The sequence below is a fragment of the Bufo gargarizans genome, chromosome 1, assembly GCF_014858855.1.
Source record: "Bufo gargarizans isolate SCDJY-AF-19 chromosome 1, ASM1485885v1, whole genome shotgun sequence".
NCBI classification, from domain to species: Eukaryota; Metazoa; Chordata; class Amphibia; order Anura; family Bufonidae; genus Bufo; species Bufo gargarizans.
Genome location: NC_058080.1, coordinates 279,006,846 through 279,072,266, shown reverse-complemented (window position 1 = coordinate 279,072,266; position 65,421 = coordinate 279,006,846). Strand labels below are relative to the sequence as shown.

The following is a 65,421-nucleotide window of genomic DNA, read 5'->3' as shown; positions in this document are numbered from 1 at the left end:
CCTACATCTCCTCCTCATCTCTGTCTACCATCCTACCTGTACTCTCCACAGTGCTGCACCTCCTACATCTCCTCCTCATCTCTGTCTACCATCCTACCTGTACTCTCCACAGTGCTGCACCCCCTACATCTCCTCCTCATCTCTGTCTACCATCCTACCTGTGCTCTCCACAGTGCTGCACCCCCTACATCTCCTCCTCATCTCTGTCTACCATCCTACCTGTGCTCTCCACAGTGCTGCACCCCCTACATCTCCTCCTCATCTCTGTCTACCATCCTACCTGTACTCTCCACAGTGCTGCACCCCCTACATCTCCTCCTCATCTCTGTCTACCATCCTACCTGTGCTCTCCACAGTGCTGCACCCCTACATCTCCTCCTCATCTCTGTCTACCATCCTACCTGTGCTCTCCACAGTGCTGCACCCCTACATCTCCTCCTCATCTCTGTCTACCATCCTACCTGTGCTCTCCACAGTGCTGCACCCCCTACATCTCCTCCTCATCTCTGTCTACCATCCTACCTGTGCTCTCCACAGTGCTGCACCCCTACATCTCCTCCTCATCTCTGTCTACCATCCTACCTGTGCTCTCCACAGTGCTGCACCCCTACATCTCCTCCTCATCTCTGTCTACCATCCTACCTGTGCTCTCCACAGTGCTGCACCTCCTACATCTCCTCCTCATCTCTGTCTACCATCCTACCTGTGCTCTCCACAGTGCTGCACCCCTACATCTCCTCCTCATCTCTGTCTACCATCCTACCTGTACTCTCCACAGTGCTGCACCTCCTACATCTCCTCCTCATCTCTGTCTACCATCCTACCTGTACTCTCCACAGTGCTGCACCCCTACATCTCCTCCTCATCTCTGTCTACCATCCTACCTGTACTCTCCACAGTGCTGCACCTCCTACATCTCCTCCTCATCTCTGTCTACCATCCTACCTGTGCTCTCCACAGTGCTGCACCCCCTACATCTCCTCCTCATCTCTGTCTACCATCCTACCTGTGCTCTCCACAGTGCTGCACCCCTACATCTCCTCCTCATCTCTGTCTACCATCCTACCTGTGCTCTCCACAGTGCTGCACCTCCTACATCTCCTCCTCATCTCTGTCTACCATCCTACCTGTGCTCTCCACAGTGCTGCACCTCCTACATCTCCTCCTCATCTCTGTCTACCATCCTACCTGTGCTCTCCACAGTGCTGCACCCCCTACATCTCCTCCTCATCTCTGTCTACCATCCTACCTGTACTCTCCACAGTGCTGCACCCCCTACATCTCCTCCTCATCTCTGTCTACCATCCTACCTGTGCTCTCCACAGTGCTGCACCCCCTACATCTCCTCTCATCTCTGTCTACCATCCTACCTGTGCTCTCCACAGTGCTGCACCCCTACATCTCCTCCTCATCTCTGTCTACCATCCTACCTGTGCTCTCCACAGTGCTGCACCTCCTACATCTCCTCCTCATCTCTGTCTACCATCCTACCTGTGCTCTCCACAGTGCTGCACCTCCTACATCTCCTCCTCATCTCTGTCTACCATCCTACCTGTACTCTCCACAGTGCTGCACCCCCTACATCTCCTCCTCATCTCTGTCTACCATCCTACCTGTACTCTCCACAGTGCTGCACCCCCTACATCTCCTCCTCATCTCTGTCTACCATCCTACCTGTGCTCTCCACAGTGCTGCACCCCTACATCTCCTCCTCATCTCTGTCTACCATCCTACCTGTGCTCTCCACAGTGCTGCACCCCCTACATCTCCTCCTCATCTCTGTCTACCATCCTACCTGTGCTCTCCACAGTGCTGCACCCCCTACATCTCCTCCTCATCTCTGTCTACCATCCTACCTGTACTCTCCACAGTGCTGCACCCCCTACATCTCCTCCTCATCTCTGTCTACCATCCTAACCTGTACTCTCCACAGTGCTGCACCCCTACATCTCCTCCTCATCTCTGTCTACCATCCTACCCGTGCTCTCCACAGTGCTGCACCTCCTACATCTCCTCCTCATCTCTGTCTACAATCCTAACCCTGCTATCCACTGTGCTGCACCCCCTACATCTCCTCCTCATCTCTGTCTACCATCCTACCTGTGCTCTCCACAGTGCTGCACCCCTACATCTCCTCCTTATCTCTGTCTACCATCCTACCTGTGTTCTCCATAGTGCTGCACCCCTACATATCCTCCTCTTCTCTGTCTACCATCCTACCTTTACTCTCCACAGTGCTGCACCCCCTACATCTCCTCCTCATCTCTGTCTACCATCCTACCCGTGCTCTCCACAGTGCTGCACCCCCTACATCTCCTCCTCATCCTTTTCTACCCTCCTACCTGTGCTCTCCACAGTGCTGCACCCCTCTACATCTCCTACTCATCTCTGTCTACCCTCCTACCTGTGGTCTCCATAGTGCTGCATCCCCTACATCTCCTCCTCATCTCTGTCTACCCTCCTACCTGTACTCTCCACAGTGCTGCATCCCCTACATCTCCTCCTCATCTCTGTCTACCATCCTACCCATGCTCTCCACTGTGCTGCACCCCCTACATCTCCTCCTCATCTCTGTCTACCACCCTACCTGTGCTCTCCACTGTGCTGCACCCCCTACATCTCTTCCTCATCTCTGTCTATCATCCTACATGTACTCTCCACAGTGTTGCACCTCCTACATCTCCTCATCTCTGTCTACCGTCCTACCAGTGCTCTCCACAGTGCTGCACCCCTATATCTCCTCCTTATCTCTGTCTACCATACTACCCGTGCTCTCCACAGTGCTGCACCCCCTACATCTCCTCCTCATCTCTGTCTACCATCCTACCTGTGCTCTCCACAGTGCTGCACCCGTACATCTCCTCCTCATCTCTGCCTACCATCCTACCTGTGCTCTCCACTGTGCTGCACCCCCTACATCTCTTCCTTATCTCTGTCTACCATCCTACCTGTACTCTCCACAGTGCTGCACCCCTTACATCTGCTCCTCATCTCTGTCTACCATCCTACCTGTGCTGTCTACAGTGTTGCACCTCCTACATCTCCTCATCTCTGTCTACCGTCCTACCAGTGCTCTCCACAGTGCTGCACCCCTACATCTCCTCCTCATCTCTGTCTACCATCCTACCTGTACTCTCCACAGTGCTGCACCTCCTATATCTCCTCCTCATCTCTGTCTACCATCCTACCTGTGCTCTCCACAGTGCTGCACCCCTACATCTCCTCCTCATCTCTGCCTACCATCCTACCTGTGCTCTCCACAGTGCTGCACCCCCTACATCTCCTCCTCATCTCTGCCTACCATCCTACCTGTACTCTACACAGTGCTGCACCCCCTACATCTCCTCTCTTATCTCTGTCTACCATCCTACCCGTGCTCTCCACAGTGCTGCACCCCTTACATCTCCTCCTCATCTTTGTCTACCATCCTACCCATGTTCTCCACAGTGCTTCACCCCCTACATCTCCTCCTCATCTCTGTCTACCATCCTACCTGTGCTCTCCACAGTGCTGCCCCCCCTATATCTCCTCCTCATCTCTGTCTACAATCCTACCTGTACTCTCCACAGTGCTGCACCCCCTACATCTCCTCCTCATCTCTGTCTACCATCCTACCCATGTTCTCCACAGTGCTGCACCCCCTACATCTCCTCCTCATCTCTGTCTACCATCCTACCCGTGCTCTCCACAGTGCTGCACCCCCTACATCTCCTCCTCATCTCTGTCTACCATCCTACCCGTGGTCTCCACAGTGCTGCACCTCCTACATCTCCTCCTCATCTCTGTCTACCATCCTACCTCTGCTCTGCACAGTGCTGCGCCCCTACATCTCCTCCTCATCTCTGCCTACCATCCTACCTGTGCTCTCCACAGTGCTGCACCCCCTATATCTCCTCCTCATCTCTGTCTACCATCCTACCTGTGCTCTCCACAGTGCTGCACCCCCTACATCTCCTCCTTATCTCTGTATACCATCCTACCTGTGCTCTCCACAGTGCTGCACCCCCTACATCTCCTCCTTATCTCTGTTTACCATCCTACCTGCACTCTCCACAGTGCTGCATCCCCTACATCTCTTCCTCATCTCTTTCTACCATCCTACCTGTGCTCTCCACAGTGCTGCACCCCTACATCTCCTCCTCATCTCTGTCTACCATCCTACCTGTGCTCTCCACAGTGCTGCACCCTCTACATCTCCTCCTTATCTCTGTCTACCATCCTACCTGTACTCTCCACAGTGCTGCACCTCCTACATCTCCTCCTCATCTCTGTCTACCATCCTACCTGTGCTCTCCACAGTGCTGCACCCTCTACATCTCCTCCTTATCTCTGTCTACCATCCTACCTGTGCTCTCCACAGTGCTGCACCCCCTACATCTCCTCCTCATCTCTGTCTACCATCCTACCTGTGCTCTCCACAGTGCTGCACCCTCTACATCTCCTCCTTATCTCTGTCTACCATCCTACCTGTACTCTCCACAGTGCTGCACCTCCTACATCTCCTCCTCATCTCTGTCTACCATCCTACCTGTGCTCTCCACAGTGCTGCACCCCCTACATCTCCTCCTCATCTCTGTCTACCATCCTAATTGCGCTCTTCTTTCTGCCAATGATCTAATAATAACAACCTCCATAATTTATACTTGTCACTACTGTCTTCAAGACTTTCAGGGTAATTCCAAAACTTCCTTACCTTCAAGCGTTCCTTAAAAATACCTCTTTTCACACAGGCTTATCATACTCCCTTAACTGACTCTTCCCCTATTACTTCCGTCTCTCAACTCTTATTCTTCAGAACTGAACGATACCTTCTAAAGGTAATCCTTTTACAACAGAGCTGTTGCTTAAAGGACACGTCCCCTCAGCTGTAAAATGGAGAGAGCTGCTGCATAAAGGACACGTCCCCTCAGCTGTGATAGGCAGAGAGCTGCAGCAGAAAGGACATTCCTCTGAGTAGCCAGCCTTGTGCGAATCTATCAGAGCAATTGGAGCAAAGAATGGGGAGATCTCTGGATCCATGTGAGGTACGGGACTGGTTCTAACTTTGTTAAAAAGAGATCGTCATGTGCTAGATGATTCTGATTTTCCTTTTTTATATCAATCATGGCTTTTAACACTGTTATGGCAGTGTGGAACCACTGTGTCAACCAGCCAGTTTGACTTTGGGTTACGCCTTAAAGCGTTATCCTGGCAATCCTCTTAAATTCACCCTTTAACTGCTGTACAGGTGTGTGGACTTTTCTGCAGGGAACCACCGGGCCACTATCTCTTGAAGAAGTCCCAATTTGGTTGACAGCTGACCTATGGGGTCAAAGACACCGATGCAGAGCATTGAAGAATCAGGCAAAACTCGTGGTCAGTAACAGATTGAGGTTGGGGCAGGCAGAGTTCATGTGAACACGTTAAACAGGTCAGGACTGGCAGACATAGGTTGGGTACCGTAGGAAGCAAGCTAGGAACCTAACTGCTCAGGCAAGGAAATTAGGTCAGCAGCACAGTGGTAGAGCAGAAGCTGGCTAGCAAACTGGATACAGTCAGTATAATACAGCGGCATAACTTCCACCGTACAGGTGTAGTGGCTGATGTCTAACGGACACCTGGCACAGTGTTCTGATTCTAGCCAGCATCAGGATGTTATGTCTAACTGTGTCAACAAGGTCCTGACACCAGTCAGTTTTAGAACGTTCTCCATGGAACCCTGTCTAACACACAAGGTCCTGGATCTAGCTAGTATCTGGACTGTGTGTGCTGTGGCAAATATCTGGAGTTTCAAAGAGGTCCCAGAAGTTAAAAGTATCAAAAAGACCCTAAACTGGTCGCGGGTCTAAAGCTTTTATTGTCTGCTCCGAGGTCTGTTACTTGAGAGGTCTGCTTTGGGGTCTGTTAATTAAGGGTTCTGTTCTGCAGTTGAGTAATTGAGAAGTTTGGTCTGAGGTCTGATATTTTAGGGTTTGGTCTGGAGTCTGATAATTCTGGGATCTGCTCTGGGGCCTGAGTAAATGTGGGGGTTTGGTCAGGGGTCTGTTAATTTTGGTGCCTGGTGTAATGCCTGTAGTTAAGGACAGACACGGACAGTGAGCCCTGACCTAAAACCCGGACGGCTTTTCCCACCTACTTACAGAACAAGCCCTACCCAAGACCACAACTGGTCGACAGCCCTGCGCTACTTGTGTGCAGGGACAGACAAACACCAAGAGACTAAACAACACAAAAACAGGGCTGTAGGTAAATGGGTAAGTACCAGACAGGCTATGCAGTACTAAACGAAAAACAGAGAGTGGTCAGAAGACAAGCCGGGGTCAGAGGAACAAGCAATCCAAGAAGCACAGAAACCACTGGTGTATGGCCAGAAAGGGGTATGGCCAGGATCAGCTTCTGATAGGTCATGACTCGGCGCTCCATTAGTCAGAAACACTAGCACATAGGAATAGAGCAGCTGAGCAATCAGCCCACTGCTGATCTCCTCCAGCACACGCCCGCTGCAGGGAGAAACAGAGCATCGCGTCCGGTTCCTAACAATGCTGTCGCGTCACCAGGGGATGTGGCTTAGCAGAGCTTCTCTACCGGCGCAGCAGCGCTAAAGCCGGTGAGTGCACCGCTGGAGCCGGACAGGTGAGTTCTAAAGGTAGGTGGGCTCTGAATGAATTTAAGCACATCTGGTCTGGGTTCTCATGATTTAGGTTTCTAGTGTGGGCTCTGAATGAATGCAAAGATCTAGTCAGGCGTCTTAATGAATTGAGCAGACTGGTTTCAGGGTCCGAATGAATTTAGGGGTCTTGCTTGGTGAACATTTTCAGTGGGATCTGATAATTTCAGAGTTTGGTCTGGGGCCTGAAAGAATTTAGGGATTTGGTCTGGTATCTCAACATTCAGGGGTATCGTTTTTCAGTTTTGAATGAATTTAGGGCATTGTTTGGGGTAATATAACATATCAGGGCTTAACTGTTTGTTAAATGATTCATAAACCTGGGGTTTATGGGCACAATTAGTGGATTTTTTGTATTTTTTTTTTTCACATGGAGCTGATGTTCATGGTTTAGAGGGAGGCATTCAAACTTTGCAGTGGGGCCCACCTATTAGTAGTTAGCCCCAGTATAATACCAACACAATAATCTTATGGTCACACACAGTACATGGTGTACCATACAGAGAACATAGTGCTGTACGGCGCCACATAAACAATACACACAGAAGACACGAGAGTACCATAGTACCACAGTGTACCAAATAACACTACCTTACTGAGCCCACAAAACTATAAGTGGGATGGTGTAATTGCTGTTTCGGTGAATAGTCTTTTTGGGGTGCAGTTTGTATGTCAGTCATGTCCTATGGTGTTCTGTTCCCCCTCGGACTGGTTTCCCTACACAGACTCCTTTTCTCGTGGTGGTGGAGTATGTGTCACACTGGGCAGATAACCTATTCCGGCCTTCAGCAGTTGTGTACTCACCGATGAGTGGCACATTTTCGGATGGCGGCATACTCTCAGCCACAAGCAGCTGGAACACAGTGAGGGCCAACAGGACGGTGACACCCAGGGACACCTTCTCTCCAGAGTCTGCCGGGAGGTAGAACCCTAGTGGTGCCAGGAAGGAGATCATGACACAAGGAAGAAGAAGATTGAAGATGTAGAATGACGCCCTCCTCTTCAGGATTAGGGTGTAGGTGACATCGGGGTACGGCTCCGAGCAGCAGCCGTAGGTGATCACGTTCTTCTTCGCCGGCATTCCCAGCATCTCCCACTCAACATTCTCCACAAAGTCCGACAGATCCCCAGTGTCCAGCTTGTTCAAGATGTCAATCTGATTACCATTATATGTCCAGGAGCCAAAGGTCAAACGGCATTGCTGACCATCAAAGGGGAAGTAGGAAACGTCCACTTTACAGGAGCTCTTGGTGATGGCCGGAGAGTCCCACATGATCTGCCCGTCATATCTGATCACCACATTAGTCTCCATCGAGCCTGTGAACTGGTCATCAGCGCTGGAAGAGAAGGGAAGCTCATGATCATTCACAGCCTAGATATAAGTACCTTTTACATGGTGCAATAACCATCAGGAACAATGTACAAATTTTCATTACCGAGTGAAGACAAGACCTAAAGATCGAACGACAAACCATGATTCACTTGGTTGTTGTTGATCACATCATTGACTGTTGGCAGCACGTGGTCCTCATGTCAAAATTGGATGTGCTGCCTCGTGGAAGCTGTATGAGCGGGGTGGGTCAAAGATCCTTGGTCAGATTCGAACCCAGGACCTTTGCAGCACTAAAGTCCTGGGTTCAAATCTAACCAAGGACAACATCTGCATGGAGTTTTTCCGCCATGTTTCCTTCAGCACAGTCATGACAGGCGTGAAGTGCCAGCAAGCAGGACTGTGTATGCAGCTCTGCAGAAGACATGATGTAAGGCAGGATCACTACAAGGTCTTATATGGAGATATTAGCAGTGATGACAGGACCCAGCAGTAGGGATCAGGTGAGACCGTGTAACATCACAGGGACCCCTCCCCCAGGGATGCACAGGGAGTTCTGTTATTAGATGTAATGTTGTAATTCGGTCGCAGGGCTCTGAGAGTAACCTCTGCTGAAGAACATGAGCCGCCTCAGACAACAGCTGCACCTGCGATTGTGTTACACCTTCCCACCGAGCCCTGAAATCCCTGCAGCCCCGTGTCATGAAACGCATCGAGCCGGGTGTGTAGAGACCTCCTAGGTCACAGAAGGTCTCTGTAGCCATCATCCGCAGGTGCGCTAACCTAATAAAAGAGGGGTCTGCAGACAGACAGGCAAACACGTAGACCAACGCACTAAATGTTTATAAACTAAAGCTGAGTCGCTATATCTGTTACTGGGAAAGATGAGTAACATCCAGTACGGCTGCCATTCCGGCTGTCTCACGAATTGTCGACCAGCTTGTAGAGGGTTTAAATATAAATCCCCCTCTTCAGGTACAGAGACTGTGTGTTTCACTTTAAGAGACCGTTTAGTTGTTTGAACAATGTTTTCTTTTGTAAACTGAATGTAAATACAGTAACATTTTGGTTCTGCCATCCTCCCGACTACGCCAAGTTTATGGGGGTCATCAAGTGATCTGCCTTAAAAGATACAGAGAATGAGGCCCCCTCACGAGCTTTTGCCTGGTGATTACCCTGGTCTTATGGGCCACACGTAGACCGGATATGTGTATACTATACCGTATGTTGTGTGATGTGATGACTGTGCGCACCTTTGGGTCCTTAGTTGCTTGGCAGTGCCGCCATGTCATGGTACTGTATCTTATAGCGAGAATAAACAGTTTCTTGGCTGTCAGGTAACAGAATGAGGTATTAGCATATGCCCAGGAAGAGACTGACAGACCCACGACTAAGGAGTCTGATGTGGGGTCTTTGAGGTTGCTGCATGGTGGTTTGCATAGTGTGCATTTTGGAAATCCATTAGAAGAACGTGAAGTCATGGAGAGCAGATGTTGAACCGACATGATTATTTTTTTCCCCCAGGTACAAAGAAGGTAATGCAAAACTCTGTGTGGACTGTCAGAGGTGGCATGGCCGAGAGCATTGTCAATTTGGGTGGTCAATTCTGAAGAATGTGCTGAGGCTATGACCGACATCAGTCCAACATGGACCTGAAGCTGGTTGGGTGATAAACACATCCAGAGGGGCTGCAATTGAGTCAAGGACGCCTGTGTGGAAATAGGATAGACTAGTGGCTGCATGTAGTAGAAGGTGCTGCCCTGAAAAACAATCCTGTCCTGAGGTTTCTGTGAGAGTCATCCCTGCCTGGAGGTGTGTTCAAAGTCAACACTGTCCCGAAGTTTGTGCAAAGTCAACAATGTTAAGAGATTGTTCAAAGTCAACAATGTCCAGTGTAACATGCAGAGTCAACACTGTCCAGAGGTCTGTGCGAAGTCAACACTGTCCAGAGGTCTGTGCGAAGTCAACACTGTCCAGAGGTCTGTGCGAAGTCAACACTGTCCAGAGGTCTGTGCGAAGTCAACACTGTCCAGAGGTCTGTGCGAAGTCAACACTGTCCAGAGGTCTATGCGAAGTCAACACTGTCCAGAGGTCTGTGCGAAGTCAACACTGTCCAGAGGTCTGTGCGAAGTCAACACTGTCCAGAGGTCTGTGCGAAGTCAACACTGTGCAGAGGTCTGTGCGAAGTCAACACTGTGCAGAGGTCTGTGCGAAGTCAACACTGTCCAGAGGTCTGTGTGAAGTCAACATTGTCCAGAGGTCTGTGTGAAGTCAACATTGTCCAGAGGTCTGTGTGAAGTCAACACTGTCCAGAGGTCTGTGCGAAGTCAACACTGTCCAGAGGTCTGTGCGAAGTCAACACTGTCCAGAGGTCTGTGCGAAGTCAACACTGTCCAGAGGTCTGTGCGAAGTCAACACTGTCCAGAGGTCTGTGCGAAGTCAACACTGTCCAGAGGTCTGTGCGAAGTCAACACTGTCCAGAGGTCTGTGCGAAGTCAACACTGTCCAGAGGTCTGTGCGAAGTCAACACTGTTCAGAGGTCTGTGTGAAGTCAACATTGTCCAGAGGTCTGTGTGAAGTCAACATTGTCCAGAGGTCTGTGTGAAGTCAACATTGTCCAGAGGTCTGTGTGAAGTCAACACTGTCTGGTGTACCATGAGATGTAAACACTGTCTAGAGGCCTGAATAAAGATAAAATTATCCAGAGGTCTACACAAAGTCAACACTGTCCACAGATGTGCGTAAGATGAATATAGGACTAAGGATCATGTGAAGTCAACCCTGACCTGAGAGAAAGGTTAAATAATAGTGCCAGCTGTAGAGAAGTGCAACCACCAAGCTTCTGTGCCTTCAGCTTGAGACTGTTTCTTAAAGCGTCTCAGCACTCAATCCCCCTCAATTTTCTTAGACTTCTGAATGGATGACCTGGATGGGTTACAACAACCATGTTCCTGTATATGTAGAGACCCAGCCCCCACTATCACACCCTACACCATAACTAGGCAGGCCTGCCCCTCTGGACCGGCCAGAGCTGTAATGGTGGTCATACTGTCTGTCACCCAGTTTTCCCACATACAGATATTTGACAGAAGAGACAACACTAAGGCTGATATTTTCTGGGGACTGAGAATGGCCAAACCTAGGCTGGAAAGTTCCAGGACATCAGCTGATGAGCCTCATCTGACCTACCTGTTATATAGGACTATATCAGGTCTCCATACATAACTGCTCGGTATACGAATGGTATCGAGTCCATCATAATCCTCCTTGTTCCAGCGCAGGTAGGCGTCAAACCAAACCTGGCGGATCCACAGGTAAGCCATCAGGATCTGATTCCGTTCATCCTACGAAATAAACGAATCAGAGAAATAGCCCAAAAAATCTCATGTAAAAAATAACTGGTCACATGATGCGTCACGTAGTCTCTGCGACTCCAGTCACACCGAGAGCTGCATTCAAAACAATCGTCTTGGTTCAGCATAGAAATCATTAGAACTAAACTGACACAAGCATCACTTAAAGCTTAGATGAGATCCCAAAATGCACTACCAGATCTGAACTGCAGGGTCCCACGGCAATAATGAAAGTATGACCCATTTGTTGATGGAATCTTGGGTTAGTTCACACTCTAGATTAGGTTGGGGGGAGCTATTATCATCCCTATTCACTTGACCCTGGGGATGATAATAATAAAAATCTTTATTTATATAGCGCCAACATATTCCGCAGCGCTTTACAGTGCGGGGGATTCATGTACAAACAGTCATAAACAACATAGCCATAGACAAGTCAATAATAAAAAAAGGAGTGAGGACCCTGCTCGCAAGAGCTTACAATCTATGAGGAGATAGGGGTGACACAAAAGGTAAAAGTTCTGGTTTTGTACAATGGTCCGGCCATCTTGCAGGAGGTGCAGCACTGTGGAGAGCACGGGTAGGATGGTAGACAGAGATGAGGAGGAGATGTAGGAGGTGCAGCACTGTGGAGAGCACGGGTAGGATGGTAGACAGAGATGAGGAGGAGATGTAGGGGGTGCAGCACTGTGGAGAGCACGGGTAGGATGGTAGACAGAGATGAGGAGGAGATGTAGGAGGTGCAGCACTGTGGAGAGCACAGGTAGGATGGTAGACAGAGAAGAGGAGATGTAGGAGGTGCAGCACTGTGGAGAGCACGGGTAGGATGGTAGACAGAGATGAGGAGGAGATGTAGGAGGTGCAGCACTGTGGAGAGCACGGGTAGGATGGTAGACAGAGATGAGGAGATGTAGGAGGTGCAGCACTGTGGAGAGTACAGGTAGGATGGTAGACAGAGATGAGGAGGAGATGTAGGGGGTGCAGCACTGTGGAGAGCACAGGTAGGATGGTAGACAGAGGTGAGGAGGAGATGTAGGGGTGCAGCACTGTGGAGGACACGGGTAGGATTGTAGACAGAGATGAGGAGGAGATGTAGGAGGTGCAGTACTGTGGAGAGCACAGGTAGGATGGTAGACAGAGATGAGGAGGAGATGCAGGAGTGCAGCACTGTGGAGAGTACTGGAAGGATGGTAGACAGAGATGAGGAGGAGATGTAGGAGGTGCAGCACTGTGGAGAGCATGGGTTGGATGGTAGAAAGAGATGAGGAGGAGATGTAGGGGTGCAGCACTGTGGAGAGTACTGGAAGGATGGTAGACAGAGATGAGGAGGAGATGTAGGAGGTGCAGCACTGTGGAGAGCACTGGTAGGACGGTAGACAGAGATTAGGAGGAGATGTAGGAGGTGCAGCACTGTGGAGAGTACTGGAAGGATGGTAGACAGAGATGAGGAGGAGATGTAGGGGGTGCAGCACTGTGGAGAGTACAGGTAGGATGGTAGACAGAGATGAGGAGGAGATGTAGGAGGTGCAGCACTGTGGAGAGTACTGGAAGGATGGTAGACAGAGATGAGGAGGAGATGTAGGGGGTGCAGCACTGTGGAGAGTACTGGAAGGATGGTAGACAGAGATGAGGAGGAGATGTAGGGGGTGCAGCACTGTGGAGAGTACAGGTAGGATGGTAGACAGAGATGAGGAGGAGATGTAGGGGGTGCAGCACTGTGGAGAGTACAGGTAGGATGGTAGACAGAGATGAGGAGGAGATGTAGGGGTGCAGCACTGTGGAGAGTACAGGTAGGATGGTAGACAGAGATGAGGAGGAGATGCAGGAGTGCAGCACTGTGGAGAGCTTTCGGGTAAGGACAAGCAGTTTAAATTGGATTCTATACAGTATGGGCAACAGTGTTGAGCGCGAATATTCGAATTACGAATTTTAATCGCAAATATCGGCACTTCGAGAATTCGCGAATATTTCTAATATAGTGCTATATATTAGTTTTTCGAATATTCAGCATTTTTTCCATCTGAACACATGATTCCTCCCTGCTTCTTGCTTGTGGGTCAATAAATCATTGGCCCACAAGCAACTTAAGCAGAGAGGAATCATGACTTAAGATGGAAAAAAATGACGAATATGCAAAAAAACTAATATATAGCACTATATTCAGTATAGTGCTATACCGTATTAGTTTTTGACCCACGCCTGTATTGATTGCGTAATATTTGCATATTACGCGATCATTACCTTGCCAATTTTCGAGTAAAAAAAAGAATGTAGAAAAAAAACGAATATTCGAATTTGTGAATATTCGACAAATATTCTACAAAATATTTGCGAAATATCACAAATTCGAATATGACCCCTGCCGCTCATCACTAATGGGCAATCAGTGCAATGACTGGCAGAGGGCGGAGGCAGCGGAGTAGAGGTTGGATAGGTGACCCTGGCTGCTGCATTAAGAATAGATTGGAGAGAGTGAGTTACGGTAATCAAGGCGGGAGTGGATCAAGGCAACAATGAGAGTTTTTGTTGTTTCCATAGTGAGAAAGGGGCGGATTCTGGAGATGTTTTTGAGGTGCAGGTGACATGAGCGGGAGAGAGATTGGATGTAGGAGGTGAAGGATAGATCAGTGTCAAATGTCACCCCGAGGCAGTGGGCATGCTGCCTAGGCCTGATGGTAGTGCCACACACTGAGAGGGAGATATCAGGTTTAGGTCGGTTAGTAGATGGAGAGAACACAAGAAGTTCCGTTTTTGAAAGATTTAGTTTCAGATAGAGAGAGAGAGGACATGATATTAGAGACGGCAGAGAGACAGTCACTGGTGTTCTGTAGTACAGCAGGGGTGATGTCGGGGGATGACATGTATAGTTGTGTGTCATCAGCATAGACATGGTACTGGAAACCAAATCTGCTGATGGTCTGTCCAATTGGGGCTGTGTAGAGAGAGAAGAGTAGAGGGCCTAGGACTGAACCCTGAGGAACTCAGACAGCGAGAGGTGGGCAAGTGGAGCCAGCAAATAATACACCAAAAGAGCGGCCAGAAAGATAGGAAGAAAAAAAGGACAGGGCAGCGTCCTTTAGGCCGATGGATTGGAGCACTGTGATTAGGAGATGGTGGTCTACAGTGTCAAAAGCTGCAGAGAGGTCAAGGAGAATGAGCAGAGAGTAGTCACTGTTGTTTTTTGCTGTCAGGAGGTTATTTTGGTGAGATGCCCATTTGGTATGTATACTTTGTGTACCGGAGCATTGCATTGTAGTGCTTTTTAGACTGCTGTGAACGGTATCTACAGCCTCAGAGGTGATTGCCTGGTGGCTGCATCTCTGGATGTGACTGGAGTATGAGACATGACATTACTCGGTAAAAGAAATGATTTACAAATCAAATGGAGATTATTGGGTTTAGGTTTTAAAAGCATGCATAATGCCTGGTAGGGTTGATCATGCTGAGTAAAATCATGTACTTTTTTTGCTATGCTGAATAGTTGCCGAGATATTAAATTTTTTGATGTTTATGCAAATCACCTATTTCAAGCACAGGGGGCTGGCCGTAGAGCATGGAGTGCTTCAGGTGTAATGCCATTGTGCTCTCTGTACTCCTTCCTGAGCTCTGTGCTTCTTCCTGAGCTTGGGGGAAGCTGCGGAAGATCCACTGTGCAAGCACCGAGTCAGTTATTCTGTGCCTGTGCAACAATCTTCAGATCCACTGCGCAGGCGCCTAAGCATATTCGGCGCAGGTGTTAGAATACAGGGCTAGATGAGATGTCTAGCCCTGTCATTCAAGGGAGAAGGGAGCAGTCAGAGCACAGGAGCATTGTGCTTGCAGTGCTCCAAACACTAAGGCCAGCTCCCTGGTGCTCAAAATATGTTATTTATATAAATATAAAAGTTAAATATTTTAGCAACTATTCACCTTCGAAAAAAATGAAAAATATCATTTTACTCAGCATGATCAACCCTACCAGACTTTGTGCCTGGTTTGACAGGGTTGATCATGCTGACAGTTTTATCCTGTAAGGCACAAGACTAGCTGGTTATCATATTGTATTGTACAGTATGCAGTACATGAACTAGACTATGTAATGGATATGTGGGGGCTCGGGCTTCACGGTACCATATCAATAATCTGTGACAGGGTGACTTGCAGCGTCACATTCATAGCTTTGTCCATATCTTCTACTGGGCGCAAAGCGTTGGAGTAATTGGCAAATAAATCATTCATCAGTTTGTAGGCGAACTTCCCCTGAGCCCCCAAAACTCCTAGAAACATAAAGAGAACAAAAGTAAACGATAGTCACTGGGGAGGGTTAGAAAGAGCTAATATAACACTATAAAGAGAGAGTGAGAATGACCTGGGGTCACCACTAATCTTATAAAACTGTGGGAATAGAGTGAGAATAACCTGGGGTAACTACTGACATTATAACACCGTAGGGCATAATGAGAATAACTTGGGGTCAGTAATTACATTACAATACTGTGAGGACAGAGTAAGAATAACCCGGGGTTATTATTGACATTATAATACTGTGGGGACAGAGTGAGAATAACCTGGGGTCACTACTGACATTATAAAACTGTGAGGACAGAGTGAGAACAACCTGGTGTCACTACTGACATTATAAAACTGTGAGGACAGAGTGAGAATAACCTGGGGTCACTACTGACATTATAATACTGTGGGGACAGAGTGAGAATAACCTGGGGTCACTACTGACATTATAAAACTGTGAGGACAGAGTGAGAACAACCTGGTGTCACTACTGACATTATAAAACTGTGAGGACAGAGTGAGAATAACCTGGGGTCACTACTGACATTATAAAACTGTGGGGACAAAGTGAGAATAACCTGGGGTCACTACTGACATTATAACCCTGTAAGGACATAATGAGAATAACTTGGGGTCACTACTGACATTATAATACTGTGAGGACAGAGTGAGAATAACCTGGGGTCACTACTGACATTATAATACTGTGGGGACAGAGTGAGAATAACCTGGGGTCACTACTGACATTATAACCCTGTAAGGACATAATGAGAATAACTTGGGGTCAGTAATTACGTTACAATACTGTGAGGACAGAGTAAGAATAACCCAGGGTTATCATTGACACTAATACTGTGGGGACAAAGTGAGAATAACCTGGGGTCACTACTGACATTATAACACTATAAGGACATAATGAGAATAACCTGGGGTCAGCAATGAAATTACAATGCCGTGAGAACAGAGTAAGGCCTCATGCACACCACAGTTTTTTTTTAAGGTCCGCAAAAACGGGGTCCGTAGGTCCGTGATCCGTGACCGTTTTTTCGTCCGTGGGTCTTCCTTGTTTTTTGGAGGATCCACGGACATGAAAAATGAAAAAAAAATCTAAGTCAAGTTTGCCATTGAAATGATAGGAAAAAACGGACACGGATCACGGACACGGATCACGGACACGGATGCCAATCTTGTGTGCATCCGTGATTTTTCACTGACCCATTGACTTGAATGGGTCCGTGAACCGTTGGCCGTGAAAAAAATAGGACAGGTCATATTTTTTTCACGGCCAGTAAAAACGGATCACGGATGCGGCTGCCAAACGGTGCATTTTCCGATTTTTCCACGGACCCATTGAAAGTCAATGGGTCCGCGAAAAAAAAACGGAAAACGGCACAACGGCCACGGATGCACACAACGGTCGTGTGCATGAGGCCTAAGAATAAGCTGGAGTAATCATTGACATTATAACACTAAGGGTACAGCGTCAGAATAACCTGGGGTCACTACTGACATTATAAAACTGTGGGGACAAAGTGAGAATAACCTGGGGTCACCACAGACATTATAACACCATGGGGGCCGGAGCGAGAATAACCTTGGGTCACCACGGACATTATAACACTGCACAGACATGGTGAGAATAACTTGGGGTTACCACTTACATTATAATAATGTAGGGACAGAGTGAGAATAACCTGGTGTCACCACTGATGTTATGCCTCTGTGTGGAGAGAGTGAGAATAGCCTTGGGTCACCATTCACATTATTTAATTGTGGGACGAAGTGAGAATAACCTGGGGTCTCCACTGTTAATATAACATTGTGGGGACAGAGTGAGAATACCCTGGGTCACCACTGACATCATAGCACTTTGGGGACAGAGGTGAGAATATTTTGGCGCCACCAATGACCTTATAACACTGTAGGGTGAGAATAACTTGATGTAACCACTGACATTATAACCTTCTGAGGACAGAGTGATGATAACACTGTGGGGTGAGAATGAAGATAACCTGTGGTCACCACTATCAGTATAATGCTGTTGGGACAGAGTGAGAATAACCTGGGGTCAACACTGACATATATTGATCATTATCACTTCACTGATACTTATAAATTCCAGCTCTGCAGTATATGGTTCTAAACATTTCAGATTTGCTACTGACTGATATTTTTTAAGCTATAGTAAATACTAGTGGGGCTATGTCTGGATCTCTGTTTGCTGTCAGTGAATGAGAACGTTCATCAATTTCATCCAGATGTATAATACCTATCCTTACCTAGTCATAGAGACAAGGAAAACCAGCGTGCAGGCTTGTGCTCGGATCGGCTTATGGTGAGATGTTACCCTAACTAACCCTACTCACCCCACCCCTACCTAAAGAGCAGCAGGGTTATGCCGGAACTGCTGTCGAAGGGTAGCCTAAAGGGGGCTACACCAATAAAGAGTACCTGAGAAGAAGGGTGGGTACCTGGGAGGGCCGAAGCGCTCGAACCGACGAGTGTGAGCAGGAGAGGTCGGCATAAATAGGCCATGCCCCGCCTCCCCTCTCACAAACCCGGCAACCTTAATTGCCTACACTTGTGCTCAGATCGGCTCATGGTGAGATGTTACCCTAACTAACCCTACTCACCCCACCCCTACCTAAAGAGCAGCAGGGTTATGCCGGAACTGCTGTCGAAGGGTAGCCTAAAGGGGCCAAAAGATGCAACGCCTAGAAATTGAAAAGACTTTATTTAACACAGCACTACAAAACCAAATTTCGAAAGGCCAGCGACATCTCACATTGGGGATCTGGGATGTAACGCATGTAGCAGGAGGAACTTAAGTATTACCTCAATAGCCTCATCGATGGAGGCGTACTTCATTGAAAACTCATCTGAGGGGATCAACGAATTTAAACTGGGAACGGGTAAGGAATGCAGGGCCAACAAGTCGTAATTCAACCTCTTTTTATTAGAAAATTTGCCAGTCACCACCCCGACCGGGTTAACTCTCCAACAATCGAACGGGGGCTGTGCCACTGGGCTGACCAAATATCCTTTGTCTAGCTCCAGCCGTATCAACTGTGTGACTGTTTCCGGATCTCTGATTGCCGACAACAAGTTCCTGCACTCATGCGGGGCTTGAGGAAGGGCAAGCAAACCTGTGTGAAAGCCGTAACGTAGGCCGTTGAGTACGAACTGTACCCAAACTGAGTTTGGATGACCGGCTAGAAAACAGGCGAGGAGATCAACGTTGACCACGCTTAGTCATGCATGACTACCACCCTTCTGCATGCAAGCAGCGTGGGGTGGGCCCTGAAACACAGCGTACATAAATAAAGCAACCTACATTGATTGTAGTGGCACACTGCGTAATTGAAATTATTACATAATGGCGATTTGCTGAGATACTTCACGGAGCGACCCAACTTGTCGCAGGACGAGAGAACCCTACTAGTCGGCTGGGCCGGGGGAGTGCCAGCTACAGAAGGCCCTGACGAGCTACCACTCTCTGAACACCAGCCGGCCGTATGATCCGCAACCTGAGCAGGTCGGAGCCTTAAGCCCCGCAAAGTGATGGCAAAACAGCTTCGGAATCCACTACACCAATTCACGGAATGGTTACACTGGGTGAGAGTGGCTGCCTCCTTGGCCGAAAAGGAACTGTCGTAGTCATAAAACGCAGTGCCACCGTATTTGTACCCTAAATCGACCACCTTAAACAAATATAAATCTAATTCCTCCCTTCTGGTAGAGTGCAGACGCCGCGGCTATCAGCGTTGACGAGGGTGGCACTGAGATTTGTACCTGCTGGGAGACTGTGGGTGTGACAGGACATGCCTAATGCCGTGACCGATTAAACTGAAGAACTCGTGGCCGACTAGCGCGTGTGAACGTGACGAGACTAGTCGAATCTATGGACGTAACGGACGGGTGCCTGGAGTCGTGAACGGAGGCCAATCGAGTCTGTAGACGTGACCGAGTAATGCATTTAAAAAAAAAGACAATATTTCTTTTAAAAAATTTTAAAATATTTTTTTTTACTTAACATTTATTTTATTTTTTTAAACCCCCCCCCCCCCCAGTGGCCACAACAGTAGGCGCCACCACGCGGAACTAGCAAAAGTAGGGCTGCATGCCCGTATGCCCAGGACGGTGGCCTCAACCACCCCTGCCAACCCCAAGAAGCACAAAAGGGAGCCCATACGTGAGAATCACGCCTGGCGGGCATGTCAGCAACCTACCCCGGCAGTGTCACAGCAGAGTAGCTGGCCGAACTGAAAACCTAAACAAGTAATAAAAAAAATAGGTGACCAAACGTATCACTGCTGCGGCACCCCTACCCTAACCTAATATCGCTCCTCACAACCCCTGCCGACGCTGCATGACGAAAGTAACCCACTGAACCACGCGTGTATAAGCACCGACTGACGCCAACGCTAAGTGGCTCGTCTCAACCCCCGATACTACTTCAGTACACGGAGGCTGCACTCACCAACAGAAGCCTGCTACCCAAGTATAAGTATGGCTAAACCCTGTGGGTTTTATTTATATTTTTTAACATATGTCAATTCATTTATTTTCCCTGCTGGACAACTACTTTCCCCAAACACCCTACCACCCCAGCAACCCTAAACTGGATAATCAGATCCTACTGAACCAACATGAGGCGCCACTAGACAGGTGCAATACCAACAGTGGCCGGTAGGTGGTGATCATCATATGTGTGCCACCAAGCAGCGCTCCCGCCATCACGTCAGACCCAGCTGAACCAGACCCGACGCATGGGGAGCTGCAAAACACATGGCACGCTGGAGGAGCGACGAGGTGCCGGTGAGGGCGGCCCGAGGGTGCGAGTGCCGACTGCAGGGCGAGAGCAGGTGAGGGGGTAGATGCGTTTAACATGTTGTGCGGCCCGGATGGACCGCACCGCTGCAGATGAAACATGTATAAGCAAAACTTCGTGGCACTCTGCCGTCCGTTTGCCGCTGGAAGTCGGGTTCCCACCCCGTTTCAATAGTAATGTAAAAACTCCAGCAAATAGCGTTGCAAAAAGGAATCTTTTAATAGACATATGCGGCTGTGTAAAATTCATGACGTTTCGGCCATACATTAGCCTTCATCAGACTACAGCAAAACAAAAGAAAGAAAAGAAAATAATATGAACACATCTTATATATACATATTTATATAGTGTGCCATGGCAAGTGACATAGAATGTGGCACATAGGTATAAAGCAGTAAATCAGGTAAAAAACAATAATTAAGGTCCAGAGAATTCTGTAATTTTGTCCAACAATCCGTGTTCAGACATATCCTTGGTGCGGGTAATGTATTCCGATCCCATTTCCAATGAGAACATATTAAGGAATATAATGTTCATGTGAACAGCAGTCCATAGAATGCTTACAAGTCCGTGGGTATCAGCAGCGTTACAGGAATGGAGCACAAATATTGTCATGATAAAAGATAATTTCAACAGTACTAAGATAAGATATCCCTATGCTGCAATTAAGTACCAGTATATAGATCTAACCTGGATAAAATGAATTGGCAGTGGATCCATGGATAGATGGGAGGGAACGGAGAAGGGGGAGAGAGGGAGTGAGAGCACAAGGCTGGAGATAAGGTAAGTAGAATACATACTATATAACGCATGGCTACAGGTCATATATGCAGTTTGTCATAAGTGGACTAGTATTGTCCTACCTTCTGCCGCTTAGGGATGGATGTCCAGGATGTGGGCGTAGTGTGAAATGTGCAGTAGCACTATCTGGGATGCGCCTCTGAGATCCAGGATGCGCGCCCTTATTTGAAGGAGTGTGTCCGGTAATGAGGGTCATGGCGCATGCGCACTGGGTGCCGTTGCGTGTCACGTCTCACTCCTGTTTATAGGTAGGATCCGGTATGACTGGTATGAATGCGCCTCAAGCCTCGCTTGAGAAAAAAAAATAAAATAAATACGCGATCGCATATGCCAACACAAATCTAATATCAGACGAAAAAATCTATTACTTCCGGTACCAGCACATTTCGAATCAGAAGGCCACAATCTCTCACAACTCAAATATCAAGTAATCGAACAGGTGACACCCAGCAGGAGGGGAGGTGATAGAATCAAATTATTGAAAAAGAGGGAAGCATATTGGATTCATACACTGGACAGTCTGGAACCCAAAGGATTAAATAGGGACTATGAAATACATAGCCTTATCTGAACTAACCGTTACACAATAACAGACACCAGACCTTGATACCCAGCAGTATATACCCAAGTTGTCCCTCCTTACTTCCCATTTGACCACTATAATCCGTTTTTTATAAAAACCCTCCCCCCACGTCCGGTTACTTTGATACCTAGACACCTCTATATTTCAATATATTTCAATATATGTCTATCTATATCAACAGTAGTATGTGGTAACATGGTCTCCACCACTTTCTGATGTATTCTGTTGTTCCTTTCTAGATGAATTAGTCGCACTGCCCTTCACCACGTTGGGTCATCCATAGTATCCTTTTCACGTTATGGTATAGTATCCATGTTTTCATGTTATTATAGGTTATCTTCCTGATATCTCTTATGACGGTCTAATGTCTTTTGTCTATATGTCTTATATCATTATCATCTATCCGCATTTATGTCCCTTATGTCCTTTTATCTTTTATCTTCTATGTCTTATTCTCCCCCATAGATTAGTCCGTTTTCATTCTATCCGATTTTACCCTACATCAGGTATTGCGATACTGTACTCTTCAAATATCCCATACACTCATAATGACACTCACAGCGAGGCTTGATACGCACCTATACCATCTGCGCATGCGCAACACCAACACCTCAAGCGAGGCTTGAGGCGCATCCATACCAGTCATACCGGATCCTACCTATAAACAGGAGTGAGACGTGACACGCAACGGCACCCAGTGCGCATGCGCCATGACCCTCATTACCGGACACACTCCTTCAAATAAGGGCGCGCATCCTGGATCTCAGAGGCGCATCCCAGATAGTGCTACTGCACATTTCACACTACGCCCACATCCTGGACATCCATCCCTGAGCGGCAGAAGGTAGGACAATACTAGTCCACTTATGACAAACTGCATATATGACCTGTAGCCATGCTTTATATAGTATGTATTCTACTTACCTTATCTCCAGCCTTGTGCTCTCACTCCCTCTCTCCCCCTTCTCCGTTCCCTCCCATCTATCCATGGATCCACTGCCAATTCATTTTATCCAGGTTAGATCTATATACTGGTACTTAATTGCAGCATAGGGATATCTTATCTTAGTACTGTTGAAATTATCTTTTATCATGACAATATTTGTGCTCCATTTCTGTAACGCTGCTGATACCCACGGACTTGTAAGCATTCTATGGACTGCTGTTCACATGAACATTATATTCCTTAATATGTTCTCATTGGAAATGGGATCGGAATACATTACCCGCACCAAGGATATGTCTGACCACTGATCGATTGTTGGACAAAATTACAGAATTCTCTGGACCTTAATTATTGTTTTTTACCTGATTTACTGCTTTATACTTATGTGCCACATTCTATGTCGCTTGCCATGGCACACTTTATAAATATGTATATATAAGATGTGTTCATATTATTTTCTTTTCTTTTCCTTTTTTTGCTGTAGTCTGATGAAGGCTAATGTATGGCCGAAACGTCATGAATTTTACACAGCCGCATATGTCTATTAAAAGATTCTTTTTTGCAACGCTATTTGCTGGAGTTTTTACATTACTATGCAGATGAAACATGGGGAGGAGGGTGAGGAAATCGTAGTATGCTCAGCGTGAGCCAGAGTGTCGGTCGAGCAGTCTGCAGAGACCTACCTATGTCCGCGAACGAGCCTTAAACTCCCGTCGCTCTGAGGTGACGCTCCACGTGTGTCGATCCGACGCGAACCAACGAGCGTGAGCAGGAGAGGTCGGCATAAATAGGCCATGCCCCGTCTCCCCTCTCACAAACCCGGCAACCTTAATTGCCTACACTTGTCTGTTTACTGTATAACGCATTGTCCGCGCTGACTCGTTGTCACAAACCCTCACCTACGAGGAGTTTTTCAGATGCATTTTCATCCTCTGATTGTCAGGGCACATGCAAACGACAGTATGTCTGGTCCCCGTCCGATCAGCATTTTTTGCAGATCGTATGTGTACCCATTCATTTCAATGGGGCACCAAAAGACGTGGACAACACACCGTGTGCTCTGCGCATCCACACGTCCGTTCTGTGGCCCTGTTTTGTGGACAAGAATAGGACATTTCTACAGTTAAAAAAGACTTGCGGCCGTGTGCATGAGCAATAACCAAGAATGTTCCAGTTCACTGACAGCAAGCAGACATTTAGACAGTTTTTCATAAATTTGAGAAACTTGGTTCAAGGATTAGAACAGATCAGTGACGGAGACGTTACACGCCCATAATCCCGCTGATTGCCATCAATGTAAGACACAGGAAATCCAATTATACAGAAATGAATTAGGGGAAGAAAAGCGAGCGATCTGGCCGATAAGAAGAGTGAAACAAGACGTCTGCAAGATATCTGCAGCATCTCTTCAAGGGCCGCACCACTTATCTGCACAGCTTTCTGTTGTAAGCGGCCGTTATCCATCTGACGTTACCTAAGCATAGGTTCACGTGTGGCTGCAAATTCATGGTGAATCCACGGCCGAATCCACGGGTCAGAATGCACCGCTTCTACACTGAAGGGGGTGAAAGCTATGGGGAAGAGATTGCTGCTGCAGCCACTTCATCCTCAGGAATGATGAGGGGCCCAGAAATTAGACCTCAGCCAATCATAAAGTGATGGCAAACCTTTAGTCTTCATGATTTTCAAGATCTCTGCTGGATGTCAGTGAATGTTCATGTTCAAGAACAGAGGATGAAAGTCTGTCCTGCTCACACAGTCTATTGCTGTCCTATCACTGTATCCAGTGGAATGCTACAATGTATCAGTCCGTATCCAGAGGAATGCTACAATGTATCAGTCCGTATCCAGTGGAATGCTACAATGTATCAGTCCGTATCCAGAGGAATGCTACAATGTACCAGTCCGTATCCAGTGTAATGCTACATTGTATCAGTCTGTATCCAGTGGAATGCTACAATGTATCAGTCTGTATCCAGTGCAATGCTACAATGTATCAGTCCGTATCCAGTGCAATGCTACAATGTACCAGTCCGTATCCAGAGGAATGCTACAATGTATCAGTCCGTATCCAGAGGAATGCTACAATGTATCAGTCCGTATCCAGTGGAATGCTACAATGTATCAGTCCGTATCCAGTGGAATGCTACAATGTATCAGTCCGTATCCAGTGTAATGCTACATTGTATCAGTCTGTATCCAGTGCAATGCTACAATGTATCAGTCCGTATCCAGTGGAATGCTACAATGTATCAGTCCGTATCCAGTGTAATGCTACAATGTACCAGTCCGTATCCAGTGTAATGCTACATTGTATCAGTCTGTATCCAGTGCAATGCTACAATGTACCAGTCCGTATCCAGTGCAATGCTACAATGTACCAGTCCGTATCCAGTGCAATGCTACAATGTATCAGTCCGTATACAGTGGAATGCTGCAATGTATCAGTCTGTATATAGTAGAATGCTACAATGTATCAGTCCGTATCCAGTGGAATGCTACAATGTATCAGTCCGTATCCAGAGGAATGCTACAATGTATCAGTCCGTATCCAGTTGAATGCTACAATGTATCAGTCCGTATCCAGTGTAATGCTAAAATGTACCAGTCCGTATCCAGTGTAATGCTACAATGTATCAGTCCGTATCCAGTGTAATGCTACATTGTATCAGTCTGTATCCAGTGCAATGCTACAATGTACCAGTCTGTATCCAGTGCAATGCTACAATGTACCAGTCCGTATCCAGTGCAATGCTACAATGTATCAGTCCGTATACAGTGGAATGCTACAATATATCAGTCTGTATCCAGTGGAATGCTACAATGCATCAGTCCGTATACAGTGGAATGCTACAATGTACCAGTCCGTATCCAGTGCAATGCTACAATGTACCAGTCCGTATCCAGTGCAATGCTACAATGTATCAGTCCGTATACAGTGGAATGCTACAATATATCAGTCTGTATCCAGTGGAATGCTACAATGTACCAGTCCGTATCCAGTGTAATGCTACAATGTATCAGTCCGTATCCAGTGGAATGCTACAATGTACCAGTCCGTATCCAGTGGAATGCTACAATGTATCAGTCTGTATGCAGTGGAATGCTACAATGTATCAGTCTGTATCCAGTGTAATGCTACATTGTATCAGTCTGTATCCAGTGCAATGCTACAATGTACCAGTCCGTATCCAGTGCAATGCTACAATATACCAGTCCGTATCCAGTGCAATGCTACAATGTATCAGTCCGTATCCAGAGGAATGCTACAATGTATCAGTCCGTATCCAGAGGAATGCTACAATGTATCAGTCCGTATCCAGTGTAATGCTACAATGTATCAGTCCGTATCCAGTGGAATGCTACAATGTATCAGTCCGTATCCAGTGGAATGCTACAATGTATCAGTCCGTATCCAGAGGAATGCTACAATGTATCAGTCCGTATCCAGAGGAATGCTACAATGTATCAGTCCGTATCCAGAGGAATGCTACAATGTATCAGTCCGTATCCAGAGGAATGCTACAATGTATCAGTCCGTATCCAGTGTAATGCTACAATGTATCAGTCCGTATCCAGTGTAATGCTACAATGTATCAGTCCGTATCCAGTGTAATGCTACAATGTATCAGTCCGTATCCAGTGGAATGCTACAATGTATCAGTCCGTATCCAGTGGAATGCTACAATGTATCAGTCCGTATCCACTGGAATGCTACAATGTATCAGTCCGTATCCAGAGGAATGCTACAATGTATCAGTCCGTATCCAGAGGAATGCTACAATGTATCAGTCCGTATCCAGAGGAATGCTACAATGTATCAGTCCGTATCCAGAGGAATGCTACAATGTATCAGTCCGTATCCAGTGTAATGCTACAATGTATCAGTCCGTATCCAGTGTAATGCTACAATGTATCAGTCCGTATCCAGTGGAATGCTACAATGTATCAGTCCGTATCTAGTGGAATGCTACAATGTATCAGTCCGTATCCAGTGTAATGCTACAATGTATCAGTCCGTATCCAGTGGAATGCTACAATGTACCAGTCCGTATCCAGAGGAATGCTACAATGTACCAGTCCGTATCCAGTGGAATGCTACAATGTACCAGTCCGTATCCAGTGGAATGCTACAATGTACCAGTCCGTATCCAGAGGAATGCTACAATGTACCAGTCCGTATCCAGTGGAATGCTACAATGTACCAGTCCGTATCCAGTGGAATGCTACAATGTATCAGTCCGTATCCAGTGTAATGCTACAATGTATCAGTCCGTATCCAGTGGAATGCTACAATGTATCAGTCCGTATCCAGTGTAATGCTACAAAGTATCAGTCTGTATGCAGTGGAATGCTACAATGTATCAGTCCGTATCCAGTGGAATGCTACAATGTACCAGTCCGTATCCAGTGGAATGCTACAATGTATCAGTCCGTATCCAGTGGAATGATACAATGTATCAGTCTGGATCCAGTGGAATGCTACAATGCATCAGTCTGTATCCAGTGGAATGCTACAATGTATCAGTCCGTATCCAGTGGAATGCTACAATGTATCAGTCTGGATCCAGTGGAATGCTACAATGTATCAGTCCGTATCCAGTGGAATGCTACAATGTACCAGTCCGTATCCAGAGGAATGCTACAATGTACCAGTCCATATCCAGTGTAATGCTACAATGTATCAGTCCGTATCCAGTGGAATGATACAATGTATCAGTCTGGATCCAGTGGAATATTACATTGTATCAGTCTGGATCCAGTGGATTGCTACATAGTACCAGTCCTTATCCTGTGAAATGCTACATTGTATCAGTATGTATGCAGTGGAATGCTACAATGTATCAGTATGTATGCAGTGGAATGCTAGAATGTATCAGTCTGGATCCAGTGGAATGCTACAATGTACCAGTCTGGATCCAGTGGAATATTACATTGTATCAGTCTGGATCCAGTGGAATATTACAATGTATCAGTCTGGATCCAGTGGAATATTACAATGTATCAGTCTGGATCCAGTGGATTGCTACATAGTACCAGTCCTTATCCTGTGAAATGCTACATTGTATCAGTCTGTATGCAGTGGAATGCTAGAATGTATCAGTCTGTATCTAGTGGAATGCTACAATGTATCAGTATGTATGCAGTGGAATGCTAGAATGTATCAGTCTGGATCCAGTGGAATGCTACAATGTACCAGTCCTTATCCTGTGAAATGCTACATTGTATCAGTCTGTATGCAGTGGACTGCTACAATGTATCAGTCTGTATGCAGTTGAATGCTACAATGTATCAGTCCGTATCCACTGGAATGCTACAATGTATCAGTCTGTATGCAGTGGAATGCTACAATGTATCAGTCTGTATCCAGTGGAATGCTACAATGTATCAGTCTGGATCCAGGCTCTTCATGTCTGATTGTCTGTATACTGGATACAAGTGTCATAAACTCTCAGCTGTGAGTAGCAGATCAGGGCTGATATAGATTTAACTAGAATGTTTCCAGTCACTGACAGCCAGCAGAAATTAGAATGAGGAAATTAACTATATGATTCAACCAGTTTGATTGAGTTAAGTAAACAATCAGTTCTGAATGAGGAAAATGTCGTACTACAGATTGTTTCAGACACGTCACCATCAGTGATGACCTGTTCGCCGTGTTCGCCCGCGAACACATGCGGGCTGCCATCTTAAATCACAAGTCCGGCGATGCACAGGTAAGTCCTTACCTGTGCCTGTGCCGTGAGCCGGTCTGAAACAAATGCAGTCACCGGGTGCAGGCAGTTCCGAGAGCAGGCCCCCAGAACTGCTTGCTCCAGATGACCGCATTTGTTTCAGACCGGCTCATGGCGCAGGCACAGGTAAGGACTTACCTGTGCCTCGCCAGACTTGTGATTTAAGATGGCAGCCCGCATGTGTTCGCGGGCAAACACAGTAAACTGGCCATAACTGGTCACCATTTCTTCACTGATTTGACAGAAAACAGCAATGGATGTCTATGCCTTTAATGAGCAGTGTCATGGCAAAAGAGAGAGAATCGAATCCTGAAACTACAGGGAGACTGGCTGAAGAGTGAAAGGCTGTGATTGGCTGCAGGGAGAACGGCTGTAGGAAGAAAAGTTGTAGAGGATGGCTGTAGCAAGGGTGGATGTAGAGAGAATGGCTGTAGTAAGGGTGGATGTAGAGAGAATGGCTGTAGTACGGGTGGCTGTAGTATGGGTGGATGTAGAGAGAATGGCTGTAGTACGGGTGGATGTAGTAAGGGTGGATGTAGAGAGGATGGCTGTAGCAAGGGTGGATGTAGAGAGAATGGCTGTAGTACGGGTGGATGTAGTACGGGTGGATGTAGAGAGAATGGCTGTAGTACGGGTGGATGTAGAGAGAATGGCTGTAGTACGGGTGGATGTAGTAAGGGTGGATGTAGAGAGGATGGCTGTAGCAAGGGTGGATGTAGAGAGAATGGCTGTAGTACGGGTGGATGTAGAGAGAATGGCTGTAGTACGGGTGGATGTAGAGAGAATGGCTGTAGTACGGGTGGCTGTAGTATGGGTGGATGTAGAGAGAATGGCTGTAGTACGGGTGGCTGTAGTATGGGTGGATGTAGAGAGAATGGCTGTAGTAAGGGTGGCTGTAGTACGGGTGGATGTAGAGAGAATGGCTGTAGTAAGGGTGGATGTAGAGAGAATGGCTGTAGTAAGGGTGGCTGTAGTAAGGGTGGATGTAGAGAGAATGGCTGTAGTACGGGTGGCTGTAGTAAGGGTGGATGTAGAGAGAATGGCTGAAGTAAGGGTGGATGTAGAGAGAATGACTGTAGTAAGGGTGGATGTAGAGAGAATGGCTGTAGTAAGGGTGGATGTAGAGAGAATGGCTGTAGTAAGGGTGGATGTAGAGAGAATGGCTGTAGTACGGGTGGCTGTAGTAAGGGTGGATGTAGAGAGAATGGCTGTAGTACGGGTGGCTGTAGTAAGGGTGGATGTAGAGAGAATGGCTGTAGTAAGGGTGGATGTAGAGAGAATGGCTGTAGTACGGGTGGCTGTAGTACGGGTGGCTGTAGTAAGGGTGGATGTAGAGAAAATGGCTGTAGTACGGGTGGCTGTAGTAAGGGTGGATGTAGAGAGAATGGCTGTAGTACGGGTGGCTGTAGTAAGGGTGGATGTAGAGAGAATGGCTGAAGTAAGGGTGGATGTAGAGAGAATGACTGTAGTAAGGGTGGATGTAGAGAGAATGGCTGTAGTAAGGGTGGATGTAGTAAGGGTGGTCGTAGAGAGAATGGCTGTAGTACGGGTGGATGTAGAGAGAATGGCTGTAGTACGGGTGGCTGTAGTAAGGGTGGATGTAGAGAGAATGGCTGTAGTACGGGTGGATGTAGAGAGAATGGCTGTAGTACGGGTGGCTGTAGTAAGGGTGGATGTAGAGAGAATGGCTGTAGTAAGGGTGGATGTAGAGAGAATGTCTGTAGTAAGGGTGGCTGTAGTAAGGGTGGATGTAGAGAGAATGGCTGTAGTACGGGTAGCTGTAGTAAGGGTGGATGTAGAGAGAATGGCTGTAGTAAGGGTGGATGTAGAGAGAATGGCTATAGTACGGGTGGATGTAGAGAGAATGGCTGAAGTAAGGGTGGATGTAGAGAGAATGGCTATAGTACGGGTGGATGTAGAGAGAATGGCTGTAGTACTGGTGGCTGTAGTATAGGTGGATGTAGAGAAAATGGCTGTAGTACGGGTGGCTGTAGTATAGGTGGATGTAGAGAAAATGGCTGTAGTATGGGTGGCTGTAGAGAGAGTGGCTGTAGGGAGAATGGCTGTAGAGAAAGTGCCTGAAGAGAAAGTGGGTGTAGGGAGAATGGATGTAGTAAGGGTAGCTGTAGGAAGAATGGCTGTAAAGAGAGTGGCTGTAGACAGAATGTCTGAAGATAGGGTGGCTGTAGAGAGACTGACTGTTGGGAGAGTGGTTGTAAAGAGAGTGACTGTTGACAGAATGGCTGTAGTAAGGGTAGCTGTAGGTAGAATGGCTGTAGGGAGAGTGGCTGTAAAAACAGTGGCTGTAGGGTGAATGGCTGTACTAATGGTACCTGTATTTAGAATGGCTGAAGATAAAGTGGCTGTAGTAAGGATTGTCATAGGTAGAATGGCTGTAGAGAGATTGGCTGTAGGTAGAATTGCCGTAGAGAGAGTGACTGTAGTAATGATGGTCATAGGTAGAATGGCTGTAGCGAGAATGGCTGTAGGTAGAATGGCTGTGGAGATAGTGGCTGTAGGAAGAATGGCCATAAAGGAAAGGCTGAAGTAGTAGTGGCTGTAGAGAGATTGGCTGCAGGTTCAGTGGCAAGGGTGACTATTGAGTGAATGGCAGTGATTGGCTACAGAGAGAGACTATAGCGAGAATGGCTGTAAGTAGAATATCTGTAATAAAGGTGACTGTGTAGAATGACTATAGAGAGAAATGCTGTATTAGGAGTGTTTGTAGAGAGAATGGCTGTAGAGAGTGGCCATAAAGACAGTGATTGTAGAAAGAGTGGATGTAGAGAGAGCGGCTATAGAGAGAAATTCTGAAGTAAGAGTGGCTGTAGACAGAGTGGCTGTGGGTAGAATGGCTGTAGGTAGAATGGCTGTAGAGAGAGGCTGTAGAGACAGTGGCTGCAGGTAGAATGGATGTAGAGAGTGGCCATAAAGACAGTGATTGTAGAAAGAGTGGATGTAGAGAGAGCGGCTATAGAGAGAAATTCTGAAGTAAGAGTGGCTGTAGACAGAGTGGCTGTGGGTAGAGTGGCTGTAAAGACAGTGGTTGTAGAATAAGTGGCTGTAGAGAGAAATGTTGTAGATAGAGTGGTTGTAGTGAGAGATACTGCAGGTAGAGCTGCTATAGAGATAAATGCTGAAGTAAGAGTGGCTATAGACAGAGTGGATGAAGAGAGAGTGGCTGTTGTAAGGGTTAAAGCAGAATGAGTGACTGCAGGTAGAGGGTATGTAGTGGGAGAGGGTAAATAGTTATACAGAGAGTGGGAGCAATGAGATGGCTTTAGAGAAGGTGGCTGTAGTGACCATGACCACAGAGAGTGTAATAGCAGGGTGAGTGACTATAGGGAACATGATAGCGGGGAGTGTGACTGTAGAGAAGGTGGCAGCGGGCTGAGTGAATGTAGAGAACGTGATAGCGAGGAGAGTAACTGTAGAGAGCGTGGCAGAGGGGTGAGTGACTGTAGAGACTGTGGAAGCAGGGTGAGTGACAGTAGAGAGTGTGGAACAGCGTGAGTGACTGTAGAGAGCGTGGCAGTAAGGTGAGTGACTGTAGAGACTGTGGCAGTAAGATGAGTGACTGTACAGAGCATGAAAGTGGGGTTAGTGATGGTAGAGAGCGTGACAGTAGAGTGAGTAACTGTAGTGAGCGTGGCAGCAGGGTGATTGACTCTAGAGAGTGTGATAGCGTGGTGAGTGATGATAGAAAGTGTGACAGACGTGTTAGTGATGGTGGAGAGTGTGGCTACAGGGTGAGTGACTGTAGAGAGCATGATAGCGGGGTGAGTTACTGTAGATTGCATGGAAGTAGGGTGAGGTACTGTAGAGAGTGTGGCAGTAGGGTGAGTAACTGCAGAGTGCATGGCAGTAGGGTAAGTGACTGTAGAGAGCATTGGAGTCAGGTGAGGGACTGTAGAGAGCATGAAAGTAGGGTGAGTGACTGCAGAGAGTGTGGCAGTAGGGTGAGTGACTGCAGAGAGTGTGGCAGTAGGGTGAGTGACTGCAGAGAGTGTGGCAGTAGGGTGAGTGACTGTAGATAGTGTGGCAGTAGGGTGAGTGACTGTAGAGAGCGTGGCAGTGGGATGAGTGACTGCAGAGAGTGTGGCAGTAGGGTGAGTGACTGCAGAGAGTGTGGCAGTAGGGTGAGTGACTGCAGAGAGTGTGGCAGTAGGGTGAGTGGCTGTAGATAGTGTGGCAGTAGGGTGAGTGCCTGTAGAGAGCGTGGCAGTGGGATGAGTGACTGTAGAGAGCGTGGCAGTGTAGTTAGTAATGGTAGAGAGCGTGGCAGTGGGATGAGTGACTGTAGAGAGCGTGGCAGTGGGATGAGTGACTGTAAAGAGCGTGGCAGTGGGATGAGTGACTGTAGAGAGCGTGGCAGTGGGATGAGTGACTGTAGAGAGTGTGGCAGTGGGATGAGTGACTGTAGAGAGCGTGGCAGTGGGATGAGTGACTGTAGAGAGCGTGGCAGTGGGATGAGTGACTGTAGAGTGCGTGGCAGTGGGATGAGCTTTCTGAGCTGCTGTAGATTTCATTCTGGCGCAGGGACCGCCGGAGGACTGTCTGCGCCTCCTTATAAGTGACATGCCTCCTTCGGCAGTGCCGGTCCCATCGAGAGTAGTGCAGCAGACAGGACACGGGGCCCCGGGGGGGTTCGGCCAGCACTGAGGGCCCCTGCCCTGGGGTCTCTGGTTCACAGCTGCTGGATGGACCTTCTCTGGTCCTAAATGTTTAATGCCCGGATCAGCTCTCGCTGACATCTCCCAGACTCACTTACAGATCAGGACCGCGCTCGCAGTTCTCGGGCCCCATGGAGGACACGCTCGATTGAATTACAACTAATTCACAGATGTAGGGGAGATTGCAGGATCCCACTGACACCTGAGCCAGGAGATTCTCTAAGGGGGATATGTTACAGGTGTCAGGAGAAATTAACCCAATCCCTGCCTGAGGAGAAAACGCAGCTCCCCCTCCAAACAAGACCCCCCCCCCTCCATCACCCACCGTCACTAAACGTATAAAAGAAGAAACAGAAACGCCCTGAAATCTACAGAGAAGGTTCCAGCAAGGAAGGGGTTAATCATCTGAAGAAAAGGATAATTCTGGCAGAGAGGACCTGCAACCCCCCAGAATGAGTTAGTAACTGCAATACTGCCTGCAGCCCCATGTAATACCAGTTCTGGAGCATCCGTTCATACGACTCTGAGTTGTGCCACTCCTCTATTATTCCTTCTAGAAGTCTATGACTTAACAGGGTTTTCCCATCTCAGACAATGGGGACATATTGCTAGGATATGCCCCCATTGTCTCATAGGTGCGGGTGCCACCTCTGGGACCCGCACCTACACTGACATCGGAGCAGGGGCGGTGGTGGCCAGAGGACCCCGGGTTTTCCGGGGGTCCGTCCATCGCCAATCGGTCTCTCCCCATAGAATTAAATGGGAGCACACCGCAGCGCACCCTCTGCTACTTTCAGGGATTCGTTCTCAATGTAGGTCCCAGAGGTGGGACCCGCACCGGTCAGACAATAGGGCATATCCTCCCATAAAGACCCATCTGGGTGACATTATCCAGTTACCACATGTTATCAGTAACATCTTTTTACAGTTCAGCAGCGTTATAAGAAGAGCAGTCCTATGTAAAACCACAGATAACACAGTGATAACTCTCTGAGTACAGATAATGTAGTAGATGTCACCTGCAGTCCTATGTAAAACCACAGATAACACAGTGATAACTCTCTGAGTACAGATAATGTAGTAGATGTCACCTGCAGTCCTATGTAACACCATATATAACATCAGTGACAACTCTCTGAGTACAGATCATGTAGATGTTACCTGCAGTCCTATGTAACACCACAGATAACACAGTGATACCTCTAAGTACAGATCATGTAGTAGATGTTACCTGCAGTCCTAAGTAACACCACAGATAATGCAGTAGATGTCACCTGCAGTCCTATGTAATACCATAGATAGCAAGTAACAACTCTCTGAGTACAGATAATGTAGATGTCACCTGCAGTCCTATGTAACACCACAGATAACACAGTAATAACTCTCTGAGTACAGGTAAAGTAGTAGATGTCACCTGCAGTCCTATGTAACACCACAGATAACACAGTAATAAGTCTCTGAGTACAGATAATGCAGTAGATGTCACCTGCAGTCCTATGTAACACCACAGATAACACAGTAACAACTCTGAGTACAGATAATCTAGATGTCACCTGCAGTTCTATGTAACACCACAGATAACACAGAGATAACTCAGTGAGTACAGATAATGTAGTAGATGTCACCTGCAGTCCTATGTAACACCACAGATAGCAGAGTGATAACTCTCTGAGTACAGATAATGCAGTAGATATCACCTGCAGTCCTATGTAACAACATAGATAACACAGTGATAACTCTCTGAGTACAGATAATGTAGTAGATGTCACCTGCAGTCCTATGTAACACCACAGATAACACAGTGATAGCTCTCTGAGTACATATAATGTAGTAGATGTCACCTGCAGTCCTATGTAACACCACAGGTAACACAGTGATAACTCACTATTACAGATAATGTAGTAGATGTTACCTGCAGTCCTATGTAACACCACAGATAATGCAGTAGATATCACCTGCAGTCCTATGTAACACCACAGATAACACAGTGATAGCTCTCTGAGTACATATAATGTAGTAGATGTCACCTGCAGTCCTATGTAACACCACAGGTAACACAGTGATAACTCACTATTACAGATAATGTAGTAGATGTTACCTGCAGTCCTATGTAACACCACAGATAATGTAGTAGATGTCACTTGCAGTCCTATGTAACACCACAGATAACACAGCGATAACTCTCTGAGTACAGATAATTTAGTAGATGTCACCTGCAGTCCTATGTAACACCACAGATAACACCGTGATATCTCTCTGAGTACAGATAATGTAGTAGATGTCACCTGCAGTCCTATGTAACACCACAGATAACACAGTAATAACTCTCTGAGTACAGATAATGCAGTAGATGTCACCTGCAGTCCTATGTAACACCATAGATAGCACAGTAACAACTCTCTGAGTACAGATAATGTAGATGTCACCTGCAGTCCTATGTAACACCACAGATAACAGTAATAACTCTCTGAGTACAGATAATGTAGTAGATGTCACCTGCAGTCCTATGTAACACTACAAATAACACAGTGATAGCTCTCTGAGTACAGATATTGTAGTACATGTCACCTGCAGACCTATGTAACACCACAGATAGCACAGTGATAACTCTCTGAGTACAGATAATGCAGTAGATATCACCTGCAGTCCTATGTAACAACATAGATAACACAGTGATAACTCTCTGAGTACAGGTAATGTAGTAGATGTCACCTGCAGACCTATGTAACACCACAGATAGCACAGTGATATCTCTCTGAGTACAGATAATGCAGTAGATATCACCTGCAGTCCTATGTAACAACATAGATAACACAGTGATAACTCTCTGAGTACAGGTAATGTAGTAGATGTCACCTGCAGTCCTATGTAACACCACAGGTAACACAGTGATAACTCACTATTACAGATAATGTAGTAGATGTTACCTGCAGTCCTAAGTAACACCACAGATAATTTAGTAGATGTCACCTGCAGTCCTATGTAACACCATAGATAACACAGTAACAACTCTCTGAGTACAGATAATGTAGTAGAGGTCACCTGCAGTCCTATGTAACACCACAGATAACACAGTGATAGCTCTCTGATTACAGATAATATAGTAGATATCACCTGCAGTCCTATGTAACACCACAGAAAACAACGTGATAACTCTCTGAGTACAGATAATGTAGTAGATGTCACCTGCAGTCCTATGTAACACCACAGATAACACAGTGATAGCTCTCTGATTACAGATAATATAGTAGATATCACCTGCAGTCCTATGTAACACCACAGATAACACAGCGATAACTCTCTGAGTACAGATAATGTAGTAGATGTCACTTGCAGTCCTATGTAACACCACAGATAACACAGCGATAACTCTCTGAGTACAGATAATGTAGTAGATGTCACCTGCAGTCCTATGTAACACCACAGATAACACAGTAATAACTCTCTGAGTACAGATAATGCAGTAGATGTCACCTGCAGTCCTATGTAACACCATAGATAGCACAGTAACAACTCTCTGAGTACAGATAATGTAGATGTCACCTGCAGTCCTATGTAACACCACAGATAACAGTAATAACTCTCTGAGTACAGATAATGTAGTAGATGTCACCTGCAGTCCTATGTAACACTACAAATAACACAGTGATAGCTCTCTGAGTACAGATATTGTAGTACATGTCACCTGCAGACCTATGTAACACCACAGATAGCACAGTGATAACTCTCTGAGTACAGATAATGCAGTAGATATCACCTGCAGTCCTATGTAACAACATAGATAACACAGTGATAACTCTCTGAGTACAGGTAATGTAGTAGATGTCACCTGCAGACCTATGTAACACCACAGATAGCACAGTGATAACTCTCTGAGTACAGATAATGCAGTAGATATCACCTGCAGTCCTATGTAACAACATAGATAACACAGTGATAACTCTCTGAGTACAGGTAATGTAGTAGATGTCACCTGCAGTCCTATGTAACACCACAGGTAACACAGTGATAACTCACTATTACAGATAATGTAGTAGATGTTACCTGCAGTCCTAAGTAACACCACAGATAATTTAGTAGATGTCACCTGCAGTCCTATGTAACACCATAGATAACACAGTAACAACTCTCTGAGTACAGATAATGTAGTAGAGGTCACCTGCAGTCCTATGTAACACCACAGATAACACAGTGATAGCTCTCTGATTACAGATAATATAGTAGATATCACCTGCAGTCCTATGTAACACCACAGAAAACAACGTGATAACTCTCTTGAGTACAGATAATGTAGTAGATGTCACCTGCAGTCCTATGTAACACCACAGATGACACAGTGATAACTCTCTGTGTACAGATAATATAGTAGATATCACCTGCAGTCCTATGTAACACCACAGATAACACAGCGATAACTCTCTGAGTACAGATAATGTAGTAGATGTCACCTGCAGTCCTATGTAACACCACAGATAACACAGTGATAGCTCTCTGATTACAGATAATATAGTAGATATCACCTGCAGTCCTATGTAACACCACAGATAACACAGGGATGACTCTCTGAGTACAGATAATGTAGTAGATGTCACCTGCAGTCCCATGTAACACCACAGATAACACAGTGATAACTCTCTGAGTAGAGATAATGTAGTAGATATAACTCGCAGTCCTATGTAGAAACATATATAACACAGTGATAACTCTCTGAGTACAGATAATGTAGTAGATTTCACCTGCAGTCCTATGTAACACCACAGATAACACAGCGATAACTCTCTGAGTACAGATAATGTAGAAGATGTCACTTGCAGTCCTATGTAACACCACAGATAACACAGCGATAACTCTCTGAGTACAGATAATGTAGTAGATGTCACCTGCAGTCCTATGTAACACCACAGATAACACAGTAATAACTCTCTGAGTACAGATAATGCAGTAGATGTCACCTGCAGTCCTATGTAACACCATAGATAGCACAGTAACAACTCTCTGAGTACAGATAATGTAGATGTCACCTGCAGTCCTATGTAACACCACAGATAACAGTAATAACTCTCTGAGTACAGATAATGTAGTAGATGTCACCTGCAGTCCTATGTAACACTACAAATAACACAGTGATAGCTCTCTGAGTACAGATATTGTAGTACATGTCACCTGCAGACCTATGTAACACCACAGATAGCACAGTGATAACTCTCTGAGTACAGATAATGCAGTAGATATCACCTGCAGTCCTATGTAACAACATAGATAACACAGTGATAACTCTCTGAGTACAGGTAATGTAGTAGATGTCACCTGCAGACCTATGTAACACCACAGATAGCACAGTGATAACTCTCTGAGTACAGATAATGCAGTAGATATCACCTGCAGTCCTATGTAACAACATAGATAACACAGTGATAACTCTCTGAGTACAGGTAATGTAGTAGATGTCACCTGCAGTCCTATGTAACACCACAGGTAACACAGTGATAACTCACTATTACAGATAATGTAGTAGATGTTACCTGCAGTCCTAAGTAACACCACAGATAATTTAGTAGATGTCACCTGCAGTCCTATGTAACACCATAGATAACACAGTAACAACTCTCTGAGTACAGATAATGTAGTAGAGGTCACCTGCAGTCCTATGTAACACCACAGATAACACAGTGATAGCTCTCTGATTACAGATAATATAGTAGATATCACCTGCAGTCCTATGTAACACCACAGAAAACAACGTGATAACTCTCTTGAGTACAGATAATGTAGTAGATGTCACCTGCAGTCCTATGTAACACCACAGATGACACAGTGATAACTCTCTGTGTACAGATAATATAGTAGATATCACCTGCAGTCCTATGTAACACCACAGATAACACAGCGATAACTCTCTGAGTACAGATAATGTAGTAGATGTCACCTGCAGTCCTATGTAACACCACAGATAACACAGTGATAGCTCTCTGATTACAGATAATATAGTAGATATCACCTGCAGTCCTATGTAACACCACAGATAACACAGTGATAGCTCTCTGATTACAGATAATATAGTAGATATCACCTGCAGTCCTATGTAACACCACAGATAACACAGGGATGACTCTCTGAGTACAGATAATGTAGTAGATGTCACCTGCAGTCCCATGTAACACCACAGATAACACAGTGATAACTCTCTGAGTAGAGATAATGTAGTAGATATAACTCGCAGTCCTATGTAGAAACATATATAACACAGTGATAACTCTCTGAGTACAGATAATGTAGTAGATTTCACCTGCAGTCCTATGTAACACCACAGATAACACAGCGATAACTCTCTGAGTACAGATAATGTAGAAGATATAACTCGCAGTCCTATGTAACACCACAGATAACACAGCGATAACTCTCTGAGTACAGATAATGTAGTAGATGTCACCTGCAGTCCTATGTAACACCACAGGTAACACAGTGATAACTCACTATTACAGATAATGTAGTAGATGTCACCTGCAGTCCTATGTAACACCACAGGTAACACAGTGATAACTCTGTGAGTACAGATAATGTAGTAGATGTCACCTGCAGTCCTATGTAACACCACAGGTAACACAGTGATAACTCTCTGAGTACAGATAATGTAGTCGATGTCACCTGCAGTCCTATGTAACAGCACAGATAACACAGTGATAACTCACTATTACAGATAATGTAGTAGATGTCACCTGCAGTCCTATGTAACACCACAGGTAACACAGTGATAACTCTCTGAGTACAGATAATGTAGTAGATGTCACCTGCAGTCCTATGTAACACCACAGGTAACACAGTGATAACTCACTATTACAGATAATGTAGTAGATGTCACCTGCAGTCCTATGTAACAGCACAGGTAACACAGTGATAACTCACTATTACAGATAATGTTGTAGATGTCACCTGCAGTCCTATGTAACACCCGACAGACCAGTGTTCTTACCTTGAGAGTCTCCTCTGAGAGTGCGCACTCACCTGGCAGGAGGCAGAGACAGCAGCACAGTATGGGCTGCAGTCTCATAATGAACAGCATGTATTGTGGAGTTCCTCCTGATTTTTGGGGGGTTCAGGTCATGGAAGGGTCATGGTTTCTGGGTTCCAGGTGACCCCAGGATCGGCGCCGTGCCCTGTGTAGTGGTCACCTCTGCAGCATCTCTGAGTCTGGTGCTCGGGGTGTCAGTCTGGAGCGCAGTCTTCACACCTCCTCCCTCTCCGCTCCTCCTCACTGTCTCTTGTGTATCATACAGAAGCCTCTCTCATATATGGTTTATTTCATGGCTGTGTGTTCAATGTGACAACCATCAGTGTGCAGTCTCTTCATCCTGTGCAGTCACTGTGTGCAGTCTCTTCCTACGACATCACTAAAAGGGGCCCTGTGCCCTTGTTGCTTCACTGTCTGCAGTCTCTTCATCCTGTGCAGTCACTGTGTGCAGTCTCTTCATCCTGTGCAGTCACTGTGTGCAGTCTCTTCATCCTGTGCAGTCACTGTGTGCAGTCACTGTGTGCAGTCTCTTCATCCTGTGCAGTCACTGTGTGCAGTCTCTTCATCCTGTGCAGTCACTGTGTGCAGTCTCTTCATCCTGTGCAGTCTCTGTGTGCAGTCTCTTCATCCTGTGCAGTCACTGTGTGCAGTCTCTTCATCCTGTGCAGTCACTGTGTGCAGTCTCTTCATCCTGTGCAGTCACTGTGTGCAGTCTCTTCATCCTGTGCAGTCACTGTGTGCAGTCTCTTCATCCTGTGCAGTCACTGTGTGCAGTCTCTTCAGCCTGTGCAGTCACTGTGTGCAGTCTCTTCAGCCTGTGCAGTCACTGTGTGCAGTCTCTTCAGCCTGTGCAGTCACTGTGTGCAGTCCCTTTTTCCTGTGCAGTCAGTGTGTGCAGTCTCTTCATCCTGTGCAGTCATTGTGTGCAGTCCCTTTTTCCTGTGCAGTCTCTGTGTGCAGTCCCTTTTTCCTGTGCAGTCTCTGTGTGCAGTCTCTTCATCCTGTGCAGTCAGTGTGTGCAGTCTCTTCATCCTGTGCAGTCAGTGTGTGCAGTCTCTTCATCCTGTGCAGTCTCTGTGTGCAGTCTCTTCATCCTGTGCAGTCAGTGTGTGCAGTCTCTTCATCCTGTGCAGTCAGTGTGTGCAGTCCCTTTTTCCTGTGCAGTCACTGTGTGCAGTCTCTTCACCCTGTGCAGTCTCTGTGTGCAGTCCCTTTTTCCTGTGCAGTCTCTTCATCCTGTGCAGTCACTGTGTGCAGTCTCTTCATCCTGTGCAGTCACTGTGTGCAGTCCCTTTTTCCTGTGCAGTCCCTTTTTCCTGTGCAGTCAGTGTGTGCAGTCTCTTCATCCTGTGCAGTCACTGTGTGCAGTCTCTTCATCCTGTGCAGTCAGTATGTGCAGTCCCTTTTTCCTGTGCAGTCACTGTGTGCAGTCTCTTCAGCCTGTGCAGTCTCTGTGTGCAGTCCCTTTTTCCTGTGCAGTCTCTTCATCCTGTGCAGTCACTGTGTGCAGTCTCTTCAGCCTGTGCAGTCTCTGTGTGCAGTCCCTTTTTCCTGTGCAGTCTCTTCATCCTGTGCAGTCACTGTGTGCAGTCCCTTTTTCCTGTGCAGTCCCTTTTTCCTGTGCAGTCTCTGTGTGCAGTCCCTTTTTCCTGTGCAGTCAGTGTGTGCAGTCTCTTCATCCTGTGCAGTCAGTGTGTGCAGTCCCTTTTTCCTGTGCAGTCACTGTGTGCAGTCCCTTTTTCCTGTGCAGTCTCTGTGTGCAGTCTCTTCATCCTGTGCAGTCAGTGTGTGCAGTCTCTTCATCCTGTGCAGTCACTGTGTGCAGTCCCTTTTTCCTGTGCAGTCACTGTGTGCAGTCCCTTTTTCCTGTGCAGTCACTGTGTGCAGTCTCTTCATCCTGTGCAGTCAGTGTGTGCAGTCTCTTCATCCTGTGCAGTCACTGTGTGCAGTCCCTTTTTCCTGTGCAGTCACTGTGTGCAGTCCCTTTTTCCTGTGCAGTCACTGTGTGCAGTCCCTTTTTCCTGTGCAGTCACTGTGTGCAGTCCCTTTTTCCTGTGCAGTCACTGTGTGCAGTCTCTTCATCCTGTGCAGTCTCTGTGTGAAGTCTCTTCATCCTGTGCAGTCTCTGTGTGCAGTCCCTTTTTCCTGTGCAGTCTCTTCATCCTGTGCAGTCACTGTGTGCAGTCTCTTCATCCTGTGCAGTCTCTGTGTGCAGTCCCTTTTTCCTGTGCAGTCTCTTCATCCTGTGCAGTCACTGTGTGCAGTCTCTTCATCCTGTGCAGTCACTGTGTGCAGTCCCTTTTTCCTGTGCAGTCACTGTGTGCAGTCTCTTCAGCCTGTGCAGTCTCTGTGTGCAGTCTCTTCATCCTGTGCAGTCACTGTGTGCAGTCCCTTTTTCCTGTGCAGTCTCTGTGTGCAGTCCCTTTTTCCTGTGCAGTCTCTTCATCCTGTGCAGTCTCTGTGTGCAGTCCCTTTTTCCTGTGCAGTCTCTTCATCCTGTGCAGTCAGTGTGTGCAGTCTCTTCATCCTGTGCAGTCTCTGTGTGCAGTCCCTTTTTCCTGTGCAGTCTCTTCATCCTGTGCAGTCACTGTGTGCAGTCCCTTTTTCCTGTGCAGTCTCTTCATCCTGTGCAGTCACTGTGTGCAGTCTCTTCATCCTGTGCAGTCTCTGTGTGCAGTCCCTTTTTCCTGTGCAGTCTCTGTGTGCAGTCTCTTTTTCCTACGTAGTCCCTTCTGTGCAGTCTATTGCAGACCTCCCCAGTGTCCCTCTTTTGGAGGGACAGTCCCTACTTTTGACCCCAGTCCCTCTTTGCTCGGTTGCCCCTCCTTTGCGCTATTGCATGTATGGTGTTGATGCAGAAGGTGTTCGTCCGGCTCCTCTCTCTATAGTAGAACCTGCTTTGTATATTGTTTCATTACTATATTCAGAACATTTTTGCGCTATTGTGCTGGGAGGTATGCTATTGTAGTCTGAGATCCTCCATGGGCGCCTTATTAGATGTCTCCCGGTCACACACACGAACCAGGAATGCTGGGAATTGTCCGGTGACATCCAGGATGGAGGAAGTGGCTAACTTCTCCTCCCACCAGTCCCATTCCACAAGTCCCTACAGGAGCAGTGCAGTCAGAGCAGGGTTTACAGGTGGAGCAGAGGCCGGAGCAATCTGTACAGTACAGTATACAAGAATTGATAGTGTAATATTTAATGTTGTCACTGAAATTAGGAAGCTTATATACAAAGCTGCAGGCAGGAAGTGGTTCAGTGTGTAGCTGAAGTCACTCTGTAGGCAGAGGTCCCTGATACCGAGGAGAGAACTTGGCGGGAGACATGGAGTTGTTCTTTAGTAGAACGAAGAGCATAATGAAGAGAAGAGTCAGAGGAGTCTGTGAAGAGTCCAGGCACTGCAGAAGAACATGGTGGTCAGTTGAGTAACTAGAACTAACCGTGTAACCCTCGCTCCTGCGGCTAGTCAAGATAGCACTCTCATACCAGGCCCAGCAGCCGCTCCGTCCATTTCCTATACATATATACTGTTTATGGTCAGGGCTAGGAAACGTCAGCGTACGCAGAGACTCCCGCCCTGAGCAAGGTGGCTGAATTATGCCGGGAGCCACGGCGAAGGTACACCAAGAAAGGGGGCAAAAGCAACCATTAGTAACAACATTTTATTACATGATTTACAAAGCCAAAGAACAAAAGGCACGAGAGATCTCTACTTGAGGATCAGGAATATATCTAGTGTAGCAAGAGGACCGCCACCGCCCCATGCACCGAATGACGTGAGCTGGGACCTGATGTTGTGATGCGGCTGAAGCCGCCCCTATGCGGAAAGAATGCCCTGAAATAACTTTGGGGTCGTATCCTAGGCCTTGGGCAAGAGCACGGATGCAGGAAATGAACCGTGTGGCGGTAAGGGGTTTGCCGGCGTGCGGCAGGAGAGGACTGTCTGGAGAGCCGACCTGGATGAGTAATAATAATTGGTGCAGCACCTGAACTGGGCACCACAAGTTGGAGGTCGGATAAAATTTGATTGCGGTAGGGGGACCCGTCTGACTGGTTTTTGGTGGAGGGTAGGAGGAGAGTGTAGCAACCTCGGCCCCAAGACAGATGCTGTTTCAACGGGTGACCCTGACGGTTCGGCCCGGCTAAAACTTCCCCAGGCCTAAGAAACCCATAAAAAATGAGGTACATGGCTGCTTTCAAGATCAAGCTAGTGGAGGGCCCAAAAGGATAACCGTCCAAAGCCGAGGAGAGAGCCCTAAGCAACTCGCTAGACACGGGTTGCCTACGGCTACGGGACCCCTTACCCTCTTTCTGAATACCCCGAAGGGTGGCCTTGATGGCCTGAACAGAAAAAAAGGACCCGCGGTGAGGATCATCCAGCATGAAGTGGTGTTGAAGCCCGGCTAAATAGAGTTTGATGGTATTGTGTGACAGCCCCAGTTGGTAATGACAATGGGCTAAAAAGGCCATGATGTGAGCAGTTTCGGAATGATAACCCCTTGGATGAGTTCTGGAGAATTTATCAAACGCCCTCAAGCCGGCCTGGTAATTCCTCGCCGTGTTACGCGACAGAGACTTTCTGACCAGACCCTTGGCTTCGTCTATGAGGACATCTAGCCCAGGGTGAGGGTGCTGAAATGGGGCACGGGTGCTCCTGACCGATCCGCGTCGGGCACTTCCTGAAAAAAAAACGGAAAATTAAAGCGGGAAAGAGCGTCCGCGGCCCTATTCTGCTCGCCTGATATATGTATGCACCGGAAATGAAAATTGTGGCGGAGGGACAGCCAGACTAGCTTGCGCAAAAATGCCATGATCTTGAATGACTGGGCCCTGCCTTTGTTAACGATGTCCACCAAGGTCTGACTATCCGTAACAAAGGACACGGAAGAATTAGACCAAAGGTGGCCCCAAACCTGAGCTGCCGCCACGACGGGATATAGTTCCAGGAGGGGAGAGGATTTAAGAGCAGCTGGATCTGAGGCCAATTCTGGCGGCCATCCGGCGGCCAACCAATGGGACCTGAAAATGGCAGCGAACCCGAATGACCCCGCGGCATCGGAAAAGACGAGAGGAGAAGCTGAACCCCACTGTGGCACAAACAGCGAAATGCCATTCCAATTGGACAGGAAACTGTCCCACATGCACAGGTCCGCGATGGCATGACCGTCGAGATGGACAACAGAATCCTGCTCTGGAGCGGAGGGCAACAGACATAATAATCTGGCGAGAAAGGTCCTGCCTTGAGGCATGATTCTGGTGGCGAAATTAAGCATCCCCAGCAAGGATTGCAACTCGACCTTGGTCAAAGAGTGGGACCGGACCGCTTGAGATGGCTGAACGAATCCGGTGCAATTTCTCGCTGGGGAGGCTGGCCTCCATCTTAACTGTATCCAGAATTATGCCCAAGAAGGTGACCCTGGTGGCCGGACCCTCTGTCTTGGCGGCAGCGACAGGGACCTGAAGACGGGCAAAAATATCCAAAAGAGTGTGAGGAATGGATGGGACCTGACTAGGACTTTCTACCATAAGGAAGTCATCCAGGTAGTGAACGACCATGGATAACCCGCCATGATGGATGAGGATCCAGTGTAGTGCTTTGGCCAGTTGATCGAAAAGCCACGGGCTACTTTTAGACCCGAAAGTGAGACGGTTGGCGAAGTAGTAATTATCCGCCCACTTGAAGCCATAATACTTCCAAAGCTGTGGATGGATAGGAAGCTGCTTGAAAGCATCAGCTATATCTACTTTAGCCAACCAAGCCCCGGCCCCTGCAAGCAAAATGTACTGAATGGCCTCGTCGACCGAGGAATATTGCATTGAATATTCCTCGGATGGGATGAGTGAATTGAGACTCGGGATGGCCGACATATGAGGCGCAGAGAGGTCGTAAATGAGACGCTTTTTATTAGATGAAAGTTTCGTGACAAGACCAATGGGACTGATGCGCCAAGATTGGAAAGGAATGTCTGAGAACGGACCGATGACAAACCCTTTGTCGACCTCCAGTTGAATGAGAGAGGTGACTGCCTCAGGATCGCTGGCCGCAGATAACAGGTTAGGGCCCGTCCAACAGCCCTGCGGGAGTGTAATGAGGCCAGTATGAAAACCCTCTCTGAACCCATCCAACAAGAAGGAGACAAAAAGCCGATCAGGGTGGTCCCGCAGAAGAGCAGCCAGTAACCCCAAATTAATGTCGGCTAGTCAGGAATCCTTGGCTGCCCTCCTGGGACAGGAGGAACGGGGATGGGCCCGAAAACAAAGGGAACAAATATGGAGCGCCCGGCAGGAATTGAAGGCACATCCCTTGGCATTAAAATTATTGCAAACCTGGTTGCCCCCGAGGAACACAATGGGTCTGCCCAGTTTATCTAACGACGGGGAAGACCTGGAGGACCCAGAAGGACCTGCCGAGGGAGCGGACTGTGGGGCTTGCACTGGATTGGGACACCAGTCGGTGGAATGAAAAATGGACTGGCAGGTAGCACAGAGGGGGGCCTTGAGACCCGCAAAATGCCGGCAAAACAGTTCCATATCCAAATCCGCCCAGCTAGACACGAACTGGAACTGACTCAGAGCGGCCGCGGCTTTAGCCGAAAAAGAACGATGATAATCGTAAAACGCCGTGCCACCGTATTTGTGCCCCAAGTCCGTAATCCGGTACAAGTAAGTGTCCAGCTCTTCCCTGCGATCTGGCTGAGCGGAACACACCACGTCCCTATAGAGGCTGAAAGCCAGGACAAACTCAGAAATAGATAGTTTTCTATTAAGCCGAGCATCCTTAGCTCTCAACACCACGGAAACCTCTCCGCAGTTAATGACCCGGTTCTCTGAAATATCCTGGGAGGCAATAAGGATGGATGCAAGGTTCACGTCCTTGCCCGCCAGGATATCCTTTTTAATATGCTCCGGGACAAAGTGGGAAGGGGCGATCTGAGGTGTGACAGAAGGCCTACCTGCAACGTCCAGCGGAATGGCAGGGGTGGCTGCCGACCCTGGAAATTGCGGTGGAACCGCGGGCCTGGATTCCAAAACCACTACCCTAGCCTGAATGTCCGAAACTGAGCCAGCCAGACCAGTGATGGACGACTGAATCTGAGCTAGGGCCAGCTGTATAGAATCCAGGTTGGAATGGTCCGCCATCGGGGCCGGGGCCGTCATCAGCAGGCGATACAATTCAGCCTTGCGGGCAGACGCCGGATGCCGTATCCCCCTGCGGTTAAGTTCGGCGACCAATCTTGGCACCGTCCAGCTTCTCAATGATGTACCACTGTCGCGCCCTGAGACGGGAGTTCCAGGCATGGAGACGTTATCGTCCATATCGGAGGAGACGTGAGACATATTTGACCTGAGAAAAAAGATGAGTAAAGTACACCTAGGAAAAGCAACGATACAGACGAATGCGAAGAGGCCGGACGGAAGAATTGTGAGAAACAATAAAGGTGAGTAAAATGCCCATCGGACGAACAACCTACCTGGTAGGACACGAATGGATTTGGAAGCACGGCTCCAAAACCCCAAATGCTAAAGATGGAGCAGAGAGCGCCCCGGAATTGCCTGGCCGAAAACGTAGAACACGTACAACTAAAGTCCGAAATAAAAGGGAGGAACAATATAACGACAGAATTAAAAGAACATATACAAACCCCCTGAATAACCGGGAGACACCGACAACCTGGGCGATCCAGGGACATTGACAACCTGGGCGATCCAGGGACATTGACAACCTGGGCGATCCAGGGACATTGACAACCTGGGCGATCCAGGGACATTGACAACCTGGGCGATCCAGGGACATTGACAACCTGGGCGATCCAGGGACATTGACAACCTGGGCGATCCAGGGACATTGACAACCTGGGCGATCCAGGGACATTGACAACCTGGGCGATCCAGGGACATTGACAACCTGGGCGATCCAGGGACATTGACAACCTGGGCGATCCAGGGACATTGACAACCTGGGCGATCCAGGGACATTGACAACCTGGGCGATCCAGGGACATTGACAACCTGGGCGATCCAGGGACATTGACAACCTGGAATGCAACAGAACCGCTGACTTAAAACAGTAACGTGAAACTCCCCCTCGACTAGACCGCAAATTCTGGCACTATGATGCTGTAGGATTTTAACACTGAAATATAAGCATGAATCTATCATTATTAGTTTTTTACACAACTCCCCTTCTTTTTTCCCCCCCTTTTTTTTTTTTTTTTAAAAACCAGCCAGCATTGCTGCTCTGAAAATGGGCCCACGTATGGTATAATAAACCCGCCGGTAACCTGCTGGAGGGGTTAGAAGGCATGAATGAAGCTATGCCTCCCCCTGGACACAGGAGTACCCCTGCACCATAACACCAGAATTTGTAAACACTTTCAGTGCTGGAAGCACTGTTTCGAAAGAACACAAACATAGCCTCGCCCTGACTCTGCCACTGGCCCTTTAAATCCTTCATGACCCTTATGCTGAGCGGCATGATACGGAAGCGCACTAAGCTAGGACACCGCTCCCCCGACCCAGCCGCCTGTGACTGCGTGGGCGGAACATACTGGGGGAGAGCGGCATCCCCACCGGGCAACCCCCAGAGCCAGAGACCAGGCCGAACGTAAAACTAGGCTGGAGCGGGGACGCTGAACCCCGATTACCTGGCAGGCTGGCGGCGAAGCTGACGACAGCGGCACGTGACCGCGATAACCCGGAAGTGACGACACTGAAGGAGGGAGCGTGAAGCCGCAGTGATGCGTGAAGCTCGGGCGCCTGGCTGAAAGGAAGCGAGGGGTATATATGGCCAGACGCCCCTCCCACAAATGCAGGCTGGTAACAGCCTTACCTATATGTCATGTCAATGTATAATACTGTTCAGGGGGCTCTGACAATATTTCAGTCCTCCTCCTGGGCGGGCCCCTCCTGAGTTTGGGCCCCGTATCAGCCGTTTTCCCTGCTTAAACTATAGATACGCCCCTGATGGTGGTGATGAGATGTTTGCAGCAGGCTCCAACTCAGCCCCTGTGAGCCAAGCCTGAGAAGAACATAATCTATGATGTTGGAGGAGAGCGACAGGCCTGAAGACCATGTTTGTTTGTGTTGTACGGTTAATGCTTTGTGAGTCGCGCTGTGTTGTGTTTTGCATTGTCTGTGCACCTTTTAGTCTGAGGATTTTTGGACTGGTTGCCTGTGATGTGAAGCGGTGCTGCCATAGTACCTGAGAGCAGGAGTGGTCAGGGGCGGATTAAGTGCATGATAGGCCCGGGGCTGTCTACCCAACTCGGAGGAGAAGATGAGACGCAGGTGACAGTAGTGAGTCCGCTCTATATATAGGGGAATACAGCACCACATACCTCTTACATCCAGTGACATCTCCTGTCATGTAGATCTTCTCTTTCCTCTTCTCCTCCGTTTGACCCAGACCACCATGACAAATTCTTTCCCCCGCATCTCGTCTCTACAGAGTTTGTTACAGACACGTTAGATTTCTCATAATTGGGGTCATTTATCAAACTGATGTAAAGTAGATCTGGCTTAGGTGCCCATAGCAGCCAATCAGATTCCACCTTTCATTTTCCAAAGGAGCTGTCAAAAATGAAAGGTGGAATCTGTTGCTATGGGCGACAAAGCCAGTTCTACTTTACACCAGTCTGATAAATTACCCCAAAGGTCCCTAGAGTGTCTACAGCAATTATAATGTCCCCTAGAGACCCCCAGTGATAATAACACCCTATACTGTGCTCCAGGTAATAATGCCTGAATAGTGTCCCCAAAAATAATGTCCCCTGATAGAAACGCCCCCACACTGCCCCATATAGTAATTCCCCCCACAGTGCCCCATATAGTAATTTCCCCCACACTGCCCCATATAGTAATTCCCCCCACACTGCCCCATATAGTAATTCCCCCCACACTGCCCCATATAGTAATTCCCCCCACAGTGCCCCATATAGTAATTTCCCCCACACTGCCTCATATAGTAATTTCCCCCACACTGCCCCATATAGTAATTTCCCCCACACTGCCCCATATAGTAATTTCCCCCACACTGCCCCATATAGTAATTTCCCCCACACTGCCCCATATGGTAATTTCCCCCACACTGCCCCATATAGTAATTTCCCCCACACTGCCCCATATAGTAATTTCCCCCCACACTGCCCCATATAGTAATTTCCCCCACACTGCCCCCATATAGTAATTTCCCCCGCACTGCCCATACAGTAATTTCCCCCGCACTGCCCATACAGTAATTTCCCCCACACTGCCCCATATAGTAATTTCCCCCACACTGCCCCATATAGTAATTTCCCCCACACTGCCCCATATAGTAATTTCCCCCACACTGCCCCATATAGTAATTTCCCCCACACTGCCCCATATAGTAATTTCCCCCACACTGCCTCATATAGTAATTTCCCCCACACTGCCCCATATAGTAATTTCCCCCACACTGCCCCATATAGTAATTTCCCCCACACTGCCCCATATAGTAATTTCCCCCACACTGCCCCATATGGTAATTTCCCCCACACTGCCCCATATAGTAATTTCCCCCCACACTGCCCCATATAGTAATTTCCCCCCACACTGCCCCATATAGTAATTTCCCCCACACTGCCCCCATATAGTAATTTCCCCCGCACTGCCCATACAGTAATTTCCCCCACACTGCCCCATATAGTAATTTCCCTCACACTGCCCCATATAGTAATTTCCCCCACACTGCCCCATATAGTAATTTCCCCCACACTGCCCCATATAGTAATTTCCCCCACACTGCCCCATATAGTAATTTCCCCCACACTGCCCCCATATAGTAATTTCCCCCGCACTGCCCATACAGTAATTTCCCCCACACTGCCCCATATAGTAATTTCCCCCACACTGCCCCATATAGTAATTTCCCCCACACTGCCCCATATAGTAATTTCCCCCACACTGCCCCATATAGTAATTTCCCCCACACTGCTCCATACAGTAATTTCTTCCACATTTCCACCCATGTAATAATTCCCCCCACAAAGTAATTTGCCCCGACACTGCCTCCATCAAGTATTAATCCCCCACACTTCCCCCATTAGATAATTTGCCCCGACACTGCCACCTATTAAGTAATCTGCCCGCCACACTGCCCCCACAGTATTAATTTCTCCACACTGCCCCCACAGTATTAATTTCTCCACACTGCCCCTACAGTATTAATTCCCCCATGGTAGTAATTTGCCCCCACAGTATTAATTGTCCCACACACTGCCCCAGAGTACTAATTTCCCCCACATTAGTAATTTGTCCCCACGTAGTAGTTTGCCCCCCACTGTCCCTTCAGTAATGTCCCCCAAACTTGGCAGTTGACACACAAAAAATAAATAAATAAAAGCTAATACTTACCTGTGTCCTAGTCGGCGCTCACTCGTCGAAGGTTTAGGCGCACTGCGCACACACGTCAGTGTGCTGCGTCCAGGCACAAGCGAGGCGCAATGATGTCCTCACGCCCGCCTGCGCCAGGATTTTACTACCGCATAGGCTTCAGGCCTACTGGGCCTGAAGCCTATGTGTCACAACCAGACAGCTGAGAAGCTCTGACAGAGGTCTTTCAGAACCTCCTCCTTGAGTTTCTGTGTTGTGGTATTCAGCTCCTCCTCTCGTTAGCCTCTCTCAGCTGTCATGTGTTGGACTAATTGCTTCCCTTTAAATTCCTCCCCAGAATGCTTTTCTGGGCGGCTTATACTTCTTCCTGGAGGGTGTGTGCATGCTGATCTTGTTCTCCTGTCTGCTACAAAGTTAAGTGTTGAACATTTATCTGTTATTTTCTGTTTGCTGGATCCCAGGTGACCCTGACTCCCTCCGTATCTTGTGTAGGGAGCCGGTGGTCGTGTCCCCTCACTATTGTAGGGTGCTCAGGGGTTATATAGTCGAGGTATGTGGATATGCAAACTTCCACCATTCGGATCTTTGCATAGGCTGAGCAGCCAGGGAAAGTGCCAGGTCCTCTACAGGGGTCTCCCTTTTTCCTTAGTTTTTGGATCCAGCGAGACATTTATGCATGTTGTTTTGCCTTGTTTCCTGTACACATTCCATGACATTATAAGCCGCCAAAACCGTCTCAAGCATGGATCCGGTTTCACTTTTGGCTGAACGCTTCCAGGGTCTTTCATTGGAGGTAGCTGATCTCCGTAAGACTTTTTCTCAGCTTCAAGTGACCGGTTCAGCTTGCGTTCATGGAGTTTGTTCTGAGCCTAAGATCTCGCTCCCGGATACGTTCTCCGGGGGTAGTGAGAATTTTGTGCGTTTTAGAGAGGCTTGCAAACTCCATTTTCGCCTTCTTCCCCACTCCTCTGGTGATGAGGAACGGAGGGTGGGGATCATTATATCGCTGCTCAGGGGTAACGCTCAGTCCTGGGCCTTTTCGCTGCCGGAGGGGGCACGGCCCCTCCGTTCAGTGGAGGAATTCTTTTTAGCCCTGGGTCAGATATATGATGATCCGGATCGTATTGCTCTGGCGGAGTCTAGACTACGTCTATTATGCCAGGGTAAACAATCTGCAGAAATATACTGCTCAGAATTTCGGAGATGGGCAGCTGATACTGGTTGGAATGATGCTGCACTCCGAAGTCAATTTTGCCATGGTCTTTCAGAGGGATTGAAAGATGCATTTGCCTTTCATGAAAGGCCTATTTCTTTGGACTCTGCTATGTCTCAGGCCGTTCGTATTGACAGGCGTCTTAGAGAGAGAGGAGAGATGTCCCCTTCCTGTCATACTCAGCCCCAGGACTGTGCAGCGGTCCCATTCTATGCGCAGGGGTCTCAGTCGCTGTTAGCCCCTTCTGAGCAGGAGCCCATGCAGCTGGGGTTGATTGCTTCTGACAATAGAAGATTCAGCTCGCATGGGAGGGTTTGTTTTTGTTGTGGAGGTATTAATCATTTGGCAAATATTTGTCCCTCTAGGAGATTCAGGCAGTTCTCTGGGTATAATAAAGAAACAAACAGGAAAAAATCTTTTAAAAATGTTCCGTCTGTTACTATTGGCAGGGTTGAGGTGGAAATTTAAGGTTTTCCGTTTGCTTGTAGTTCCCGTTTTGTCCTGCCGGCTAGGGTGGCGCTAGACAGCAAGAACATTTTTTGTGAGATTTATGTGGATAGTGGAGCAGCGGTCAATCTCATTGATAGTCAATTCGCAATAGCTCATGGTTTCCAGGTGTGCACTTTGGGAAAGGATATTCCGGTTTTTGCGATTGATTCCATTCCACTTTCTCAGAAATCATTAAAGGGCATAGTTCACAATATCCGTTTAATTGTGAGTGATGCTCATGTTGAGGATGTGTCATGTTACGTCCTTAGCGGTTTGCCTACCCCTCTAGTGTTGGGGCTACCCTGGCTCACTAAGCATAACCCCACCATTGATTGGCAAGCGAGGCAAATAAATGGTTGGAGTGACTTTTGCAGAGAGAATTGCCTCATGACATCTGTTTCTGAGGTTGCTACTAAGACTGTACCATCTTTTCTCTCTGAATTTTCGGATGTCTTCTCTGAGAGTGGAGTTCAGGATTTGCCCCCACACAGGGAGTACGATTGCCCTATTAATCTCATCCCAGACGCCAAGCTGCCTAAATCTCGTTTATACAATCTTTCCCAACCTGAGAGGATCGCTATGCGTGCTTATATCTCTGAGAGTCTGAGAAAGGGACACATACGACCCTCAAAGTCACCTGTTGCCGCTGGCTTTTTCTTTGTTAAGAAAAAAGATGGTTCTTTAAGACCTTGTCTGGATTTCAGGGAGCTGAACAATATCACAATTCGTGACCCTTATCCGCTTCCTCTGATCCCGGACCTATTTAACCAGGTTGTTGGGGCTAAAGTCTTTTCCAAATTAGATCTAAGAGGGGCATACAACCTGGTCAGGGTCAGAGAAGGGGACGAATGGAAGACGGCCTTCAATACCCCTGAGGGCCATTTTGAAAATTTGGTTATGCCTTTTGGTTTGATGAATGCCCCAGCCGTTTTTCAGCATTTCGTGAACAGCATTTTTTATCATTTGATGGGAAAATTTGTATTGGTGTATTTGGATTACATTTTGATTTTTTCTCCCGATTTCAAAACTCATAAGGAACATTTACGTCAGGTCTTGCTCATCCTGCGGGAGAATAAATTATATGCGAAACTGGAAAAATGTGTGTTTGCGGTTCCAGAAATTCAATTTCTGGGGTTTCTTCTCTCCGCTTCTGGTTTTCGCATGGACCCCGAGAAGGTCCGCACTGTGCTTGAGTGGGAGCTTCCTGAGAATCAGAAGGCGCTGATGCGTTTTTTGGGCTTTGCCAATTATTACAGGAAGTTCATTTTGAATTATTCTTCTATTGTTAAACCACTCACTGATATGACCAGAAAGGGGGTAGATTTTTCTTCTTGGTCAGTAGAGGCGCGTAAGGCTTTTTCTGATATCAAGGAGAGTTTTGCTTCCGCTCCCATCTTGGTGCAACCTGATGTTTCTTTACCCTTCATAGTTGAAGTTGATGCTTCTGAGGTGGGTGTGGGGGCGGTCTTGTCTCAGGGTTCCTCTCCTGCCAATTGGCGACCGTGTGCCTTTTTCTCAAGAAAACTCTCCTCCGCAGAGAGAAATTACGATGTGGGAGATAGGGAATTGTTGGCCATCAAGTTGGCTTTTGAGGAATGGCGCCATTGGCTAGAGGGAGCCAGACACCCTATTACCGTATTTACTGACCATAAAAATCTGGCCTACTTGGAGTCAGCCAAGCGTCTGAACCCGAGACAGGCCAGATGGTCTTTGTTCTTTTCTAGGTTTAATTTTGTTGTCACGTTCCGCCCTGGAGTTAAGAATGTGAAGGCAGATGCCCTGTCACGTTGTTTTCCGGGAGGTGGGAATTTTGAAGACCCAGGTCCCATTTTGGCTGAAGGTGTGGTGGTCTCTGCTCTTTTTCCTGAGTTGGAGGCAGAGGTGCAGGCAGCCCAGTCAGAGGCTCCTGATCTTTGTCCTCCTGGGAGGTTGTTTGTGCCTCTCGCTTTAAGACACAAGATTTTTAAAGAACACCACGATACGGTCTTTGCTGGGCACCCGGGGGTAAGAGCCACACTGGATCTCATCGCTCGGAGATTCTGGTGGCCTGCGCTTCGTAAGTCGGTTGAGGGTTTTGTGGCAGCCTGCGAGACTTGCGCTCGTGCCAAAGTCCCTCATTCACGGCCATCAGGTCCTCTCCTTCCCTTACCCATTCCTTCCCGTCCTTGGACACATCTGTCCATGGACTTCATAACGGACCTGCCTCGTTCCTCGGGGAAGACTGTGATTCTGGTGGTGGTGAACCGTTTTAGCAAAATGGTGCATTTCATCCCTTTTCCTGGTTTGCCCAATGCTAAGACGCTGGCGCAGGCATTTATTGATCACATTGTCAAATTGCACGGTATTCCTTCAGACATAGTCTCTGATAGGGGCACGCAGTTTGTTTCCAGATTCTGGAAGGCTTTCTGTTCTCGCTTGGGGGTTCGGTTGTCATTATCTTCTGCTTTCCACCCGCAGTCGAATGGCCAGACAGAGCGCGTCAATCAGAATCTGGAGACATATCTGCGCTGTTTTGTGGCGGAGAATCAAGAGGATTGGTGTTCTTTTTTGTCCCTTGCTGAGTTTGCTTTAAATAACCGTCGTCAGGAGTCCTCTGATAAGTCACCATTTTTTGGTGCATATGGGTTTTATCCGCAGTTTGGGACTTTCTCGGGAGAGGGGTCTTCTGGTTTACCTGATGAGGACAGATTCTCCTCGTCTTTGTCATCTATTTGGCAAAAGATTCAGGATAATCTAAAGAGCATGAGTGAGAGATATAAGCGTGTGGCTGATAAGAGACGTGTGCTTGGTCCGGACCTGAATGTTGGTGATCTGGTGTGGTTGTCTACCAAGAATATCAAATTGAAGGTTCCCTCCTGGAAGTTGGGTCCTAGGTTTATTGGGCCTTACAAAATCCTGTCTGTCATCAATCCTGTTGCATACCGTCTTGATCTTCCTCAGACTTGGAAGATCCATAATGTTTTTCATAAGTCCTTATTGAAACCTTATGTTCAACCCATTGTACCCTCGCCTTTGCCTCCTCCTCCGATTATGGTTTATGGGAATCTTGAGTTTCAGGTCTCTAGGATTGTGGATTCTCGTCTTGTCCGCGGTTCTCTTCAGTACCTTGTTCATTGGGAGGGGTATGGTCCTGAGGAGAGGATGTGGGTCCCAGTGACGGACATTAAGGCCTCTCGTCTCATCAGGGCTTTCCATAGGTCCCATCCTGAGAAGGTGGGATCTGAGTGTCCGGAGTTCACTCGTAGAGGGAGGGGTACTGTCACAACCAGACAGCTGAGAAGCTCTGACAGAGGCCTTTCAGAACCTCCTCCTTGAGTTTCTTTGTTGTGGTATTCAGCTCCTCCTCTCGTTAGCCTCTCTCAGCTGTCATGTGTTGGACTAATTGCTTCCCTTTAAATTCCTCCCCAGAATGCTTTTCTGGGCGGCTTATACTTCTTCCTGGAGTGTGTGTGCATGCTGATCTTGTTCTCCTGTCTGCTACAAAGTTAAGTGTTGAACATTTATCTGTTATTTTCTGTTTGCTGGATCCCAGGTGACCCTGACTCCCTCCGTATCTTGTGTAGGGAGCCAGTGGTCGTGTCCCCTCACTATTGTAGGGTGCTCAGGGGTTATATAGTCAAGGTACGTGGATATGCAAACTTCCACCATTCGGATCTTTGCATAGGCTGAGCAGCCAGGGAAAGTGCCAGGTCTTCTGCAGGGGTCTCCCGTTTGTTCCTTAGCTTTTGGATCCAGCGAGTCATTTATGCATGTTGCTTTGCCTTGTTTCCTGTACACCGTCCGTGACACTATGGCAGTGATCGGCGGATGGCGGTGGGGCAGGGCACTATACACTCCCATGCCCCACCATAGTTTGTGGGCATTTGGGTTGGCGTTGGGCCCCCCAGCGAGGTCGGGCCTGGGGCAACCGACCCAAACGCCCCAATTATAATCCGCCACTGGGAGTAGTGGTGCTGCCATATATCCAGAGGTGTCCCACCATATTCTGTCATAGTCGTAGCAACTAGCAGAATGAAATGCCAGCCATTGAAGATGTTCGCTTAGCCCTTGAGTGGAGCCCTTTCCCCTACATGGACTGTGTCCTAACTTCAGCCCTGGGAAGAGATGTAGCAGGATCATGCTGGGTTATAAGAGGCATCAGCACCGAGAGGATCTAACTAGCCATAAAAGTCTCCCTGACTACCCTGTGACCTGTAAGTGTCCTGCGAAACTAGTGTACTGGTGGGATCAAGAGCAAGACTGTAAGGCCCATTGGTTTGACCTTAACCTGTGACAAGCTAAACTGGTCCTTGTGAAAAAACCTTCGACCTGTGTGGACGCGGACTGTGAGACCACCAGGGGCGGACTGGGAACTTAAAGTGGCCCTGGAAAAAATACTAAAAGTGGCCCCGTTTTGTAGCTGGGTCCAAATTGATGGAAAGCAGGGCCAACACATATAGGTGGGGCAGCATACCATATTATGGCACATAATACCACCCAAACAGAGCCAAATACCACAGTCCATCACAAAATACTGCCCACAGCAGCACAATATACATCCCCAAAAACTTCCACTGGCCGGCCATGAGAAGGGCTCAGGCAGCCCCTTCGACATTGGCCCACGGGGACCAGGAGATTTCCCTGTAAGGTCTATGGCAAATCCGCCCCTGGAGACCACTCTATGATCTGGGACCGTGATCCGGTTGCGCGGAGAGCTGGGTGACATGCACACAATTGCATACTGGTGACCATTGATACTTGGAAGTGATTCCTTGAAGTATGGTGGCCTAGTGCTTAAAATGACCCACAAAGGCACAGGACTGATGTAAACAAAGTGACCGGTTCAACTCCACACCTAACATTTAGGCAGGGAATGGCTGTGGCAGAAGGTGCCCCCCCTCCCCCATTGACCTGTAGAAGCACTGTAAGACGGAGGAGCGGTCGTGTCTTGACCAGCAACCCAGCGGTTCTTGAATGGTTGAAGCTACTTTCACATAGTGTTGAGCGCGAATATTCGAATTGCAATTTTTTTTCTCGATTATCGTAACTTTGAGATTTCACGAATATTTAGAATATAGTTCTATATATTCGCGAAATCAATATTTTTTTTTTTTTTATTGTTATATTTTTTTCTTTCCCACTTCCCTAAAGTTGTTCTTACCTGCCCTTAGGATTCCTGGCTTCCTGGCTGCTCCAATCAGTGCCCGTTGCCGCTTCTGCCGACTTCCGTGCTCATGGAGCGTCCCCATCACCATGGGAACGTCTCCATATACTAGAATATACTGTCGGATTTGAGAATTACATTGAAATCGCATCTTCGTTTTAGCTACCTATTCATCAACTTCGCTAATTCTAGCAATCATATAGGAAAGTTGACTATAGAGACAGCTAAGTTTAATTCGCTACTGCGCTTTTATAAATAGAATAATTAAATACCTGATAATTATTATGATTATTATATTTATAAAAAAAAGCTAAGTAATATAATCGCATAGCAAATTAAACTTAGCTGTCTCTATAGTAAACTTTCCTATATGATTGCTAGAATTAGCGAATATGACGAATAGGTAGCTAAAACGAAGATGGAGAATACTGCGTTATCTTCGTTTTGTGGAATATGACGAATACATTCGTCATATTCGCTAATTCTGGATATCAAACCAATAGGAAAGTACTAGCCGTAAGTAAAAATCGCAATACACGATTATTTAAATCGCATATTATTCACGATAAATGAAATAATTACAAATATTCGATTTTGACGAATATAATACGAATATTCAATCGAATATTCGCAAAATATCGCGAAATCGAATATGGCACCTCCTGCTCATCACTTCTTTCACACTGGCATTTTGCCTTTTCGGGGCTCAGTGGTAAAAAACGGATCTGTTTTCCCTAATGCATTCTGAATGGAATGATCCGCTCAGAATGCATCAGTTTGCCTCCGATCAGTCTCCATTCCGCTCTGGAGGCCGCCTGCAGCATTTTGCTGTCAGCTTGACGAAACTGAGCCAAACTGATCCGTTTTCTCTGGCAAATCAGTGACATGCAGACAGTACTCGATGATGATGATGTTGTAGCTGATCGCACTTGGGAGCCAGGTCACAAAGGAACTTCATCATCATCAGGAGAAGAGGGTGGCAGCTTGTCCGTTAGGCAGCAGCTGAGCCAGCAAGTCGCTATCGTGGCCGGGAGTCAGCAAGGTGGCAGCAGTGGGATGTCGGGATCCAGACGTGCCTGGGGTAGACCACCCGCTTTGCAGGAGCCTACCTGCCAAGCAAGTAGTGCTGAGGTGGTTCACGTAAGCAGCGGCGGTAGCAGTCAGTCAGTGTGGAGTGTTGGGGATAAAATCACCTACAGTGGCAGTTTTTTCTTAAGCCGCTGGAGGAGGTGAACGTGACCATATGTAGAATATGTGGGCAGAAGGTGAACCGGGGCCAGGGTGCCAATGTTGGCACCACGGTACTGTGTCACCATATGCAGCGTCACCATAAAGTGGCCTAGGAGAACCATGCCTCCGATGTGCTGGTCCAGCCTGCCGCAGAAACAGCTGCATCACCCAGTAGCACGCACCTAGTTTAAACCAGTCAAGGCTCCACCACCTCAGCCGAAGGGAGCTGTCTGTTATTCCCAAGTCTGCTGGTCCAGATGCTCCTCCTCCTCGTCAGTCATTCTGTCAGCAATCGATCACCAAAGCGATTGCCAAGAGACAACACTATGCGTGCACTCATCCAACGGCGCAGAAGCTGAACGTGCTCCTGTCCAAGTTGCTGGTGCTGCAGTCCCTCCATTTCCAAGTGGTGGACTCTGCACCTTTCAGAGAACTGATGGCTTGTGCCAAGCCGAGGTGGAGAGTCTCAAGCCCTCATTTCTTTGCTAAAAGGCAGTACCAGCCCTGCACACGTATGTAGTACAGAAGGTGGGCCAGTCCTTGAGCCCCCAACATAGGCTGATATGTGAAGTTTCCACCCATTGGAATTCCACCCTCCATATGTTCGACCGACTGTCCGAACAGAGAAAGGCCATAAATGATTTCTTGATGATCCAAGCGGACAGGAGTACTCCCCTGTGTAACTTTGATGTCAGCCAGTGGCAGCTCATGCGTGACACCTGCCGTTTGCTCAGGTTCTTTGAGGCGGCCACGTTATTTGTCAGTCGCTAGGACTACGGGATGAACAACGTCATTTCACTGCTTCATGTCCTGGAACAAATGCTGGTAAATCTGGCTGGTCAGGGGACTGGAGATGTGGCGCCTAGATCTCACGGCCACATGAGCCCTGTGTGGGGGTGATCTGGAGGAGGAGGACATTAGAGTACAAGCACTGTGTAGCAAAATCGTTTTTTTTTTACATAGGTGACAGGAGAGGAGGAGCAGGAGCAGCCAGAGGAGCTACAGGGCGATGAAGAAGACGAGGCAGAGGACCCAGACACACCGTGGCAGTATGCAGTGGAGATGGAGGCAGGGAGTCGCTCTGAGTCACTTGCACAAATGGCCTGATGCATGCTCACTTTCTTGCGTAGTGACAGCCGAATTGTCACCATTCGGCAGAGGGATGACTTCTGGCTCTTCACCTTGTTGGACCCTCGCTACCGGTCCAAAATGGGGGCCTTTTTTACACCCACTGAGAGGGAGGACAAATTTAATTAATATAGAGACATCCTATGTAGTCAGTTGTCCGCTGCCTATCTGCGCCATCATCCATCCTCTTGCATGTCTGACCGGGGGGTCCCTCTGCGCTAAAGTTCCTCTGCCATGGCTGCTGTGGCAGGGTGGGGGGGTGGGAGCAGTTCCATCAGCAGCAACTTGAGTCTAGTCTCACTGAGGAGCAGCTTTCTTCACCTGCCTAGTGAAGAAACTACTCATCATCAGCAGCAGCTAGACCTTGAGCAGGACCTGAACCAGCAGTTGGTGGCATACTTGGACAGCACCCTGCCACCCCACATTGAAGATCCGTTGGACTACTTGGCAGACAATTTGGATTTGTGGCCGCAATTGGCAGAGTTTGCCCTGGAAAAGCTGTCCTGCCCGGCCGGTAGTGTGGCATCAGAGCGGGTATTTAGTGTAGCGGGGGCCATAGTTACCCCAAGAAACACTCGCCTGTCCACCCAAAATGTGTATGGACTGACCTTTGTCAAGATGAATCAGGCATGGATCAGCAAGGATTTCCACCCACCAATGCCTGATGCATCAGACTAGATCATCCATGATGCCACACCAACACTTTGACAAAAGAGACCGATTTGTTCTGGCTACCTGCCTCAGCTACTATTCTGATGCTGCCACCCGCCTGATGCCACACATCTGATGCCAAGTGCTCCTTTTGTCACCCATCCTCTTCAGCTGGTACTGGTATTGCCACCCACCAACCCCACTCTGTCACCAGGTCACTCTGTGGTTTCCTGATGCTGCTGTCACCTCCACACTATGTCACCTTGCCACTCTGTGGTCTCCTGATGGTTCTGCCACCACCTCCACAGTCTGTCATTGTGCCACTCTGTGGCCTCCTGTTGATGCTGCTGCCACCTCCACACTCTGTAATTGTGCCATCTTATGGCCTCCTCCTGATGCTGCTGCAGCCTTCACTCTGTCATTGTGCCACTCTGTGGCCTCCTGATGCTGCTGCTACCTCCAGACTCTGTCATTGGGCCACTCTGTGGTCTCCTCATGCTGCTTCCACCTCACCACTATGTCATAGGGCTACTCTATGGACTTCTCATGCTGTTTCCACCCTTCCCACTTCTGGGCCACTATTTTGCCTTTTTGCTTGGCTGACATCATAATTTTTTTTGACCCTTCTTCTGATCTGTCAGAAGGAAGGAAAAATGAGACGCACAACGGATCCTGTCTGTGTAACAGCTGTAAGGCCTGCATGACATGGTCCCTATTTTGCATCAGAATTGGCTTGTGATTTGGTAGCCGAAAGCAGGAGTGGGTACAAAACACAGAAGACATGCAAATATTCAATTCACGTGTCATCTCTGTTTTGGATCCACTCCTGTTTTTTTTGGCTTTAGCAAAACTGATGGATTACTGACCAAATGCTGACCGAGTGAAGGCGGATGCTCCACAGACAGGATCCGTTTTTTGGGGGTTATTGATCTGACGGATCAGAGGAAGGGCAAAATAATCAGTGACATCAACACAACCTTACTGCTGACCCCCTCTCCACTCTGTCGGAGGGGGGGGGGGGGGCTCTAATTGTATAAGCGTTTAATAGAACAGGTTCTGTAGACATCTGTGTGGAATCAGCTGACGACGGTGTAAAAGGAGTGCGCTTCTTCTTGGCGATAACATTGACCTGTAAGGCTGAGTTCACACTTGAGTTATTTGGTCAGTTTTGGCCCCGTGACTGCCCAAATAAGTGAAGTGTGCAGTGATTCTAAGAGCGACGCCTGTCATCTGCATGTCATACGGACTCACAGTATTATTTCACTACCACAGCAGTCTCCCTATGTGTGTTACTGCAAGGCACAGTGTTCTACACCGCTATACAGGCACAGTGTTCTACACCGCTATACAGGCACAGTGTTCTACACCACTATACAGGCACAGTGTTCTACACCGCTATACAGGCACAGTGTTCTACACCGCTATACAGGCACAGTGTTCTACACCGCTATACAGGCACAGTGTTCTACACCACTATACAGGCACAGTGTTCTACACCGCTATACAGGCACAGTGTTCTACACCACTATACAGGCACAGTGTTCTACACCGCTATACAGGCACAGTGTTCTACACCACTATACAGGCACAGTGTTCTACACCACTATACAGGCACAGTGTTCTACACCACTATACAGGCACAGTGTTCTACACCACTATACAGGCACAGTGTTCTACACCGCTATACAGGCACAGTGTTCTACACCGCTATACAGGCACAGTGTTCTACACCGCTATACAGGCACAGTGTTCTACACCGCTATACAGGCACAGTGTTCTACACCGCTATACAGGCACAGTGTTCTACACCGCTATACAGGCACAGTGTTCTACACCACTATACAGGCACAGTGTTCTACACCGCTATACAGGCACAGTGTTCTACACCGCTATACAGGCACAGTGTTCTACACCGCTATACAGGCACAGTGTTCTACACCGCTATACAGGCACAGTGTTCTACACCGCTATACAGGCACAGTGTTCTACACCACTATACAGGCACAGTGTTCTACACCACTATACAGGCACAGTGTTCTACACCGCTATACAGGCACAGTGTTCTACACCCTATACAGGCACAGTGTTCTACACCACTATACAGGCACAGTGTTCTACACCACTATACAGGCACAGTGTTCTACACCGCTATACAGGCACAGTGTTCTACACCGCTATACAGGCACAGTGTTCTACACCACTATACAGGCACAGTGCTCTACACCGCTATACAGGCACAGTGTTCTACACCGCTATACAGGCACAGTGTTCTACACCGCTATACAGGCACAGTGTTCTACACCGCTATACAGGCACAGTGTTCTACACCGCTATACAGGCACAGTGTTCTACACCGCTATACAGGCACAGTGTTCTACACCGCTATACAGGCACAGTGTTCTACACCACTATACAGGCACAGTGTTCTACACCACTATACAGGCACAGTGTTCTACACCACTATACAGGCACAGTGTTCTACACCGCTATACAGGCACAGTGTTCTACACCGCTATACAGGCACAGTGTTCTACACCAGCTATACAGGCACAGTGTTCTACACCGCTATACAGGCACAGTGTTCTACACCACTATACAGGCACAGTGTTCTACACCACTATACAGGCACAGTGTTCTACACCACTATACAGGCACAGTGTTCTACACCGCTATATAGGCACAGTGTTCTACACCACTATACAGGCACAGTGTTCTACACCGCTATACAGGCACAGTGTTCTACACCACTATAAAGGCACAGTGTTCTACACCGCTATACAGGCACAGTGTTCTACACCGCTATACAGGCACAGTGTTCTACACCGCTATACAGGCACAGTGTTCTACACCGCTATACAGGCACAGTGTTCTACACCACTATACAGGCACAGTGTTCTACACCACTATACAGGCACAGTGTTCTACACCGCTATACAGGCTCAGTGTTCTACACCACTATACAGGCACAGTGTTCTACACCCACTATACAGGCACAGTGTTCTACACCACTATACAGGCACAGTGTTCTACACCGCTATACAGGCACAGTGTTCTACACCGCTATACAGGCACAGTGTTCTACACCACTATACAGGCACAGTGTTCTACACCGCTATACAGGCACAGTGTTCTACACACTATAAAGGCACAGTGTTCTCACCGCTATACAGGCACGGTGTTCTACACCGCTATACAGGCACAGTGTTCTACACGCTATACAGGCACAGTGTTCTACACCGCTATACAGGCACAGTGCTCTACACCGCTATACAGGCACAGTGCTCTACACCGCTATACAGGCACAGTGTTCTACACCGCTATACAGGCACAGTGTTCTACACTACTATACAGGCACAGTGTTCTACACCGCTATACAGGCACAGTGTTCTACACCGCTATACAGGCACAGTGTTCTACACCACTATACAGGCACAGTGTTCTACACCGCTATACAGGCACAGTGTTCTACACCGCTATACAGGCACAGTGTTCTACACCGCTATACAGGCACAGTGTTCTACACCGCTATACAGGCACAGTGTTCTACACCGCTATACAGGCACAGTGTTCTACACCACTATACAGGCACAGTGTTCTACACCGCTATACAGGCACAGTGTTCTACACCGCTATACAGGCACAGTGTTCTACACCGCTATACAGGCACAGTGCTCTACACCACTATACAGGCACAGTGTTCTACACCGCTATACAGGCACAGTGTTCTACACCGCTATACAGGCACAGTGTTCTACACCGCTATACAGGCACAGTGTTCTACACCGCTATACAGGCACAGTGTTCTACACCGCTATACAGGCACAGTGTTCTACACCACTATACAGGCACAGTGTTCTACACTACTATACAGGCACAGTGTTCTACACCACTATAAAGGTTCTCTGCAGCCAGGAAATAGCCGTTTTTTTTACCCGATTCGCCACAAATAAATTTGGATCGAACCGTATTTTTTTATTTATTTGGCGAACTGGCCAAATTGAATTTTTTAGAAATTTGTTCATCTCTTTTGTGG

The 65,421-nt window shown here is 47.6% G+C and overlaps 1 protein-coding gene across 1 annotated transcript; it reads right to left on the bottom strand.

The window, feature by feature from the left end:
• Window positions 1-7,322: 7,322 nt before the first annotated feature.
• On the bottom strand, window positions 7,323-40,248 carry CHRNA10 (cholinergic receptor nicotinic alpha 10 subunit). Its single transcript, XM_044277948.1, has 4 exons — window positions 40,170-40,248; window positions 15,440-15,585; window positions 11,166-11,320; window positions 7,323-7,983 (listed from the first exon to the last, which is right to left on the bottom strand). The coding sequence occupies exons 1-4, from the start codon at window positions 40,225-40,227 to the stop codon at window positions 7,323-7,325; spliced, it is 1,020 nt and encodes a 339-aa protein (XP_044133883.1). The 5' UTR covers window positions 40,228-40,248.
• Window positions 40,249-65,421: the final 25,173 nt, after the last annotated feature.

Bases quoted from the DNA above. Each gene is read 5' to 3' on its own strand.
- CHRNA10 (XM_044277948.1), bottom strand. From the start codon at position 40,227: ATGCTGTTCATTATGAGACTGCAGCCCATACTGTGCTGCTGTCTCTGC. The intron at 15,586-40,169 runs GTGAGTGCGCAC...TTATGTTTCTAG, and splicing joins CTGTCTCTGCCTCCTGCCAG to GAGTTTTGGGGGCTCAGGGG. The intron at 7,984-11,165 runs GTAGGTCAGATG...CTTCTCTTCCAG, and splicing joins GATATAGTCCTATATAACAG to CGCTGATGACCAGTTCACAG.